The following is a 68,363-nucleotide window of genomic DNA, read 5'->3' on the forward strand; positions in this document are numbered from 1 at the left end:
AGCTATTATGGCTGCCATTTTCAAACATGATGAAGAAGAAGAATATTTTTATTTGAGCAAATACAAATATATGTGTAATTGGTACTTAGTTCACTAAGTTAATATATAAATGGTCCAAAATATTTTTAAAAAAAACCAACACAACAATCGGATCAGAACTGGATCCAGATTAACTCATCGACAATGGGGGCAGAGGCAGATCAGATATAGTGACACTGCAATGCATGCTGATCGATTAATATGTTTAAATTTTCAAGACAACCCATGCTATGCTTTTTCAAGAAAATTGGCATAGAAAGCATGACCATGTTTTTATATCTAAAGATAACAACTGAAATAAATACTGTTTCTTATACATGGATATTTTATTCAATACTATAGAACATTGATACTTTATTTATTTCTAGCTATCTACTATTCATTGTTTGGTTGGATCAACAAGCTCAAGATCAAGATAGGGTTTTTGATCTTCTAATGATTGGATACCACTCTTATACCGGTAACGACGTGCACAGTACAGAAAATAGACAATGTTAAGGCCTCCTAATCCTGCAATAAGGAAGTAGAAATAATCTAATCTTCCAGCATCGATGTCATTAGTCAACCAGTCGGGGTGGCCATGCCTTGCTGTGACTCCATGCACAATGGTGATAAGCAAACTGCTCAAGTAACTTGCAAATCCAAAGGAGCAAAAGAGGAGAGAATTAGCAATACTTCTCATGTGGTCAGGAAACTGCTTGTTAAAAAATTCGATCTGTCCAATTATGTTGAATGCCTCACAAAACCCCATCAGGATAAGTTGAGGAGCTAGCCAGAAGACTGATACTTGTGACATAGGGTGCAAATGGGCAGAAGCCCTTCTCCCTCTTTCAACTAAACCAGCAACTATCATGGACAGTATTGAAAAAATCATCCCAATTCCAATTCTCTGAAGAAGTGTGATCCCTCCTTCATGTTTAGTGATTTTGCGAAGAGCTGGGACAAGAACTGTGTCATAAAATGGGAGCCAGAGTCCTATTGTGATCATTGATATGACCCCCACTGTACCTGGAGGGATTTGGAACTTAGGCCCAAGGTGTCTGTTCATTTTCATGGCCTGTGAAACTGTGAATGTTCCTTGTTGTGATATGGAAGTCAAGCTAATGATTCCAGCTGCCCATATTGGGATGATTTTGATCAGGCACTTAACCTCTTCCACTTGTTGGATGCTACAGAGCCTCCACTGGTTGACGGGAGTTCCATCAGGCTTAAGCTCATTATTGTCCACTATCATTGCAGCTTTGTTTAGGAATCTGAAGGGGGAAAAAAATCAACAACGACTGAGGTTTTGCATCAATCATTGCAAACAAAATACAACTGACATCATCTCAACAACTACTTGGAAAATTTAAATCGTGTTCCTCCCAATTTTGAAAATATGTCTCCTCATTATTTGAGATTGCCATGTGTACATGTGGGCACTAATTAATATCATAAGAAACGAAAATAATGTGGTAATGACCAAAAACATTAAAATATTAAATCAATCAACATCATGGTTTCTCCAGTTTGCATGCACTGGGAGACTTATCTGCAGAAATGTAAACCTCTTAGATTGTTTATAATTTTATTGTATTATAGTCAGGAAAAAGTTGAGAAATTAACCAAAAAAACACACGCGTTCTAATAAAATTTTTTATTTATCATATAGTATATTAAAATTTGTATTAATTTACTGTCTTTGAAGCTATTTCTAACTTTAATATAATTAAAAATCTAACTGACGAGGGAAGGCCAGTATTGATGAATCATAAGTTTTAATTATTTTATTTATAAATAAATAATTAATAAAGAAAAAGTTGGGTGAAGGAGATATGGTCACCTGAACTGGTGGGTGAGAGGTAGCTTTGATAAAACAAAGAGCTTTGGGGGAGGATCGTAGAAAATCCCATGGTGATCCATTTGTCCTTGTGGAAGCGTAAGCCGGCGTTTCTTGTAAGCTGCAACGAGCACTTGGCCAATCCCAGAAAAGATACTGCCTTCCGGTTCAACAAGCACATAAAGTTTTTTTCCAACAAGAAATAGAATAATTGCACCTATCATCAACACCGTTGGAATTCCAAATCCGATCACCCAGCTCACTGAGTCTTGTATATAAACCAACACCGTTTGAGTGATCAATATGACCACCGTAAATGTGGTGTAATACCAGTTAAAGAAGCTGTTGATTCCTTTGACTCCTTCATCAGTAGTTGCATCAAATTGATCGACCCCAAACGGAATGCTGCATGGCCTGATTCCACCGGTGCCGATCGATAACAATCCCAGACCCATCACCAGAACACCCAGTTGCATACTGTTTGCACTTTTGCACTGACCAAAAGGTGGCTTTGCCACGTCGCATTTCGGAGGATGCAGCTGCGGTAACCACGCCGTTAAAGTCACGGTTAACATGCCCTGTCATTCATTCGGAGGATGTACATTTCGTCAAATAAATAAATATATACAAATTAATTAAATGTAATTGAATGTTGGAGATGATTACGTAGTAACCTTTAAATAAAAATCTAACGGTTGTGAAAAACCTTAAATGTTAGTTAAGTAAATGTTTGGTAATCAAATGGGGCCCACGCGGACTTTAACAACTAACAAGAGGGAGGCTAACTTACAGATTCTGCACCTTACAGCTGCCCTTGCACGGTAAAATTAAAAGTGGGCCCCACGGCCATTTTGTGAGGGTCCCTTTAACAAAACCAATTGATAATAAAAGGCCAAAAGATATAAATGAGGAGCAGGGAGAGTTACGTCCAAAACGAATAATGCAGAATCAAAATTAGGAAAATGATTAGGGTTGAGAAGAACGAGAGAAACACGAGAGAAATAATGAAGAAAATGATAGAGAGTAAATGAGTAGAGAGAGAGAGTAAAATTCTCTCGTCTTTATCTCGTACTTCTCTCTCTCTAGCACTACTCTCAAAATTATAATAAACTTTTTTGAGCTTTTTATGCTATAGAGGAAAGTGAAAAGATGTCAAAGCAAAAATTAAACAAAAAAGTAAAAATAAATGGGTGGTAGTGAGTAGTATTTAAACGAAATTAACTTTATATACCACATGAACTACCGTTCCTTGATATTTTGTTACAAAGTGCTCCGCCAGCTAAGTATTTTTTTACCCAAAAAAAGAAAAGAAAAGAAAAGAAAAAGTTCGGATTATACAGGACAAACTACAATATTATATATGTATGGTTGAAATCAGGGAGAAAAAATAAATAAATAATGAGAAGGAAGAACATAAAAAAAAAAAAAAAACGTACCAGGATAGCCGCAATGGAAGCAAAAGTAATGGTCTTAAACCTGCCGGTATAGGTATCGGAGATGAAGGCACCAAGCAAAGGTGCAAAATTTGTAACGCCACCCCAGATATTGAGAATGTTCGCAGCAGACGTCTGATTCATGTGATATTCTTTCAACAAATACACCATAAAGTTGGCCAACAAACCGATCGTTGCTAGTCTCTCGAATGTCTCATTTCCTACGCATATATAACGTACATGCATAAATTTAATCAACAATTCACACCCACAAAATTAAACTAACAAGTTTGAAGCCATAGCAGCTAGCTAGATATCTAGTTTGCGAGCTTAAAAGAAAAAAAAAAATATATATATATATATATAGAGAGAGAGAGAGAGAGAGAGAAACCTAAGATGTAAGGCATAGCTTTCCATCCTCCAGGTTTCTTCTGGTCTGGCGGATGCCGCTTTGAATCTGATAAAATCACGTCTTCCCTTTCTGGGGATGATGGTTTTTGAAAGCATCTTGCACCACAGTACCACTGAACTGAGCTGCTTGGCTCTTTTTGCTTTTGATCCCCCACCATCTCTCTCTCTCTCTCTCTCTCTGGATTTTGAATTTTATTTTTAACAAAAAAACCCTAGTTAGTACTTCTGCTGAGACAATTATTAGCTTCTCTATGCTGTATTCGTTTTCTCAAGGCATGTGTGGTTCTGTGAAGTGGAGTTACGAGTGTCTGCACAAGACTCTTGCATATATTTATACAAGTGAAGATCGTGTGTATTTTTAATTTTTTACCCACTACCCACCACCCACCACAAGTAAAAACAAACAAGAGCGTGTGGACTGTGGTCACAGAGCGATGATCAAATAGCTGACGCAATGGAAGGGGACGATTCTATACTCCCACTCAGACCCATCACTTCTACAATCGCCTCATTTTATAAAATCATTTTAATGATAACATCTCATATGTGTAAAAATTCTGACTATGTGCCATGTAAAATTATTTCTACCAACATTTTTTTTTTTCAAAAAAAGAAGTTAGATGGTAAGAAATCCTTAATATTTTAAGGGTTGAGTTTGAAGATAAAAAAAATATACAAATTTTAGTAAATACAAATACCTTCAAACGGTCGAATAAGATATGTCTATTTATTTATTTGTTAATTTAAAATAGGAGTAGATTTAACACACACAAAAAAAATCATGCTATTTTGGTCCATCTCATGTGTGGTTTTTTTTTAAAATATAGTTAATTACAATAATATATAATTAAGATTTAATTTAAGTAGGCAACAATCACAATATCTATTTTGCTTGGTAAATTGGGCTTCATATATCAGAAGATTCCAAGGCATAACACGTGCATGCACAAATTAAACAAAATTGCCGAACCAAATATGCGTGTTCTCACATTAATCGGTCAAAGCCTCAAGGACAATTCTTCTGGCATTTTGGTAGCGGGAAAGCGGGAACTACCAACTTTTTAGGTTTCTCTAATTTGATTGAATTGGATATCATTATATTAAAGTTTTTTCTGTATATAATTAATGTCCATCGTTAATTAGGTTTTCCTTTTCCCTGTTTTGGTCTTGCTCCTACTCTTAGCTGTAATTGTGAATATGCCCACGTATGCATTTAACGATGCTATTTTAATTAAGGATTGTAATTGATTCCAATTTATCTGTTTTATCTTGAACGAACATTTGAAATTGCATTTGCTATCAATCATATTTAAAATTTCAGAGTGCAGACCGTCGTTTTCATGGTGGCTTTTCTTCTCTAAGACAAATTTCCAAAATCCTTATTATCATTCCAAACTCAAATTTTCTGGTTAATTTTATTATTCTATATTCTTTTAATTAATTCTTATTCTTATTCTTGATAAATTATTATTATTTTGATGGTTTTTTTTTAATTTGTTTATACACAAGCGTGTTTTTGTTATTTGTTTGTTTTTATTTAAAAAGGGCTAACCTAGAATTTCTTTTTTTTTTTCTTTTTTTCAAATCTCTTTAATTGTCTCTCGTAATATTGACTATTGAGAACCTGAGCTTTCCACTTTATGAATAAGAGAAAAATATTATAATCAACATGGCTATGAAACTACTGGCCATGTTAGTCTGTTACATTTTCATTCACGGATTTACATGTTGGAATTAAAAGATATTTTTACCGACTATTGGAATATTTTTTCTAGGACAAAACTATGGTGTAACAATGGTACCATACCACAGTTGCACAATAATTGAATCTTTTTTTTTTTAATAAAGACTGTAAATTTTTATAATAAATATTCTTTGATAGTGCGTGTATGGTGTGAATGGCGTTCTTAATTTTGTGGCCAAACTTTCAGGTACGAAATCTTTTGAATCTTTACCACATAATATTTTCTAACATATTTTTTTATTATTAAAATTCTTTGACAATTACTTTTTTCAGTTAATATTTTATTTTATCTTGTCACCAAACTATTGAAGTTAATAGAATTTTAACAAAAATAAAAGTAAAAATCTATTTTACTCATAAACTTTTAAGTCTCATTTAATACTCTAAATTAAAAAAATTTCAAAATAAATTATATATAAAGAAATAATACTTTTATTAATTGGTTATGTTATATACCTAAAATAATTAATTAATAAAATTATAAATATTATACTTTGTGAAATTCCTAAAATACCGAATATATTTAATTTCCTAAAATACTCTTGTGACATCAAAATTTATTAATGGAGTTAAAGATTTAGTGTTAAAATAATAAAAACTGAAAAGTTAAGTTGAAAGAAACAATCGTCATAAAACTTTAACTGTAAAGCGATATGCCAAAGAACATTAGATGGCAAAACGGTATATAGATTTCAACTCATAAAACTTGTTAATTATAGTTAAGCTACTGCTTGTTTAAACTTTTATATCTTAGCTTAAAGTACTTTTTAAATTTTCACAATAAATTATTTGAGAAAGTTAATTATTTAATCTAAATTAACCATATATTTTTATTCAAATTTGGCTGAGGTTTAAGTATAAATTAAAAAAAAAAATCGCAAGTCAAGCATTGATACCACAATCCTACCATTTTCATAATCAATTAAAATTATACAGGACACAAACTAGCTATAATGTGCAATCTGAATCAGACACCACAACGCGAAAGGATTGGTCGAATTGCAGCATCGTGGCTAAAACTGCTGAAGGCGCAGCAACGGGTAGAGTTCTTTACAAACCGAAATAAGATAATAATAAGGATTTCTCTAAGATACTGTTTGTATTTTCTCAGCATTGATAGTGGGATTAGTGTGTACCCTTGGATAGAAGAGTTTTAATCTGATTCATTCATTTAATATAATAGATAATTGAATAATTAATTAAAATATAGCAGGTAACTTACAGGTTGTTGGTAAATATTAATTTTTTAATTTTAAATTAATATTAATTTGAAAAAAAAAAAACCAATCATACCCTTAAGGTTTACTTAAATGGTTATATAAAACCCTTTTAGTTTCCTAAAGAGCTATACAAACCCTCTTCATTTCATAAATGACTATTATACGTTTTAATTAAAACAACCTAAATAAATAAAAATATAGTAATAGTATAGAAATAATGAATAAATATCATATGATACAAATAAAATATTACAATAAGTCAAATTAATAAAATAACATGTACGATGAAAATTTTATTCATATTAAGTTATTATTCCATCCCGATGGATTTACTAAAATCAATTAATCCAAAAATTGATTTTAAGATCGACATTAATATAGACATAATTAAATAAGATATTGTAAAAATATATAAATTTTATATATTACTTTGAATGTTAGGTATAATTATTTAATATTATTAGTATGTGAAATAGATTTTAATATTATTAAAAGAACATGACAAATTAATAATGTTAAAATAAATTGTTAATATTCATAAATTTTTTATAAATTTTATCTTATTTTATATTTTTTTTATTTTAAGGGATTATTTTTTACCATTTAAGCAAAATTTAGAGGTGTGGGTGGTCTTTTCCCCATTAATTTTGTAGCATATTTATAGTGTCATATCATATATCATACATCGCACTTAATATGTTGATTTCATTAAAGTGTTATGTTATTGAAAATTAAACTTTGCATTTATAATATACTACATCTTTAATGTAAATGTAATAGAAAAATATGAAGATATTTTTGAGTAGTCAATTGTAGCTTTCTTTTACAAATAGTAGTATAGAAATACAATTGGTAAAATATAATAAAAATGGTATGGGAAAAAGTTAGTAGAGGCAATTATTCTTGTAGTTATTAAAACATATGAAGCGACACACACAAACACACATATCGAGTACCTATATGTATCCCTATTTATTAATAGGAGGGAAATTAAATTCGTAATTATCCCGATGAATTATGAATTGATAAATGAAATATAAATATTAGTAAAAATTAATTTGTAGGCTAACAAAGCAAACTATATTTTATGGGCGTTTGATACATTAATCTAAGGTCAAATGATCACATGATATTTCATACAGTAGTCCAATTTTCAACATTTGCATATAGTTTCATGAGCTAATAAGCCAATAAAATATACCACATGAGAAATTGAAGACTATTGTTTATATTTCACTATTAGACAAACACCATACATTAGAATTAAAAAAAAAAAACAAATCTCACAACTGAGATTACATCTGTTTGCATAATAGATTTTGAAGTTAGTTTAATTACATGATAATCAATTTATCTTATAACATTTAGAATATGATTTAAGTACTATTTTAGCAATTTTGAGTCTCACATTGAGTCTTCAAATTAATTAAATGTTGAAACTCTTTTCTGTTTGGCTTGAAATTACTACTTAACAAAATTACGAAAAGCCAATAATAAATGATGTAGGACACATAGGTAAAATAAATTTTAAAGTGTAATTAAACATTCCTATGAATATCAGTTTCATATACATGTCATATATTTTACTAAAATCATATATTTATTGAATTTTGTGTAATTAAATAAACTATATTATTCAAGTGAAATTGTAAGAATCGTTGAAATTGTAGGGGTGGTGGCTGAAATTTTTCAGCCCACTACACGATCCAAACGATTTATGTTCACCCGTTTGACTATTGGCAGAATAAACTCCTACTAGTAATGAAACACAATTCAAACTCATATTCGTATATAACAATCAGTATCTCATCAAAGATCAATTTTGAGTGGAGTTTTTGATCAATCAATATGATTTAATTTGAGCAGAGTTTTTTTGTCAATTAATCAACTTTTTTAGTTTTGAAAAAATTTATGTTCAAGATAAATCTAGGAACTATCACTATAAGGAAGTCATGGATATTGATAAAGAAGGTTAGTACTGCATTTCTTCTTTATAATTTGATATTTAGGATTTTTATCTTTATTTCGCTGTTAAGTAGAGAGATGGCCATGAGGAGATTTCGTTTGTGTAACCATATAGTGGCCAATACTTTAAAATCAAACATTGTTCTACTGCTTTTCCAAACAAAAAAAATATGTAGAAACATAAGAAAATTGAGCATATAATGTCGGTGGTTGTGGTCCTTAAGGGAAGAGGCTGAAAGAAAGAACTAATATATCTTCCAAGTTGGTTGCTTCAATGCTTCTGAGTACTCTATACTTTTTAAGTCATGTGTTAATGTAGAAAAATTCAAATTTAACACTGTAAAATTATTTGAACTTCTAATAGATAGAGCTTTCTAGGGTATAAAGCTTGTAATTTTGTTCCTGAGAAATTAATATCATTTAATTAAAGAAATTCTGGCCGTGTGTAGTTTGAAGACAGTTGTGACCTTTGTTCACTAAATTGTGAATATCTTTAAGAAGAGACGTCCGAATTCGATTATGTAAAGTTCTGCCGTAACTAGACATATTTATCTATTCAAACATATATAGCATGCGATCTCATACATTCTAGATCAATACAGTTAAATCATGAAAATCGGCTGAAAATCATGGACTTGGTTGCTTCAGTGATTCTGAGCAGTTAGTATTCTTTAAGCCATATCTTCATGTAGAAAACTTCAAATAGAAAACCGTAAAATTATTTGAACTCTTGACAAATACTTCTTTCTATGGATATATAGTTTGTAATTTTATTCCTTGTCAATTGATATCAGTTAATTCAGAAACTTCAGGCCTTGTATAGGTTCAAGACTGTTGTGACCTTTGTGCACTAAATCGTGAATATCTTTAAGAAGAGAAGTCGGAATTTGATTATGTAAAATTGTTCTATAGCTGGACGGATTTATCTATCGTACTATATATAGTATGTAATCTCATATGTTCTCGATCAATACAGTTAAATCATGAAATTTGGCTGATAATCATAGACTTGGTTGCTTCAATAATTCTGAGCGGTCAGCATTCTTTAAGCCATATCTGCATGTAGAAAACTTCAAAGAGAAAACCGTAAAATTAATTGAACTCCTGACAAATACAGCTTTCTAGAGATATATAGCTTGTATATTATTCTTCATTATTTGATACCAATTAAGTGAAAACATCTAGGCTTTCGTAGTTTGAGGACAGTTGTGACCTTTGTTTACTAAATGCTGAATAATAATATCATTGAGAAAATAATTTGAAATTAAAGTCCGTAAAATTTCTATATAACTAGACATGTTTGTTTATCCAATCATATATACTATGTAATATTACATATCAGTACAATTTAATTATGCAAGTTTCCTAATAACAAAACCTTTAATATTGTTTTTGCATTTATCGACCAAAATTCAAAAGAAGCAGAGTTTGACATTCCTGCATCATATGACTTTCCTTCAACGGCTAGGGCAACCATTTTGCCGAGTGCGGATAATTCTTCATGTTCCATTTATTTTATTTTACACTGTAAAATATAAATAATAAACAAAAAAAATGTGATAACACTACTCATTAAAGTGCTTTTTTTTTTCAACAAGAAATTACTACTGAAATAAAAATTTGGCCTGCATTAAGGTTTGCCTTTAATAACTCAACTCCCCACTTGGGTTTTGTCCTTTTCTTAAAGTCTCAGCTCAATCAATTTAATGATCCATTTTTTCCTTTCCAAAGATCTAAAAGCAAAGTCTTTTATTGGTACCCAACAGAAATACAAGGTCTATGAGAAGACAGTTTATCCAGTTGAGCAATTATCTGATGATGGGGTTGTTTATCACAAGTCTTGCTTTAAGTGCTCTCACTGCAAAGGCACACTCAAGCTGAGCAATTACTCATCCATGGAAGGTGTTCTTTACTGTAAGCCTCACTTTGAACAGCTTTTCAAGGAGTCGGGTAACATTAACAAGAATTTCCAATCACCTGCAAGGTTAGTTGAGAAGTCAACTCCTGAGCTGACAAGGTCGCCTAGCAAAGCTGCCAGCATGTTATCTGGGACCCAAAAAAATGTGCTTCTTGTAGTAAAACAGTGTGTCCATTGGAGAAGGTAGCAGTGGAAAGCCAGGCCTATCACAAGACATGTTTCAAGTGCTCACATGGTGGTTGTTCCATTAGCCCATCAAATTATGTAGCCCTGGAAGGTATTTTGTATTGCAAACATCATTTCTCCCAATTGTTCAAGGAAAAAAGGCAATTACAACCACCTTATCAAATTCGCTTCCATGAAGCGTGCAGCAGCCTCTGTTCCAGAAGCTTGAACATGTTATCCTATCTTCCATAAATCTTATTTGGTGAGGGTTTTCTTTGGCTTGCGGGTGTGCTTTCTATTTTGATCCCTCTTGTTGTTTTTGCGAGGAACTACCAAACCTTTGGTTCCCTCTGCTTCTTTGGATCATCTTTGTTAGGATAAATTTCATATGATTAGAGATACTGATTTATGCCACGGGAGGCATAATCCCAGGCATAATCCCATGGTCGTAAATTGACCATTTTCTGACAATGATCTTTTTAAAAAGAGATGTGCAGTTGGCTTTGAAACCACTGTTAGGAAATTAATATTCCTCTCAAGGTCACTTCAAGCAATTTGTCAAGCAACAAATCAATAGAAAAATTAAATTGAAAACAATATCAATCCTACAACACAAGATTTATATGGAAAACTCCAAATTCAGAGAAAAACCATGGTCATTGTAAAAAAGACAATTAAAGAAAAATATTCACTATATAGAAAATTATTACAACTCCACTCTCAAAAGTAATTTTCTCTCACTTAAGCCCCAAATAGATCCAAAACTCTCAATTTAAGAGTAATTATATTCAACTCTCAAATTCTCTCTAAATACAAGAGAAAATAAATTCTTTGAGATGATGAAAACTTATGAAAGACTCTCTTATTTATAACCAAACGGATAACACTGTTCAAACTGTGTTATTATTCATACCGCATTACTGTTCATATCGCGTTATTATTCAAGCTGTATTACTGTTCAAGCCGCGTGGTCAAATCATATTATTGTTCAGCGCGTGGTCAAACCCTATTTTTAACATAATAGACGGTGGGCTACTTAGCATCGCGCAGAAACCATCCACGAGTACACAATATCACTGGAATGCACTTTTTGCCCCATACAATTACTTCAAAATTTGATGGGTCTTGTATATAAATCATGCTCGACTCGACATCACAGTATGGTTCTGCTTCAACTTATCAACAAGCCTTGTATCGATGCCGACGAGCAACGAACAGAAAAAAGATAAAATTCAATAGCCCCAGTGCGGCCACAGAGAAATAAAAGTAATCTAGTTTGCCAACGTTAATATCATCGGCCAGCCAGCTGTGCTTGTCGTGTTTTATGGTCCAACTATGGACGAGGGCTACCACTAGGCTGTTCAAATAAGTTGCCACAGAGACGGTCAGAAAGACAAGAGAATTACCAATTAAGTTGCGGTGCCAGCCACAAGACTGAAATAGGTGCATAAGGTTACCATGCAAAATAGCAAACGCCCGTCTCTTTCTTTCAATAAATCCAGCCACTATCGGAGCTAGAATCGAGCAGATATTTCCTTTCCTAATCCAATTCTTTGGAGGAGAATAATCCCGCCTTCTTGTTTCGTGAAGTTTTCAAGCGTTGGCACGAGGCAACGATCATAGATTGGGAGAAATGTTGCCATTATAATCAAAGATATGACAAAAATTGACGGAATGGGGATCTCAAATTTGGGTCCGAGGTGTCGGTCCATTCTCATGGCTTGTCCCACTACATATGTTCCTATTTGCATGGGAAGGAAGCTGATGATAGCAGATGCCCATATTGGAACGATAATCATCAGCCAGTTTACCTCTTCAACTTGTTGTATGCTGCATAGTCTCCGCGGATTCATACACATTCCATCTTGCTTTATTTCATCATTGTTATCTATTATGGCAGCTTTATTCAAAAACCTAATTATTGATTAAAGAAACCAAACATGCATGCGTTAAATTCATCAAATATTTAATGTCACCATGCATGCATATTTGAAAATACGAAATCGAAACTGAGACTAGCTAAACAAACTACAAAATGACATATTAATTAAACAAACCTGAACTGAGATGATGTTAGAGGGAGTTTGGAGCCTAGAGTTTTCTTCAGTGGAGGATCATAGAAAATTCCATCTCCAACGGACTGAAGCTGGTGGCGGCGCTTCTTGTACGCCACAACGAACACTTGAACAATGCTAGAAAACAAACTGCCCTCCGCTATCACAAGTACATAAATTCTCATTCCAGCAAAGAGAAGAACAAGTCCGCAGAACAAGCAAACCGTCGGAATTGTAAAGCCCCAAGCCCAGCTAACAGTTTGAACATAAGCGACAATGGTTGAAGTAATCAAAAGAACTAATGTAAAAGTGGTGTAATACCAGTTAAAGAAGCTGTTGATTTCTTTCCTTCCTTTGTCGGTTCTTGAATCAAATTGATCAACTGCAAAAGGAATACTACACGGTCTGATTCCACCGGCGCCGCCTACGGCTAACCAGAACATTGCCACATGAAGGAAGGCCAGTTGGTTTCTGTTAGGGCCTATACATTGGCCATGGATACGCTCTTCGTTGGTGCAATGGGGAGGCCGCAGCTGCGGCACAATCGCCGTCAATGTCACCATTAACATTCCCTGTCCAAGTATATTTGTTTTTGGGATATTATTAATTCATTAAAGATGCTCAATGTATGCTTTCAATTAGTGATCGATACAATCATATGTCTCCGAAATTTAATATTAGAATCATAATCTAGTTAATTCATTAATAGCTAATAAAATGTGGCAAGTATATTAAATTGGTTGTCACTTCAACACGATCTTAATTGGGCGGATGAGTGATACCTTCGTAAAAAAAGTTTCGGCATACCTTCCGTTAGTGATTATCTGTGCAATTTAATTAGTTAAAATATGTGACTATGACGGATAAGATTCAACGAAGGGACACCGCAAGTACATCATACTCGACAGCATATTTATAAGTAACTAATAAACGTTAAATTACATTCATTTACCCCTTTTACAAACAATGATAATGGAAGATATATATTAGAACACCAGTAATATAATAAAAATTAATACGGTTTACCAGCAAAAATCCTAAAACAATGGTGACAAATTTTCCGATATAAGCATCAGCTAGAAAAGCAAAAATCACAGTGAGGAAATCGGCCACACCATTCCAGGCACCAAACTTGGCAGCAACATACGCCTGCGACACGTTATATTCATTCAACAGATACACCGTAAAGATTGCCATTATCCCAAATGACCCCAATCTCTCAAACGTCTCATTTCCTGAAATATTATATCATCTTATCTTAAGTAATAAAGCACGTTGCTTTTACTCTACGTATAATTTGTGTAAAGAGATCTTAAGGACAGAGAAATAAAAGACATAAGAAGAAGGGCATGGCTTTCCATCCCAAGGGCTTCATTTGCTTTGTATCTGAACCTGATGAAACGGTAGTGTTTTCTTCTTCTACGACCGGTGATGATTTGGATTTTGAGAGTGAAGATATTTTTTCTGTGATTATCAACCTCCATTTTCCCCTCTTCTCAGATTCAAGTTCAACTAGCGAGGCTAAGTTTGATTAATGTGGAACCAAGTGAAATGACGATCATCTGGCAATGATCTACTTAAAGAGCAAGAGAAACGAACAAAAAGTTAAGTGAACGCTACTGACGACAAAGTGCTTATAATGCATGCTTACGTGTCAGTCAAGCGGCTTCACGATTCATGTGCCAATAGATTTGAACCGAGCGGAGTTTTCTCGTGCCTATGAACCAGTGGAAACGAAGATGCCACGTTAACTATTCCCGTCTCTCGTTAAGGTGGATTTTGTAGAGTCCCCAACTCAACATGGATTTGTATCGGGCCTTCGCTACGCACCTAATGGGCTTTCAGGCCCATTTCTTCGACCCCAGAGCTAAGTTGGTCTTGCTCCTCTCAAATAATTAAATACGCAAGCATGTAATAATTGCCGAACTGACATGAAATATATTTTAACATTGTATCATCATATCTTGAGCGAGCTTGTGTTGATCCGAATGAAATACAAATAAAATTATATATTTTTTTTCTTTTTAGTTAGTAATTTAAATATTTAATAAAATTAAAATAACTTAACGTGAATAATTCAATTCAATTCAATTCATAACACAATATTTTCATGAAGGTGCTAAGATTACAAACGATGTCATACGAGTTATAAAGTTTTTTGATATACCATTTGTATTGAAGAATTTATAAATGATAGTTTTACACGAGTATTACTTCGAAATATCAAGGGCGCTCTTATCTTTTTTTTTTGAATTTTGATACCCAGTTGGGAACCTACCCAGTTGGAACCTCAACCACGTTCATAGTCACTTTCTTAATTAGTTAGTACAGTCAATATCAATATCAAGGTATCAACATCAAATTCATCACCTGCAACAGGAAAAAGAAGGAGCTAATTCAAAAGGGGAGTTCAGTGGTGTACCATCATGAACATGATAATATTAATTGATAAGGACAGCCATTGCATTGTTTATGGGGATTTTTCTTTTTTTTTTGTGTTGGCGCGCCCATAAATAATGTTTTAAGGATAAAATTAATATTATTATTCTATAAATTAATGCTATCTTCAATTAAGAAAAGACCTTTTACTATTTTAAACAACATTGAAGAATTTAAAAAAAAAAATTAGTGTTACATGGGCAAGGAATCGTACAATTACCCAAAAAAAAAATCTAAATTAATAAATAAACTTGAAGGTCAATGGTGTAAGAGATGTTCATCTTTCAGGTGTCTCAAAATCCTAGGACAAGTAAACGACTTAGTTTAACCCTTTTTTAAAGCGTAATCGTCGTGGATCACGTGTGCATTAGCTTGAAACAATAAATTTAAGGATATAATCATCTCCGTACAATTTAATTAATTACATCTGAATCCAACGGTGTTGAGGCATTGTCTGTTCCAGACAAGGCGATAAAAGCCCAGTTTGATTTTATAATCCCGACGTTATCCATCACATTCCCAAGGACCCTTTACATAACAAAGGACAAAGAAAATATATTAAAAAAATCCAATAAAAATAATAAATAATAAACAAACAAATACGGTTTTCGAAGGAAGTCGATACGGTTAATTAAAAGCGGGTTACGCTTTTCAGCGGTAGTGGTATTGTTCGTTGCTTGCCCCGCTCATCTGATTCCATAACAGCATATTGAGCGCCAAGTGTTCGAAGAAATGCCTGAACCATCATGGTCTCACTCACTGCCGCTTCATATTGCTTCTTTGCCTCGCCCTATTCGCACCTAGATTTGAATACGTTTCCTTCTCCTTCGTGGGATTTTGTTTTTAACTCAAACCCAAGAAGAGGAACAAGAAAGCAAGAACCAGTTGTTTCATTGAGTCTTGTTGCAGCTGCGAAAGAGAGAGAAAACCCTGGGTCATTTTCAGGGTTTCTTGAGGTGGAAAAGAGGAATTATAGGGGCTATTGTAATATGTGTGTTGGGTTTGTGAGGAGGTGTAAGAAGGATTTGGATAGTGAAGGAGATTTGGCTTTGGAAGCTGAGATTTTGGAGTTCATGAGGAACTCAGAAAATCCAAACGCGTTTCCAACTAAGAAGCAGTTCATGGATGCTGGAAGATTGGATCTTGTTGAGGCTATTGCGAGGCAAGGTGGGTGGCTTGCATTTGGTTGGGATTTGGATGATGATGATAAAGAAGAACAACAACAGCAACAACAAAAACTAGAAGGGTTTCAAGAAAATGGTGTTAATGATTGGGATTTGACGGTGGTGAAGGGATACAAAAATGGGGCTCTTCAAGAGAGTTTTGAAAGTGGTGAAAAAAGCAGTGCTTTGGAGTGCAACGAAGTTAGAAAATACGGTGTTTCTTCTTTTCCTGTTAATTCTTCTTGTTCGGCTTCGTCATCTGGTAGATCATTGTGAGGTTTCTAATTTTTAGTTTTCTATTTTTACTGCCAAAAGTTTATTGTTTTGTTGATTAAACAGTTCCGACCCTTGAAACCATACGATTAAAATCAAAAGTATTGCTGAGAAATCAACCTTGATTGTTAACATGTGATTTGAAAGCATCTTGATGTTGAAAGGACATGCTTTTGTCAATATGTTTGCTGTCACTAGTGCCGCGGATAGATTAACTAGAAACTAGTTTTAAATCCTTTGGCTCAAACATTTTTTATTCATTCATTTTCCTTAATTTGATATAAAAAATGTTAAGCACCTAATGAATTCAGCAGAAAAGAAAAAGCTTATTTCCATTTGAAGCGCTTGTAATTTTCAAGTTTATAATTCTTCAATTTTTCTTAAGCTACCAAATAGATTGGTAAATTTCTTGGACGGTCCTTTCACATATATATTCTGCATATTCTGTTTGGTCAGGGAACAGGCCATTGAGGATGATTCTGGGATTGAGGGTATACTGAATCGGTTGGAGAAAGAAAGGAATACAAATTTTGGGTTTGGTTTGAGAGAGAAAGGGAACACTGCTTGTGTCCAAAGTGATGGTCGTAAAGATGACCAGCATGTTGAAACCTCAAAAGAGGAGGTAAATTGGTTTTTTTACTTTCAAATTAGTTTTATTTATCTTTCACCTTATCTATTTGTAAAAATGAGCATGCTTGTGAATAATTTGGTAGGTTTTTCAACTTTGTATTTGAATATATTGAGGATTACTATATTTCTTGTCATCTTAGAATTGTTGGATGAATCTATAACTGTATTTTACTTATTCTTGGGTAAACAATAACCAGTTATATCATATAAATAATGTATTGTTGCAAGGTCTTTCTAAGACATAACTTCGTGTTCTTGTTTACTGTAAAAGACAGTTGCTGGCCTTGGAAGAAGCAACAAGCTTGCATCATTAGACCCTGGTGGAGGCATAATCAATAATTCAGGGGGCAAGCTCACTCAAAATACATCTCCTTCAAACCAAAAGTCACCTAAGCCTGAAATGTGGAGAATGTGGAGCATTCAAAGGGCAGGGTTTTCAGACAAGGAATTTGAAGGTAGTCCATTAGCTAGTTTCTGGTTCCATAGTGGCTTGACACTTCAGATCAACTGACCTCTGTTTGCTGATACACTGTTCAGCTGCTGAAATTGCTTCCAATGAAAGAGCAATGGATGTGTCAGGGGATGAAATACTTGAAGTAAGAGACATTGGTTGTGAACATTTGAATAGGCCAGAAAAATTGAACTCTTATCCCACAGAGAATAATCATAATGACATACGAAGTCGCCTTCAGCACTTGGAGCTGGAGCTTTCATCTGTACTTCACACATTAAGGTCTAACTCGGGTGAACTTCTGTCACAGAAGGTGAGTGATCTGATCCTTTTGTACACAAATTTGGGAAAGTACTCCTAGGAATGTTCAAATATATTTTTTTGTTACAGAAACACATTAAACAGGTTGTTTCTTCATTTTGATTGCTAGAATGTTCTTACTGAATGCAATGTTGTTTAGTTCATAAAAATGTGAATCACTCAAGAATTTCATGAATGTATTATCAATTGTGATCATGAATTTGGCACGTGTTATCCTGCTATTTAACCTATTTGTTGCATGTTAACTTAACCTAATCAATTATTGCCTGCAACTGATGTTATTTTTCTCACCAAAACACAATAACGTTTCTTGTTTTGTTTCCACAGATATTTAGTATCAAAATTCAGAAGATTCATTACTGTATGCAGCTTTTGTAGCAATATTTCTATCCTGTGATAACTTTTTGCATTCTCTTCTTATAAGATTCAAATAAATTATTAATTTTACTCTGCATTCTTCAACAGGGTTTTGAAGGCTTGTCTGATGATTTGCATAAGCTTTCTGATACTTGGGAGTTCCAAGAAAATGAGATCATGAATGCTAAAGATAGATTACGGTCAATACGTGCAAAGTTAGCAGTGTTAGAAGGAAAGATGGCATTGACAATAATGTATGCACAATTTCTGTTCATTCAACGTCATACTTATTTTACGCTACCATTGATGATGCAAAGTTCTTACATTCTGCAGCGATGCACAAAAAATGGTTGAAGAAAAACAGAAAAGGATTGATGATGCTCGTAGAACCCTAATGCTTATTCGCACCGTCTGTGTAGTTTGGCCTAATTTGGCTTCAGAGGTGCTTTTAGCAGGATCATTTGATGGTTGGGCTTCCCAGGTTCGACCTCATTCTGAAATTTTGATTTTGATGTAATTTCTTCCTGCTTCTAAGATTCCTTGATGTTCAATTTCAAGCCTGCTAGTTAGTGACCACAAACGACCTTTTTTCTTTTTCTTTTCTTTTTTGGGGGCTTTTGGCATTGAATTGTCATTCTCCTTTAAACCTACTGACTTATATCACTAGAAGTAGTTGAGACAGCTTCTTCTGTGATTCTTATGAAAGAGTGGATTAATTGTCTGCTTGTTTGAATTGAGATAACTGAATTCCTGTTTAGAAAACACTGATCAAAATGGAAGTCAATTATGAAAGCAAGAAGATTACAGAGAGCATGCTTCAAGATTACTGAACTTGGTTTTTGCATAATCAATACAAGTATGGATTCTTTTGTCAGTATTAATGACATGCCGTGATATATAGACTGATTATCGACCCTTTTTGGATAACAATATTTGTGTAAGGATTGTGGATAACAATATTCTTTTGTCATTTGAAGCCTTTCTTTCAACAGGGTTTAGCATAGATCTTTATAAGTTGGCTCTATTTTTATTTTCTGCTTTGCAGAGAAAGATGGAGAAGTCAAGTGCTGGTATTTTTTCTCTGTCCCTGAAGTTGTATCCGGGTAGATATGAGGTAGATCTTTATCTCAACTTATAATGATTTCATATGCAACAGTTAGTGCTCCTTCAGTCAAGAGTTCTAATTTAGCTTTTGCTACAGATCAAGTTTATTGTCGATGGTGAATGGAAGATTGATCCCTTACGCCCTATCGTTTACAATAACGGATATGAGAATAATCTACTAGTTGTCACGTAAGAAACACTTAAGCTTGTAATAGTGAGCAAGACAAATTTTTTTCTTTCATATGAGGACGAAGAGAGTGCATACTGCAAGTGTCTTCTCATCTTTCTCTTATTATTTTTGTAAACATTGTTTAGCTGACAAGGGGTGATTTGTATATTGGACATTTAGATGCTTGCTCTTCATTTTTTTTTTTTTAGGAAAGCTCTGTAATACAAGCTTATTTCATGTACTTATTTTTAGGAGATTCTAGCCTTATATATTACATGATTTTTCAATTTCATTTCGGTTTTAATCAAGTGAAATTATTAAATTTATTTGATGTATGTTATTCCCCAAGGGTTCTATAACGTGAAGCTCATAGCCTCTTAATCAGTCGAATAAAAACAGTGGGTGGCAAATGACAACTATCAAGTATTAACATAAAAACAAAGATTAGATTTATTCTCATTCGCTTTCCTAGCTGCCGGGTTTATTATTAACACTAACTCTTACACTACAATAATGTTTTCCAAACAAACAATAAAACTGGTAAATGAAAGATAATATTAAATACTGCAGTCACATACATAAACATGAGACTGCAAGTTCACTATTTCATTAAGAAATCAATATTAACAGAGACTAATTGCAGCGGCTACCAATGATTTGCTAGAGCTTGTTTCTGGTGCATGCAATGGCCAAAGAGAACTACACTTCTCTGAGGTATAAAATTTGGGTTGGCTTGGTCCTTGTAAAACTGCCAACAAGATGGCAAGATTACATCTCAAAGTCCCACGAACTCTCAGCGGTTAGTGTCGGCATGTATAATCCTTCTCCCAGTCTAAAAGAAGCTGAAACCTGCAAGAAATGACAAATGTGAAAAGGTATAGCACATAAATTAAAGTACAAGCAAACCATAACAATCTCCCTAGTGAAACAAAGAGTTTTTTTAAATAGCTTTTTGTTCTAGCTGAGGGTCTTCAATAGAAATCTAAGGAATTCAGCAGGGTTAATATCAGTAACAGCAACTGCTTTCTTATAAGCTATTCAAGGTAGAAGATCCACAAAAAATGAGCGAGTTCACATTAATCGCACGGCACTAGTGCAGCTTCATTGAACAACACTAGCTAGGTCAATTTAGCTTCAATGTGAAAGTGGAAGAAATGTTAACTTCACCGATAAAAGTAAAGGGATCTACTTGTATTGAACTTGGCACTAATCTAGATTAGCCAGAATATAGACATTATAATGTACACTGCATTTTTGTATGGTACACATCCAGGTTAATTACCCCACACTGCAATGCAGTGCGTATAACTACACTAAGGCTGGCATGCAGGTAATTGAATTAACTATGAGGAGGCGGAATAGATCAAAATCAAACATACAAATATCCTGTTTCTCTAGATACCTTAAAGCCTTTCCTAAGTCATTCCAAATGATATGAGCTATATATAAAGCTGAGGCCCAGGCTATGAAGTAGCTTCTCCTAGATGAATGCTGATAAATTGAGAAAACAACTCCTGTTGATCCCAAATTACAGAAAGTCTCAAGATTTTTTCTGCAATGCCATCAAAGAGAAAAGTACCTGCTATGAACTGTAAATCATATGAGGTTGTTGCATACCTTGCATTTTCCATCTCTGTTGAATGACGGTTTCCACAACCACCCAAGGTCCAAAACCTTCCTTGACATATCATAAGAAGCTCTTATAACATCACCATCAAAAACAGTCTTTGAAACAGCCAATTCCCACGAGTTCTTTCCAAAATCATAGCTGGGCTCAAATGTGGCCATCCATCTGTGCACATAGCTATACCTCAACTTCAAGTTTCTGGAATCAAGCGCATAATTTGCAGATATTTTGTTAGTTGGATCAAGTAAAAGTGTCCCATCCAAGATTGTCCTGTTTTCACCCGTCATGTGAGTGTAAGTCATGTACAGCTGCTTCTCTAGTATCCTTGCTGTGTTCATGAACTGGAATCGAACATTCTGCAAGCATACCACATAAACTTTGCAATTATAGTGAACCCTATTGACCCCATTACTCATATTTGATAAAATTACTTCAATAAGCTACAAATAATGTTTCAAAATGAAATTTTTGATAGACAATAGCTTCAAGTTCTGATATTTCCTACAGCAACTAAACTACACAAACTGAAGTGAATTGCATAATAACTTCATCCCACTATCTTCAGTAGCACTAAAAATTTGATATGTATAAAGATTTCAATTCTTTTTTCCAAAAAATGGACTGTACTACCTTTTGAGGAACGTCAAAATCAACTAAAAAAGAGCCAGGCTTCTCGACGGAGAAAGAAAGGTCACTGGCGTTTAAAGCGGGCCCGGCGATAACATAAGCTCGGAGCTTTAGTTCTCCGGCGTCAGCGGCGACCGTTCCGGTCAAACCTTTTCTACTTCTCATAGATATTGCCGCGTTCATCTTTTCTCAGAGTCGGAAAGAGACGAGTTTGTTTTCAGAAGCAACAAAGAGAAGACAGAGGGGGTTTACTTTTCGACGGATATTTGTGGCAACTGACTGCTGCCACGTCATCTAATGAAAGGGCACCATCAGCTAGTAGCTAGTAAGCTACTGAGTACCGAGCCCTTTTCATGGCGCCGAACATGCTCTTGTCTTAAAGACTTAAAACATGTAGAGAAACAATTTGTAAAATTCTTAAATCATTTTTCTTCGTTCTTTTATTGTACGAAAACTGTATATAATGCAACACAGCCCACACTACAGAATTAACATCAAAACAATTCCTTTACAAATTACAACTTTAATTGAAGAAGCTTTGGCACTAACGTGCCGCTCAACTTGTTCTTTTTGGATTGCGAGTGATCTTCTGTGCTTCCCATGCTTTCTAATTTGTAACTTCTTCATCTCTTTTTGATGTCAAGTTGTTGAAAAATTTCTTTCCATTATGAGCCACGGTAGATGTTTGGGATATTGGAATAACAAAGTACATAAAGAATTATGAAGGGATGAACATCCACACTATCATTAAGTCTGGGAAGGAAGGCAGTGTCTGCTTATGGCATATGTGAACCCACTCCCACAGAAAACTTCCAACTGCGTGTCTCTGTTTTGAAATTCATCACCAAGATTCACTACTTTTGGGTGAATTTGATCACAAGTATTTCCCAAGCCAAGCTGACCATGTTCGCCCCAACCCCATGTCATTATTGCTCTATTTTCTGCAATCACATTAATAAAAAAAGGAGGGAAGAAAGGTGTCTAGGAAATTATGAATAACCCAACCCAATGAAATTTACCTGTTACTACAGCAGAGTGCTCAGCTCCAGCAGCAATCTGAATAACTTTTACACCATCCAGATTTGACACTTTCTCCAAAGCAACTTCATTTGAATTTGTTGGATTACAAAGAAATAGACATATTATTAGATTTACCATGATCAAGATGCAGTTCCAATATAAAATTCCATGGATCATTTTTGGCAGTTTGGTCATTTAAATTTAGTAATTCTAACTTAAAACTGAAGTTGCTCACCCACAATATAAACTAGAAAAGAGAATGCATATGAAAGTTTATCATCAGTTTTCCTTTTAAAGAATTTCAAATGATTGAGTTTCACGACAGCTTTTTACATCTAGATGCATCACCAGATAAAGGCCTTGTTGAGCTCACTCTCTCAGGATCACTTAGCATGCCATGGTGGGAGCCACCAAGCATTAAAACTTCCCCATCTCCTGTGATAGATAACAAAGACTGCTATGAAATAGTGTGATAGTCATGAACCACTTCCAAACTGGAAGAGGACTAGATATGAAATATGATAAGAAGGAAGCACACAAATATACCAGTTAATACTAATGCATGATTCCATCCAAGAGCAGCTTGGGAGAATGATAACGATGAAGGTAAAGACTGGGGACAGTTTACATCAGAAGTGCTATTGAACCCTCTTCCCCAAGTGTATAGATGTCCTTCAGCTGATGAAACAGAAACAATACAACAAAAGAGGGAAATATATTGCTCCGTTTCAGTCATACAATTCATGTTAATTGATGTTAAATTGTGTTGGAACAAATCTTTTTATGACCTTCACCATATGTCCCTTCATCTATAAACTTGGACCAATTCCCCTGTAAAATTTATGTGCCAATGTGATGATCTGCTTCGCTCAAACTCATGATCCAAAAAGCGATTCCCACTTTTGTACCAGGGGGAAAAGAAAGAGAATATTTGAGTGGACTCACCAGATAATGCTGTACTACGATCTCCATTGGCACTAATGCCAACAATTTCAATGCCGTCAAGTCCAATCGTAACTTGAGGAAGACTAACTGATCTAATCCGATCCTTTGAGACACCCAATTGACCTCGCTTTCCAGATCCAAATCCATAAACTTGATTTCCCAAACAATCTGCATCAGGCTTATCATACTTATTAGAGCTTGAGATGGAGGAAATCATAAGGTCCAAGTTTTGACAATAACATTCTGTTCTTTTGCACACCAGTAAGCATCCAGTAGCGAAAAATAAAATCCTAAGCCATTTACGATCACCACTTACGTTTAAGCAATTTTAGTTCAAAATGAAAAACAAAGGTAGAATGTCCCTTATGCCTTCAAATTATCAACTTTCAAATATGAGCAAGAAATTTCTCTTTTTTATTCTTTATTCTCTATTTTTTGGTAATGTATGAACCGTGTTTTTCTAGTTTGAGAAAGAATGATATCACATAAGGCATATAAAGGATACAAAAGCACCCCGTTCAAACATCTTCTTCAAGTATAGTGGGGATAATATTGACAACCAGTAACAAAGCAGATTATACAAATGCATTTACCTTTCAGCAAAACAAGTGAATGGCGCATGCCACATGCTATCTGATGAACATTCTTATTAACAAAGGATGAGACTTTAACAGGAGAGCTATGTGACCTGTAATCACCATGCCCAAGCTGACCAAATGTGCCATCCCCACAAGTAAAAAGACATCCTGAATCTGGAAAGAAGGCCAACCCCACAAGAAGGAAAAATAAATAAACCAATACAGAATACACACAAGAAAGATTAATCATTAACGAGGAAAATAAAGAGCATATAATACCCCAATAAAAGGAAGCAGATTGTGCAACAAGAGCGAAAAGAAAAGAAAACAGTAACCTGAAACAAAACCAGAGTGATTCCATCCAGCAGAAATGTGAGTGATGGTATAGCCGTGCACGTCAAAGAAAGTTACAGGCTTTGGATACAAGGCATCGACCATCTCTCCGTGGCCTAACTGACCAGAATTGCCTCTCCCCCATGAAAACACTTTCCCGCCTGTTAAACTGATCAGTTAATATGCTGTCGGGCAGCAATTTACCGAAATCAAATCATGATCATAGAACATAAAACCAGTAGAGTAATTTAGATACCACTAACAGAGGAAGGGGAGGTCAGGGCTAAAACGTGAGCCCCCCCGCAGGCGAGCATAGAGACTGAGGAGAGGGAACTGAGATTAAGGAGTTGAGGAGAGAGCTCGTCATGTAGCCTGCCCGTGCCCAGCTGCCCGTCCGTGCCTGCTCCCCAGCTCCACACTTTCACTAATTGTTGCTCTTCTTCTTCTTCTATTTTTGGCTTCGCATTATTTATTAGTGCTGATTTGCCTTTTTCAGTTTCTTCCATAAGTGGCGCTGGCGCCACTCTCTATGGTATTTTCTAGTTTCTACGCTCCTCTCTCCAGACTCCAGAGTACATGAATCACTCTGCTCAAGTAGCTTTCGACTTCTGCTACGATTTTAGGCCCAAGGACTGTGGAGTCGAACTATTTGTTACTAACAGTTTTAGCTGAATAATTACGGGCCCGAGACCGAACCCAGACCCAGAAAAACGGTTCCGTCCTTTATTATTATTAATATTACTCCTAATAATAGAAATAGTTTTAAAATTAACAGACTCATCCTTTCGCCTCCCATTATTAATTTAGATGGTTCATTGTATCATATGTTTTCAACTGTAATCGATTATAACAAATGAACAGGCTCAAAATTCTTACTCAAATATAATAGTAATGAAACGTCTATGATGCTTACTCATTGTAAATTTCCGTATCAAATTCCTTCCCCCCCCCCCCCCCGGGGGTATTCATTTATATGAAGTTGTCAGTCGGGCAATATATGTAATTCTCACATAGAATATTAATTTCTTTGCATGAATCATGTAATTCGTTGCTAGCTAGTTTATCCACAAGCAATTCTTGAGGCGACGGCAAAGATAGCATTGTCCGACTCAATGGCTTTTCTATTGGTAACGAAATCCATTGTTGGTCTCTTTACAATCAACAGGAGGGAGCTCAAGTAGAAAGCTTGAGCTTACTTATTCAAAAGTTGCGCTAACACCATTACTTTTACTAATTACTCATCATCAATTAGCTTAGGACAGATGTTACAAACATATAATTATGCTTCCATAGTTCCATTGTCTATGTAATGATACTCGGCTTGGCTCTGCTTTGCTTTATACGCACAGGTTGTTCAAGAAAACTAAACTAGTGCAGCAAGGCGTGCTGATTGATAATTGAGAACTTATAGTCTATTTTAATTTAGTTATATATAGATTTCGATCAGGTGCATGTATTCATACACCTTCTAGCGCGCGATTGTGTGTGTGTGACGATTTATCATTGGTGTATGGGACTCACAGCTCTACTAATAAATACCCACCATATGTGCAGTCGCAACACTAGACTGAGACCTTAATTATATATCTAAAACAGGTAGAACGTCTTGTGAAGTTCTTTTAGAATAATTGCCAAAGTATTACTGTAATAAATGTTCTCTCCAAAAGTTTGTATCTTGATAGGGATGTGGCTAAGTTACATTATGTGTAACTTATATTTAACCTGAGAGCTGCACCCAATGACTCGATATAAATTTAATCGAACAACACTTAAGCTATTGGGTCTAATTCTGCAACTCATGAATTGATGCAACTTTACATATAGCATGACTCGATACTATACATATTCTAGCAGCTGTTTGAGACTTTTTCAAGATTTCCTTTAATATAAAATGGACTAGGAATAACTATGATAGCATTATTCAGCATCATTTAGGACCCAAAAAATATTTAGCCTTCAGAAACTCAAAAAAATAGGGGAGTTACCCGACAAAAAAAGGTCAGAACGCAATAAGAATGTGCAATATCAGACATGGATATAGAATGGCATTTCAATCATTTTTGTAAGTAGTTATCCCTCTAGAGGTTCTGTCTTCTGTGACCCAAAAAAAATAAATAAAAATGCCAAACAAACAAACAACGAACCCTAAAATAATAATGTTCCGCCCTCAGATTCTCAGGAAGCAATGATTAGCTTATTCAGTTAATATTGAAACCAAGACGTCAAGACTTTTGAATTAATTAATACACTTGGAACTGCAAAATCTAATCACTTACTTTTAACCGCTTAAGAAATGCCAATAGAGCAAAGTGTAAACTGCATCCACGGCATCTAAAGAAATTTTACATTCAGAACAGTACCAGACTTCCAACTTCATACTTAGCCTCTCAACACTAATTCAAACTATTACAATAAGCAATGAGGATTCAGGAGAGAGATTCATTCCGAGTCCCAACTATACAATTCTGACTTAAGCTACACAAGTATACATTCATATCAAGGAAACACTTGAATTCTCATTAAATAGAACAATTACACGACAAAGAACCAGAAATCAAATCTAAGCTAGACAGCTTTGGCCACCAGTTTAAATGAAAAAACCAGAAACCAAAGCCGCAACAAACAATTTTCACCAACTCTACCGCCCTTCCAACATTTAGCTACACATACTTCATACCCACCTACTCTAACTAAAACTAAACTCAAATCTAATATTACAAAGGAGGATAAGTCCTCACAAATATCAGTTCTGAAGTTACAGGATGTCATCATAAGCGACGATCTCTCTGCCTCTGAAAGGCACCTCTAAAGCTGAAGAACCATCACCGCTAGTTTTGGGGTTAACAATAGCTGACGCAAGCTTAATGCCTCTTCCATGTCTGCTGAGAGGCACCTCAGCACGCAAAAGCTTAGAAGATGAACCAATGTCCTTATTGGCACCACTCTTCACTGCTTCCTTCCATTGGGCTAGAGGATCTGTTGCCCATAAAACCTGGACCTGCAACAAGAACACCAATGTCGGTATCTGATTGTAATTTTAAAACCAAACGGTACCAAAGAGAAGAAGAACTCGAATGGTCTAAGCGCTCGCAAGAGCTTTAGAATACTGAATTAAGAAGACATCAGCACTTGGAAGAGCCGAGGTCAAATTCGTAAGCAAAGGTCAAGCTTCAAGCCATGTATGAAAAGGCAAAGGGTTGAATTGAAAAGCTTTCTTTATTTATTTTGCTAATTTGAAACTAAGATAACTCATGGAAAAAAAAATTAGAAATTCCTGCAATCAATTGAACCAGAAAATCAACTTGAATTGAGTCCAATTCAGTCACTATAACCAAACGTAAAAATGAAAAGCATCAAAATTTGACTCCAACCAAAAAAAAAATAATAATAATAATCAATTTTACCAAACAACATGAATTTATTTATACCTTTTGTGAATCAACTGTGATGCCGAAGGAGGCATCAAGGGCAGCAGCAATGGCAGCTTCAGCAGAATCTTTTGTCCGGTAGGTAATGTATCCGAGACGATTGCGATCGATGCGGATGCGGGAGATGGCGCCGTAGATCTCAAACCTCGACTTTAAATCAAGCACCGAGCAGTTCGGCCGCAGACCCATCACCACCACGGCTGGAGGCGGCAACGGCTTGACGTATGGCTTATCATCGTCGGCGGCGGGACGAGGGAGAGGACGACGTCGTTTTGGGGCTGAATTAGCGTCGTGGCGGGAGGGGTAGGGCTTGTCTCGCTTGCGACTCATGTTAGAAAAACTTGAATAACGATGATAGTTTACTACCACTGGTTCTTTACTCGATGAGTGCGTGGTGTACACCGTGTAGATATTCGAGTGGATCTTTTCTACTGCTCCATTTTTGTCAGTAGAGTTTTTACTAAAAAAAAAATTAATTATTTAATTATTAATAAAAAATTTTATTATAAAATTATTTTTATAGATAAATTTTTTAGTTATATTATAAAAATAATAAAATAATATTATAAAATAAATAGATGATATTTTAGATTTTTAATATTAAAAAATTTTTATTTTTATTTTTATTTTTAAAAATTTAAAATTTAAATTTTTTATTAATAGAGATAAAATAATTTATTTAAATTTTAAAAAATTTACTAAAAAATAATTAAATAAAAAAATTATAATAAAAATTTATAAAATTAAATAAATACAACTATTAAATAAGTCTTATTAAACATGTACCACATCGTAACGCGCAAGAGTTTAAGTGGGCTTAACTCAGTTGCGTTCCGCTCGTGCTGTACATTTTCTTATAAATTCTTTACCCTCTAATATTTCATCTACTCTTTTAAAAAAACTTAATTAATTAATTAATTTCATCCTGATAGTGCTAGAAACATTATTTATTATTTTATTATATACCTCTTTTTAACCTTTTTAGAAAATATCAGCAAACCGTTGTGCTAAATTCCGTTAATAATATATAAAACCAGGTAAAAATGAATCGATCCATAAACACATTCCCTAATTGTCGCTTCCCAATCACCAAACTCACCCCTTAAATCCGACGACATTGATAAATCCTCCGGCTTTGTTTTGTATGCATGTGCCGGATTAGGCTCTATCCTTCCTTCCACTTGTCCTTCCAAATTTATCCTCTTCGTATTAATTAATCTCTCACACACTAATTTAATATTAAAATCCATGTGCGCAGAGGATAACAAAAGTATAGAACAATCTCTCACACTCTTCTCTCTCAAAAACCCAAACCAATATTTTCAGATAAATCGCATTTTGTGTTTTCAATTTTGATGGAGAGCTGAAAATAAAGTTCAATGGCTGCCTCTGTTTCATCGCTAACCTTTCCGTTCTTTAACTCGAAACCGCACTTCAAAATCTCACAAAATAATGTCGATAATCCTCTCATCGCCACTAACAATCAGATACAATCTCTCTTCGTTTTCTCGAAGTCAAAACCTTTCTCCACGTTCCAAAGCCGACGCCATTTGGGTCCTCTTGTTTCATCGTGCTTTCCCACAAGAGCTTCTTTTTCTTCGGATATGTTTCCTGATAACATAACTGAAGAGGAAAGAATCCTCCCTGTCACTGAGGAAACTCCGCTGAAATTTCTCTTGTGGGTTGTATTTTGGGCTTCTTTGTCCCTTGTTTGGTTCTCCACTTCTGGCGATGCTAATGCTGCTGTTGACTCCATTAGAGCTTCCGCTATCGGCCTCAAAATTGCCACTGCTTTGAGGAGATCTGGCTGGCCCGATGAGGCCGTGGTGTTTGCACTCGCTACGCTCCCTGTACTTGAGCTTCGTGGGGCAATTCCTGTTGGTTATTGGATGCAACTCAAGCCTGTGTTGCTGACTGTCTTATCTGTTCTTGGGTTAGTCTTCATTCATTCTCTTTATCCCGATTTCTTACATATTTTATTTCCTTGTGTTTGAAGAACTCGTAGAGCCAGAGCTAGAGGATTCTGTTGTGTGTATGATTATTAATGTACAATTGTTGAGGCTAGTGATCAAAATTTTGGGGTTTTAACTGTAGGAACATGGTTCCCGTGCCATTCATTATACTTTATCTCAAGAAGTTTGCTTCATTCCTTGCTGGGAAAAACCGGTCCGCATCTCAGTTCCTTGATATGCTATTTCAGAAGGCCAAAGAGAAAGCTGGCCCAGTAGAGGAGTTTCAATGGCTTGGCCTTATGCTTTTTGTGGCTGTGCCATTTCCTGGAACAGGAGCTTGGACAGGAGCCTTCATTGCTGCCATTCTTGACATGCCATTTTGGTCTGCTTTATCAGCAAATTTCTTTGGTGTTGTGATTGCTGGGCTTCTGGTGAACTTGCTTGTCAACCTTGGTCTCAAATATGCCATTGTTACAGGTGCTATTCTTTTCATTATATCCACTTTTATGTGGAGTACTCTTCGAAGTATCAGGAAGTCTTTGGGCTCATCAAGTTGATGTTAAATCAATGACTGAAGTTATCTTTTCATCCATAATCACACTTTTTGATTTTGTTTGAATTTTATCCTTAGTCACCGTTAGCGTCTCTGCCTTACTTGCTTACTGTGATTCTATCTACATTGGTTCTCTTTAATAATTGAGAACATAATCTATAAATCCTTCAGGTTGAGTTATTATTAAAAAATATGAGACAGTGATTCGAGAAGATAAACCTTTTTTTTTTCCTCTTGTGGTAGTTCGATGAGATCATGAATAGAAGTCGATGCTTACACTTTTCTTTTTTCCACACCACAAATAGACATGTGCATAAATAATGATTGTGAATGATTAAACCTATTCTTGTGGTTAGAAGAGTACTGGGCAAGGCGCATATTTAGAAACATTGTGTACCATGGTTTATATGACTGTCTGTCACATTACCAGATTGTTATTTAGAAACCTTGTGTACCATGGGTTATATGACCATTTATCACATTAGCAGATTGTTTTTTAAGTATGATAAATTTGATTCTGACCTAGAGTAATGTCTCTAAGGTGGTCCTACTACGCTCTTGAACTAATACATAATCTAGTAGAAATGGCCAGTATGTCCTAGTTAAAGACACGTATCTTTTCTTAACAAAAAACAATTGCATCGTATAATTTCTTGGAAGAGGGGAAAAATTGGTCGAGTTGATATTCATAAATCATATTATGTGGAATTTGGAATGTAGCTGCACAAACTTTCCAGGAAACCACAAGTTTTTACTTAGAAGCTAAAGATCCTAGATGGCACTTGTACTTTGCCAGAGATACAAGCCTTCTTCCTGCACGACACCAACTATTATTTTGAAGTGTATCTTTGTTTCTCTTGTAGTCGAGCATTGAGCCCCTCTTCCCATCATTTACAGGAATGTGGTGGCGTATTATCTACAAATGGGGCCTATTCCCGCTTGTTTTTGCCAAGGTTTTTGTGGTGGGGATGAGAATTGGAAATGTAGTTGCCACATGCAGTCCTTACCTTTAGTCCTTTGGGATAATCTCACCTCCGAATATGGAGTAAGTGTGCAAGCTTGGTTTAAAACTTGTGCTGTGTAATATATATTAGGTATCAAATGACAAAGAGTGGTCAATTTCTTTGCTTTCCAAGATCCCATCTGTAGTTTTAATTTGGGATTTAACATTTTATGCCAAGGCGTGAATTCTGCAACCTTAGTCCGCCTGGTGTACTTTTGGAGAAATCTTCATTCTTTAAGGAGAACCTGCTGGCTTGTCATTATCCGGTCATACCTCTGAAGTACGCTCTCCCTTCACTGCTAGATAAGACTCTCTGTTCGACCTGATTTGGGAGACTTTCATTTGGGCAATGTTGCAAGGGAGCTCACAGACTAAGTTCAAGGAATATTGCATTACGAACTTTTTACCATGAAGGTTCAAGTGAGTTTCAATCAAAATTATCATCCGATGAAAGTAGTAACTAGTAACTAGACTTGGGCCGTTAAGTCTTGTGGTGGGCTAGTTTTATCTTTGGTGGGTAATCAATTATTGTTCTATGGGCCCAGGCCACAGTTGTTGAACATTGGTCGCCTTAGATCTTGGGGCCAGTCAATCTACCTCTCTCCCGTGATTCGAGTAAACCATGCGAAGCGTCTCTTACTCATTAGTTTCGAGTGGAAACGGAGTTAAATTTCCTCCAAATGAAAAACTCACATCCTTGTACCAAAAGAACAGCCTACACTAATTATAGATTCTATCGTTCATCAGTCAACATCTTACCGATAGTGACATACATAAAACACCCCTTGTATAGATCATGCACGCTAATGATAGCAACACTGAACCGTTCACGATCATTTCATGCTTGCCATCTGTTTCTTAACTCGCTTGTTGAAATTAATTTTGATTTGAATATGCTTTTTAGTTGAAGGGCAGACGGATATTGACTAAAATGGAGCTTCTTCGCAAGGCCTCAGAGCTGTCCACCTCTTTCATGAAGCTGCATTTCCATTTTTCTTATCTCACGTTTCATATGCCCATACTTTGCTCTTGGGATCTTTAAAAATCCATTGCAATCTGATGATTTTGAGAGTTCAGTAAAATTCCTACGGAATCGCGAAAAGAATATGTTATAAGTAAAGATAAGTGCGTTTCATCCGTCGAGTTACGTGTTGCCGTTTCTATCATCTTTCTTTCTTTTTTTTTTCATTTTGGCTGTTTTGCATTTTTCTTTAAAGTCAGGTCAACTCGCACCCTTGGCCTTGGTTCTCATTTTTGTCTGTCCAATTGTTACATCACATGTAACTTTACCGTGGTCCATGATAACGGTCCATTAAGAGTTATGATTGCGTGACTTTTTTAACTTATTACGGGTCACTTTCAATTCGTAATTACTTTAAAATGTGACCAACACTGGCTAGTATAACAACACACGCATAAAGTTTTGAATGCTTTATTAAGATCTGGTTGGTTGGTATTCAGATACAGATATAGTCATTTTTAAATAATAATTTTAATAAAAGTTTTATGATATAAATATAAAATTAAATTAACTTAATTTTTAAACTAAAATAATTAATATTAATCAAACACTTTTAAGGTACAATTAACCATGGTCAATCCCTAAACATATTTATAGTTTGTGTGCTTAACAAAGTAAAATAAAAGTACAATATCTAAAAAAAAAAATCGAAATCGAATTAGATTTTTTTCATTCTCTAAAAAAAAAAAATCGGATGCTTATTAATAAAATCAAATCAAAGAGTAGAGTGGAGGAAAAAAAATTTCATGAGGAGGGTAATACCATGTCCAATAGGATTTCAAATCCAGTTGATTGGTTTTAGTGGAACAATTGACTGCGTAACTCTGTCCTCATCAAATTTGAATGCCAAAAACAAAAATTAAAAAAAAAAATTTAAAATAAAAAAGAAGAAGGGGAACTGAAAAGAAGACACCGCATCTCGTACTCGTAATCTGATGAATTTGCGCTGACAAGGAGACGTGATGTGCACGTGGGGGGCGAGACCCACGAAAGTAACCGTACACGTGTAACAGCAGGAATGGACAGGTGTGCACTGTAACAGAGCCAACAAAAGCCCCAATCCCCCTTCGGCCTTTCTCTTTCTCTTGGTCTTGGTCTTCGGGCCCCGTTTCCCGTTTCATTCTTATCTGCACCTCCCCCTGAGACGATGACTGAAAGCGAAGCATGTTACAGTCTTGGACCCTCACAGCGAAGCTTTCTATTTCCGACGCTACCATGCGTTTGCTGCCACCGTGCCACGCTGCATCTCATACCTCCACTTGTGTGGGTCCATTGCCCATTATCCATCGACGCCGCTGGGTTTGCGTTATAGCCTTGATATGGACAAGTGGATGGTGGATTTTGACCCCTTTTCATCACAACCGAACACGTGGCCTCAACCGCTGTCCGTTTTATGATAACGATTGTGAATTTGTGATCGTGGCCGTTGTAAATGTACTAGGAGCAAGCGAAATTTTAAAATATTAATATAACTACTACTTGCATTATTATTTTTTTAAATAAATACACACATGTTACATTATTATTTGTTTATTATATAACTGATATGATATTTTTGATATATTCTATAATTTTTGGAGGAGCATATCCACAACAAACTTGAGTTTCTCACTTTCGTTTTAATTTTTATTTGGTTCGTTCTTTTTTTTTAAAAAAAAATATTTCCTTTTTTTCATCCATCCAATTAGTTAGGCTAATTTATTTTATTGTAGATGCTCGTTCTATCAGATTTTGGGCGAGAGTACAGTTGTATTGATTGAAGTAGTTTTCTCCCTCTTAGAGTGGACTTTTGAGCAAGGGGAGCCAAAATTAGAAATGTGGTTATATAGATAAACTTATTATGGGCCAAAAAGGAAAAATTGTAAAAATCGTTATATTAAAAGGCTAAAAATATAGATTTATTCATTTATTGTATACAATCAAATACATTTTATTAGCTTTGCCCCCTGCTTTCGGTCTATGCTGATCGCTGCGATGCTGATTTATGATATCATAAATTTCATAACATCAATGGATTGCAATGTTATTTTATGAGTTGAATAGATAAATAATTTGTTGCGTACACTACTACTTGATCTCTTTTTTTTTTTTCTTTTTTAAAAATCCTTTAGTTGGGTGTACAGCCACTTCACGAACTCACTCTCTCTATTAAGTGTACATACAGCCTCTGAATTTGATTTGAGGTAGGCGTGTTGGAACAGCAAGCTCGTGTTGTGATACTGCGTACGTAAATCATCAAATGCCAAAAAGCAGCAGCATTTTCGTTTGTGCATGAATAGTAAAACAACCCAACACTTGACCCATTCAAGAAAGAAAGCAATCAAAACAGTGAATTCATAACAAACTACACGCAGCAGATTTTATTGACCTTGAAATCAAAAGTTTCAAAATTTGGAGATTGGCCGTATGCTTGTCCCGTGGTACTCTTGTACTATTGCTGCCAACTTCTTCGCTATAACCCCGTTTAGCTAAACAAGCATTAAGCAAACCCTCTTACATAATTAAGCAATACAAGACATTTCTTTGCAAAAGGGTTTTGAAATACTAAAACAATGATCTTCTGTTTAATATTCAAATATCAAGAAAATGTCAACATCAACAATAGGTCGTTCTCGTGTAACTGCTAAAACGCTTTAGGGCAACTGAAGAAATTATATAGAAGATCAAAAAACCATACCATAAATATAATCTTGACTTTCAGCAACATTAATTCTTTTTTCCAAATATTTCATTGTTAGGATTTCAAACCGATTGGTTACGCTGTTATATATATATAAAAAAAAAAAATCAAAAAATAATAATAATAAATATATCCTCATGGATTGACAATAGATTATTCAAGTGCTTTTACAATATTTCCCTTGAATTTAGCCAATATTTTGCTTCTTAACGTTGTCCCAAGCACACGGATTATGACCATCTGCTAATTTTGGTTGGCTGTTTCTTGTTTTCCACATTCTCAATATGATTTTAACTTCAGCTCATTCGGAAACTTATATTTAAAGTTTATAATGTTTCCAATTTCATTTTCACGAAGGATTTTTTTCTTTTTCTTTTTTTTGGGGGGGGGGGGGGGAGAGGATTCTTTGACTGCATGAATCCGAGAATGGTGTCATCAGGTAGATTGCTATTTGCTAAACCCTCAACTTTATATATATATATATATATATGCACGCATGAAGCCATGGCATTAACAATGAAGCATAAATATCCCATTACCACAAGAAATGCATTATTGATACCGCACCATTGATAGTAACCATAATAACAAGTGAGAATCAGCAAATTTTGCACTGCTGAGAAAAGATATAGAAGCACATGTGCCACGTGACATAGCTTCAGGTGAGGCCGGCCAATGGCCATGCACTAAAACTGCAGATACACAATTTACTTAGTAAGGCCAGGACCAGAAGAGCTGATCTTCCAAAGAGAATCCAAAATTCCTAGAATTGGTTGGTGGGTCGTCATAGCAGCAGGAATCTTCAAGTTTTAATAAGTAGTGCGAAGAATCAGGAGGATCGATCAGAGATGAATGGTTTCCATCTGTGTAGTGTGGGCTGTCCGCGTCGAAAACGTCACTTTTGGCTGAATTTGCATCTTCCTGCTTACAGGTCACCACTGGGACAGAGGAGAACAAAGTTTTAGTCTCAGCGCTTGTGACTGGTTTTTGAGGTTCCGCCACTAATAACGTGACGGCATCAAATGTTTCCAAATTTCCCTTCCCTTTTTCTTTAAGAAGCAACTTATCCTTCAGCGAAAGAACCTGTTTAATTAATTTAATAGCACAATTGAACCGTTATTTTATATAATTGATATCATGGCTTTAGCAGCAGTGATTGAAAGAGGAGAGCTGAGAGATGTTGCGTAAAGATTAATTACTACCTCATTTTGCAAAACTTGCTTCTCCTTGAGGAGGTTGTCATAGTCATCCTTGAGCTTATCATAAACAGCTTTCAAAGAATCGTAGTCCTTTTCAAGTCGTTGGTTCCTGGACCGAGCACGCCGGTTTTGAAACCAAATTGCAACTTGGCGAGGCTGCAACCCAAGCTCCTTTGCAAGTTGGACCTTTCTCTCCGGTTCCAGCTTGTTCTCAACCTCAAAATTCCTCTCAAGAAACTGAACTTGAGTCGCCGTCAGCCGCCTTTTCTTTCCCGATTGACCTAACCACCCATCGAAATCCACATAAGCATTGTCTTCATTGTCAAGTGATTGAAATGGCGGTGCCCTTGCTGCGCTTCCTTCACCAACATTCTCAAAATTAGCCTTAGATTGTGGACCTAAATGAAAGAAAGACACATAAAACATTATATTATCATTTTCTTCTTGTTCTAATTTGACATGACTGACCAAATAAATATGCTAACTCAAGCTTTCTTCCAAAAACAAAATGAAAGCAGAAGAATATCATATGCAAGGAGCAAGCACACTTTAAAAGTAAGAATTTTTATGCATAAATGTTTCAACCCTTTTTTCCGTTTAATGAAGACAATAAAAACAGAGGTACTCTGTTCTCAAAACATCGAATCAATCAAAAGCTAACAACTTTTTTTTTTTTTCATTTGTTTTTCTAGTGAACCAAATGACTAATTGATTATCTCCTCCAAAAACATTTTGTTCATTCATTCGGAAGAGAATATAAGCAAGATCATAAAAGAATCACAAACCCGCCAAACGGAAATTTTGCATGCATTAACATGAACAATGGCAAATCTACCAAAAATAATAAGGAGAGTGCAGACAGAGGAAGAAGAAAAGCAGGGAATTACCCTGAAGCGAAGTAGGAGATTTGGATAACCAGAACGAGTCAAGAAGCTCAGAATAAAAGGGTAGCTTTTCGTTTCTAAGTAAAGTGCCGACGTTTTGGCTGCCACAGACACTATTCCCACATGCTGCCATAGCTTTTCGCTTCATTTATGTTTTCTTAGTGAGGCAGAGAGGTTTAAAAGGTTATATTTTGAACAAACCAGAAGCAGCAATATTGGTCATGTGCTTGTACTTTGGTGTTGGCGTTGGATTTTGATCTCTCTAATCTAATATCAATGACTTGTTGTCATATTGTAAAAGCTGGTGATGCGAGTTACAAAAGCTCACACCCATCACTCACAACTCAAGTCTTAAGAGCAAGCAAAGAAAACGCCACCCTTCGTAAGTTTAGATACATTGAGGGAGACAGAGAGAGAGAGAACCAAGTACTAATTTTTGTTTAATCTACCCAAACAAAAAAAAAAAAGTACTAATAATGAGAGAGGGGAGAGCTTCAGAATTGAAAACTTGGGGCTGGGGAAGCCAAACAGAGAATCTTCTATAGAAACTAGAAGAAACGAAGAGCACAGAATGTTTCACGGAGGTTAGAACAAGCTTCGGTGAAGGGACCTAAATTCTATAAGCAGCGGATGTTGCTTTCATTCTTGGGATGGTGATACGCTTATACAGGCAGAATCTGAAATTACCATCATGTCCTTCCAGTTAATTTATTATTATTGTTTCCATATTGTATTTGTATGATATAACCCAAAAAAGGAAAAAAATCATAAATTAAATCAATAAATATGTAAGAGTAGTAATGGTGGAAAAATTAGGTATGAATTCTGAAAAAAACATAAATCACCAACTTCGAATGAACTGTTAATATATAAAGAAACGTTTTGGTCTGAACATGTTTTTTGTATTATAAAAAAGTTTATGATTGGGTTTTCCTGCTTATTTTATTTACAACACAAATTAGAATATATTTAGGTGCAGTCATTAAATGATATTAGAAAACAAATTCATGTTTTATTTATTTTAACCATTAATCTTATGTGGAAATATTTAAAATTAATGTATGCGTATCAAATTTTTTTTGAATTGTTCGCCACAGTATAGTATCTGTATCATTTACGTGTACTTAACTTTCTCCACAAACTGGTATCCATCATTTTCTCAATTTCCAATAATGACCCACCTAGTAAAGTCTAAGCACTTGCTAAAAATAAAAAAGTTGAAATAAAAGCAAAAGCGATGTGATTTTTCTATAGCAAGAGTGGCAAGAGGGCCACGGACTTTTTTCTGATTACTTGTTTTAAATGAGTTTGCTACGAGAGGAACAAGTACATTTATGGTCATTCACCCTTTATCTCTCTGTAAATGCAAAGACAAATGGATTAAGGAAAAGCTATTGGTGTGAGAGGTCCATTGAACTAGAGAAAAGTTCCAAGAAGAATACCTCCAATTTAATGAGATCATTTGTGTGGTGGGTTACGGTGTAGCTCATCGAGGAGACATTTTATGCCCGGATTGGATCATTGAGATTTTCGGAAAACTAAATCAAGAAAATATCCTTTTAATTTGCTTGAATTAGCTCTGGGATTATGTGATGTGTTCACCTTTTTATACCAATCACAATGATCGGAAAAAAGGACATCTCAAAGGGAAGAAATATCTTCACGACTGAACATATCAATACCTTGTCCAAATTTCACGGTCATCTAACAACAAATTAAGTGTGAATAAACATTGCTGCTTTGCAGTGCGACTCTGTTGTTAAATGAGTAATCATAATCATATTGTTATTATATCGTGCCTCAATTAGTAAAATCTGTTGAGATGATGCTGAAACTCTAATGTTCAAACTCTACCTACATATGAGACATGACAATTTTGTTTGAATTTATAGATATAATTGTCAAGGAATATATGTCTACTATTAATTAAACTACTTATATAACAAAATTTTAGGGTGATGATATTTTCACCCCATATTTTTTTGTGAACCCATCTTATTTTTAAAAAAATAATTTTAAAAAAGTGTACGTTATTTAAAAAAAATCAAATAAAAAAGAACTTTGAAGAGTTAATTAATTATATCTATCTTAATTTATTTTTTGTGACTTAGATTTTTTTATTTATTATATTTGATTATAAAGATTACTTTGGCATAAGTTTAAATTGACTATTTTACCCTAATAAGGTAAAACTACTAAGAATTTACTTTAACTTCAATATTTTTATAATTTTATAATAAAATTATTTGTTTCTAAAACTACTTTATTAGTATGATTATTAAACTTTAATTAAACTAACATAGTGTCTTTATGGCATAATACTCATATAAATTATTAGGTTATCATTTTATGACATTTACACGTAAGGATAGTAAAAATAATAATTAGATTTCACTTAAAAATATTAGTTTATAGGTCATGTAATCAAATACTTAAACTATTAGATAAAACAACTTTTATATCATAATAACAAATTAGTAAAATGAAACTTATATTAAAGTTTATGATCAAAGATGGCCGAAAAAAATCTAAGAAAAAAATAGTATAAGGATTTAATTGATTAATTGCACAAAACTTTTATATATTTGTATTTTTTAAAAAAACATTGTGAACTCATGTAATTAATTTCTAAAAGTATGTTGAATTTATAAAAATAGTGGGTAGAAATTGTCTCTAAAATGACAATTTTTGAAATATCCCTCAAATTTTGACCTTTATATTTTGAGTTAAATGCATGTTTAGTTAATTTATTTTTAAAAAAAATTCTCAAGACATCATACTGTTAAATATGTTACACTCTAGTCACTTGGGCTTGTAGCCCAGTGGTGAGTCATTACCCTTAAAGTTAAGCATGACTATAAGGGCAATGGTTTAAGTTCCCATGGACTCAACCTCCCTCAATTAAACATAATTGTGTGGAGATTACTTATAACATTTTTCTCCCTTGCGAAATGCGAGTGGAGTAGAGACATCCCTCTTTTGTGAGGAGTATTTGGCTAGACATGTACTTCATAAAATAAAAATATAATAATGTGTCTAGACATGTACTTCATAAAATAAAAATATAATAATGTAAGTCTTAGGTAGACATCCCTCTTTTGTGAGGAGTATTTGGTTAGACATGTATTTCATAAAATAAAAATATAATAATGTGGCTAGACATGTACTTCATAAAATAAAAATATAATAATGTAAGTCTTAGGTATATATCTGGGACTAAATATCTAGCAATGATTTGTTGTCATAACAATTATAAATATCTATGTAATACAATAACCTAATGCTTAATCAGTTCAAAAAAAATGTTACACTCTTACCCTTACTTTTTTATTTTCTTTTATAGTAATGCCCTTACAACACTATTCAAGGAATATTAATTAAAAATAAAATTTTACCAAATTAACATTAAAAGTAACATAAAAATTTACATAATTTTTATTTTATTATTTTACTTTAGGATTAATTTGATAAATTAATCTTTTACAAAATAAAATTCTTATACAAATATTAAAAAAATACTAGCCTTTTACACTAATACTTATCAGTTAATTTTACGAGTGGATAATTCAAAATTACCCAAAATTTATTATCATTTATGATTCACCTCAGCTAAAAAGAAGAAAGAAAGAAAGAAAAGTGAAGGGAAATGGCATAGAGGGGTAAAATGGAGAAATGAGGAAATGGTGTGGAGGAGGACAATACAAAGCTGTCCAATCAATCAATGTCCCGAAGTAATCAGACAAAAGAGGAAAGCCCAAGCCTTTTCTATTTTTAGGGACACCCGATGACAAACTTCACTCGTACACTTATGCCTCCATCTTCTATCCTATTCCATAATTCCACCCGGTGCCACCGCTCCTAACCTGATCTTTCTCTCTCGCTCGCTCGCGCGCACTATCACTATCTATTTTTTTTGAATTTTGGAATTATTATTTTCGTATTTATTTTTTTAAAAATCAACTCAAAAGCCCCCTTTCTCTTTTCCATGGAGCGGCCCCTAAACGCCCTCCACCGGCCCCCCTTGTTCCCCGACCCGCCACGTGTCTAAATTTGTATCCTTGTTGCACCCGCTCCCTTCTTGTGGCTTATCCGCTCAACTAAATCCTGCTATGCCAACGCATAAAATAACTACGTATATTTTCTTAAAATAAATAAATACATAAATACATACGTACACACGCACCCCGCCTATATGTATATATTTATTTATTTTTAAATATAACGGGTGGACAAAATTTAAATCAATTTATATAAAATTTACAGCCTGAATGATCAAATTTATTATACTTTCATATGTGAAATTTTACAAATTGGCGAAGTAAAAAAATATTTATTTTTATTGAAATTAATTTTGTGTATTTGGTGAATTTTAATGACATTATTTTTGTAAAGACCAAGCTTTCTAGTTCAATGCCCTCAATTCTGCTTTAAAATTGAAGGGGGAAAAAAATCTGTAAATTACATTATCAGACCACTAAAATTTTGGTAATCAAACTTAATTTTGTGAATGGCATTTGCAAGTCACTTCGGGAAGCTCTTTCCGTATGTATAGAACTTGGAAAGAGCCAAGGGAGAGTTGATCTTCTTCTGGCTGTACCACTAAGAAACCAGTTGCATAAGGACTATGAATATTTTCTTCATTTATATCTATATTTCTAAATCCCCAACAATGAGGAGATCAATCCGTACTGTGTGATTTGAGTTTAGCTACATGATATTGAGACGCGACCAAAAAAAAAAAAAAAGAACCAACAACCCCTGATAGTATAATTTATTATTATTTTGTTGGCATTTTTAGTAGGAAAAGAAGAAAAAAATGCATGCGTGCTAAGATCTCGTGATTCTCGATCTCAACATCATATCCCACAGGGAGATTGCTAATTTCTTCTTTGTGGAAAATAACATATACCATCTACCTCCTACTGTCCGGTTCGACTCGCAGGGAAGTCACATTTGTTGGGAGAACCTGTGCCTCTCGGTTTGAGCGGAGATTTCTAGTATAGGTTGTGGTACGGGTTTAAAGGTACCTCCCACAGTTAGGGTTCTCCCCATAATACCTCGTGGTCAAAACCAAAAAAAAAAAATCTACCTCCTATTGTTTTTATAATAGCAAAGAACTTCCTCATAACATAATTTTACAATCTTACCCTTATTTTGAAATACACTTTTATTCATATTTATTGTAAATTAAATAAATCAAATAATAAAAATTTAATTATTAAAAAAAGAAATATATATTTTGATGTGAACAAAATTATTTTTTAATTTTTTAATATGTATAGTAACAAAAATATAAGAAAAATATTTTATTAATAATTTTTATTCACATCAAAACATATATTTATTATCTTTAATACTTAAAATTTTTTATTTTAATTTTCATTCATATAATTTATTTAATTTATTATAAATATAAATAAATTATATTTAAAAGTAAAAAGATAAAATTATACTATTAAAGAGGTTATTAATTATTATAAAAATAATAAAGAGCAAATAGTATATGTTCATGTCAGTAGAAGAAAAATTAACAACAACTCTATCCTAAAAATACGATCCATGAGCAAGTGCAAATCGCCAGGAGTTGTGGCATTACATCTAAATATATTTTATGGTTAATTAATTTAATAATATACCCTTACAACAAGACGTGAAACTTAAAAAACAATTATTAAAAACAGAGTTTTTTGGAAAGTCAAGAAAAAACAAATTGAGAAGTGATTTTCAGTTTTCATGTTTAAAAATGTTTTTTTTTTTTTTTTGTTTTACCCTTTAATTTTGGTAAAGTCAATGCAGGTAGATGCAACGTGTTTTGAGTTTTTGACATTTACAGCCGCGTGGTTACACATTTGCTTGAATTGCGTGTGCTTTACAATTTACTAACTGCTAATGCACGATTTTCTATTACTGGGAAAAGCCTCGGTTTAGAGTTGGAGATATATTAAGAGAAGATCAACGGGAATAATGTGAACAATATTGAAAGAAATATTCATGCCCTAAAGCTTTTTTCATGTAAGATTGATCTATTCTTGGTAAGGGATTTTGTGCAAGGATTTAAATTCAGTGCTAAGTTAATTTTTTATAATCTTTTATTATATGTACATGTACAATATTATACGATTAGTTTTTTTTACTTAATTTTTTTTACTATTATCTAATAACTACTTATTTTATATTTCTAAAAAATTAACAAAAATAGCAGCTCAGTACTGAATTTAGATCTTTTGTACAAACCTACAAATTTATAATCAAATTACATGGTTCAAGATATATATAAATGTATATATGTGTGTGTGTAGTGCATACGTGATCTTAAACTGTATAGTTTAAGAGAGTTAAAAAATAATCTCATAATTTTTAATTTCAAGATATATAAAAATTATGTTTTCTATTTGGTCATAGCAATTAAGCTGTCAAGATGTAGTCACCCTCAATGCAATAGATTATATTAAAAAGAAGAAAAAGAAAATGAATTATCTATTGGAACATTTTTTCTGATTGTTTGTAGCATTGGTAGAGTAACTAGAAATATTAACACGAAGCATACATATATAATTATAGGGTGTCACTACGCTGCATCAAGTTACGTACACCAAATATCGACATCTTCTTTTTTTTTTTTTTTTGTTATTGATAATGATTTTTTGGTTATTAGTAATAATTTTTTTTTCCGTAGTATACTGCTTATCAATTGTTCGACTAACGACAATTGATGACTATGAGGCGGAAGATCGGAGGCCTACTTCTTGCACCAAAATCGAAATGTGTACTGTTGCGCGGTCGCGTATGTGGATGAAGAATATGTGGCACGGCGGTGCATATGCCTTTCAATTCTCTTGTTATCTGTCTCTGCCACATCTCACATGGCACGTGCATTGCATCTTTTGGGGTCCCCGGCTTTAATATACTGCCACTGTAATCATGGGTGAGACAGAGCCACTTTTATATTTTTCTTTTAACGGAGTATATAACCGGCCACCAAATCAATGGTTTGAACAGGCAAATATTATAAGTCATTATCATACAGCTACCTTCATTTTAGGCTAACAGCAAACTAATTAATCAATTTAATCTAAAAAAGTTTGGGGACCATAGCATGAAACTCAAAACTAATGAACAAAATTTAGAATATAAAACCAAAAATTAGTAGTTGAATTTGTTGGAACTTTAGAACCCAATATGAGAAAGTTTAATCAAGACTATAGACTTATTTTTAATGTTAGAATTTGACCCAAAAAAAAAAAAATAAAGGCACATAAAATCTAAAACCAGCAGTAACTAGTTGGAATTTTGGAGCCCTCGTATGAAAAAAATTAACCAAAACTGAATACTTATCTATAATGTTATAATTTGATGCAAAAATAAGAATATGAAAGTTGGAAATTTAGATAAAAATAATGTGAAAGTTTAACCAAAATTAAGACGGATGAAATTAACTTGTAATAACCACCTATCATATTGGTGTTTAACCAAAAGTATAGGAATATGATTTTTATATAACTTTTTCACAATTCATTTTACTATAATTAAAATAAAAATTATTAAAATATTGTGCATCATCCAACATTTTTTATTATTTATAATTTTCCTCATTTTAATATCTTTTTTATTTTTTTGGGCAGACACAAAAAAAAAAAAAAATTAATGGACAACTGGTAAATAAATTTTAGTTCAACTTTTGTCCCTGAACAAATCAGAAGGCAATTATTTTGGAGCAACCACGTGTCATATTCACTCTAAATGAGGCCCAGGCCCCTCCATCGTCCTGATCAAACGCATCTAGTAATTCTAGTTCTTTTTAAGGCCTCTCCGCATTTTGTTGTTATTTTCGTATTGAGATGCATACGTGTGCCTGTATGCATACGTGTGCAAAACTAGCTTCAGGGGAGAATATTCATCTTCTTTTGAAATCCTCAAGTAGAGCCCACCATCTAGTTATGGGCCGAATTGAATTGAATCCATCCAAACAAAAAACAGATCACATCGACGGCCATCTAAAACGCGGGAAAAAATCAATCAAACACTGTCCGTGCATGGTTGCTTCCGTTACCACCGAAGCTAGATTTAGGAATGAATGAATAATCATGAGCGGCTGCTCCTTGAGAAGCGCAGCAAAGCACCCATTGCCCTTCACATCTCTATTAGATTCAGCAACAACTCTGAAAGAAGTAAAACAAATCCACACCAAACTTGTCGTTAACGGGAGTCTCAACGACCCTCACCTTTTAGGCCAATTTGTTGCGGCAATTGCCTTGTACAACCCCAGCAATCTCACTTATTCCGCTCAAGTGCTTCACCAGTGCCGCAACCCAACTCTCTTTGCCTTAAACACCTTGATCAGAGCCTACTCCAGAAGCCCAACCCCACATCAATGCTTTCTTTTCTATAAGCAAATTCAACATTCTACTCCCCATCTGTCACCTGATAATTACACTTTTAATTTCCTTGTCCGCGCTTGTGCGCAGATTTTGTCACCCGGCACTGCCCTGCTTGTTCATGCTTCTGTTCTAAGACGCGGGTTTCACAATGACCCTCATGTGCAGAGCGGCCTGATTTTTATGTACGCTGAATTGGGTTGCCTGGGTTACTGTCACAAGGTGTTCGATGGAATTCACGAACCAGATGTGGTTTGTCAAACGGCGATGATAAGTGCTTGTGCAAAGTGCGGTGATGTTGATCTTGCCAGGAAGATGTTTGATGAGATGCCCGAGAGGGACCCCATTGCCTGGAACGCCATGCTTGCGGGGTATGCGCAGTGTGGGAAGTCGAGAGAGGCGTTGCACCTGTTTCATTTGATGCAAATTCATGATGTTAAGCTTAATGAAGTGTCTATGGTATCAGTCTTATCTGCATGTACTCATTTAGGTGCACTTGATCAAGGGAGATGGGCTCATGTCTATATCGAAAGAAATAGGCTTAAGATGACGGTGACATTAGGGACCGCGCTCGTCGACATGTATTCAAAATGTGGCAATATGAATAAGGCCATGGACTTTTTTTGGGGTATGAAGGAAAGGAATGTGTATACATGGACTAGTGTAATAGGCGGGTTAGCCATGAATGGAGCTGGAGAGAAGTCTCTTGAGCTTTTTTCACTGATGAAACAAGCAGGGGTTCGTCCCAATGAGGTTACTTTTGTTTCGGTGTTAAGAGGTTGTTGTGTTGTTGGATTAGTTGAGGAAGGTCGGGAGCATTTTGATTCCATGAGACGAGAGTATGGGATTGAGCCTTGGCTTGAGCATTATGGTTGCTTGGTTGATCTATATGGTCGGGCTGGACGCTTAGACGAGGCCTTGGATGTGATTAATAAAATGCCAATGAAGCCCCATGCTGGTGCATGGGGAGCATTGCTCAACGCTTGTAGAATGTATAAGAATACGGAAATGGGTGAGCTTGCATCGAGGAAGTTAGTGGAGCTCGAGACCAAAAATCACGGTGCGTATGTGCTCTTATCAAATATCTATGCTGAATCCAAAAATTGGGATAGAGTTATTAATGTGCGGCAAATAATGAAGGCTAAAGGTGTGAAAAAGCTTCCCGGTTGTAGTGTAATTGAGGTTGACGGAGAAGTTCATGAGTTTTTTGCTGGGGACGAAACACACCCTAGATACAATGAAATCGAAGTTATGTTAGGAGAGATCTCCAGGAGGTTAAAATTGGCCGGATATGTGGCCAACACTAACCCCGTGATGTATGATATTGAAGAAGAGGAGAAAGAGGACACTTTGTGTAAACATAGTGAGAAGATTGCAATTGCTTTTGGCTTGATCAGCTTGAAGGAAGGCGTTCCCATTAGAATTGTGAAGAACCTAAGAGTTTGCTGGGACTGTCATGATGTAACAAAGATGATATCTAAAGTGTTTAACAGAGAGATCATTGTAAGGGACAAGAATAGGTTTCACCATTTCAAGGATGGTGAGTGCTCATGTAAAGGCTATTGGTGAAATAATAATCAATCAATCTGCTGCGATGATTCAATTCAAGTGCTTTTCTGTAATTATTTTGAGCTACCATCAGGTTTTTAATTAATATGCTAAGTCACCGGCATCCATTTTGAGTCATTGCAAGTACGATTCTACCAAATTAAACCATTCGACTTTCACAACATGTTATGGAAACAAGATTAAACGCTTTCACTCGTAGTTTATGCTCAAGAATAGGAACAGGAGTAATATTATAATATATTAGAGGTATTATGTTAGTCATACAATAATAAATGGTACTATGAAGTGTGTGTATTTATTTTGAAAAATCACATTGCAAGTGGTGGTTACGTTAAATTTAATTACGCATGTCATGCATTTATCAACTAGTTGTATTCCATTTGATATATTATAAAATTTCTCCAAGAATAGATCGACAATCCAAAATCAATAGTTATCATGACATGTTGTTAACAAATGTCTTGTATCCTCACAGTGGCCTAGACACTTAAATTAAGGGGGTTTAGTTCAAAATTTTTAATTTAATTTAATTTAATTTGGGTACTTTATTTATTTATACAATTCCCTTGAATATATTTAAAGTCTCAACAACACAAATTCTATTATTCTTTTAAATTTTAGAAAATAATAGTAATAGATTATTTATTTTAAATGTTGGAGCTCATTGTGTCACACTTGTGAAAATATCATTTTTCTAAATAATGTCCACCAAATATCTAAAAATACAAAATTATATAATTATTGGGATTTGAATTTTGAACAAAGTCTTCAGAATCACTAAATAACACTCTTACTACTAAATTATAAGTATTTTGTTATATTTAAATGTACCCAAATTCTTTTTAGAAAATGAAGCACCTCCTAATCCTTACCTAGGTCCACTCATGTTGGAAAGAAGAAATGACTAGTTATCTATATTGAAGAATTATGAACCGCAAGCGAAGCGAATTGCAGGTTAGTGCTGCAAATTGTCCTGCATATTCCAAGATGGGTAAAATTTCCTGTTAAAACTTTAACAAAATACTGATGTGTGCACATGGGAATTCTTAGCATTCAAGCTTACAAATTGCTGTCAATGTGTGGCTTCTGAAGCAAGACGACAACACCGCCGCCTCAAAAATCAATATATATATATGTGTGTGTGTGTGTGTGTGTGTGTGTGTGTGTGTGTGTGTGTGTGTGTATGTATGTATGAATTAAAAGATTACACAAAATTCTTGATAAAGATAGTGCAGCTGCACCGAAAATATTGTTGTGTAGTGGCCGGTGATGAGCCCATAAATTAATGCTGGCTCTTCCCAATTTCCATTTCACAAGATTAGGTAGCTCAGTGAGGCAGCATATTCAATGTTGAAATTTGTTGTTTAATGGAGCCGCATTGAGTTTACCAAATAAATGGGCATTCTCTTTGTGAAGAAAGCGACAGAAATGTACATATCAAACAAGGATTTTCCAAATCAAACCATTCGCTTTGAGCGGTAAGATTTTCTAAAATCTGCAGATTCTTAATCAGATATTTAAGGACCATAAGTGGAGTTTTCATTTCACCAAAATCTTCGTTTAAATGTCAATTAAGTATGTCACACATTTGGTTAAATTCCAAGGTCAGTAGTCGGCATCTGCTTCTTCTCTTAGTGAAAGAAAAGAAAAACACGCCCAATCTGAAAGTAACTTGCAAAAGTGAAGTGAACTTAGACAGGTTAACAGCGTGAAAATGACTCCATGCAAATTTGCAGATGCCTAACAAGACGAGGATTTAGATAGTTTATCGATCGGTTTCAGCTTGTCAAACACTTTCTTTCGGAATACGTTTGTGTTCAATGCATTAAGATAACACGTACAACGTGTTACAGCAGGATTAATTTCCAAATTATCAACTATTACGTAAGAGTGGTCACCCAATTAATACCAGATTGACAGATTCCGAAACTGCACCACACCAGATATGATTGATTTTTTTACGCAATCCAATGGGAATCCATTTCTTTTGATCTGCAACCAAAGACTAATAATATTGATGCTTGTTAGCTATCTTGAAAGTGATCATCAAGCACAAGCAGACTTTTGAAACTTATGAAGTCTTACCTTATGCTTCAATGTGATCTTCCCCTCTCTTTTTTTTTTTTTTTTTCCAGTTTTAAGAGCGTCATCTTACCTAAATGTTAAAGGTAAAGTAATACATTGATCTAAATTAAAATTATCCACACGCAACCTTTACTTGGTCACTACTTAAATATCAAAAATTTAGTAAGGATTTTCACGTGGCATGGACTTAAGAATCTACTTATATATTTGTATAATTAGAGTATGGACAACTAACATATGCATTCACTCACATGGATGTTCAATTTTGGCTAGAAATAACCCTAATTTTGTTGGTAGACCCAAGATAATCAGTGAGACTCAATTAATTGTCTAATCTTAATTAATTAAAATAAATCACATTGCTTCCATTAATCCTAATTAAGTTGACAGTTGACTCCAATTAAATTCGAATAAAAGATTAATCCTTGCACGTCAGTTAAGCCAAAGAAGAAAGAACTAAAGAAATTTGAGTATCCTTTGCCGATAGTTTAGTTACTTAAGAACCAATTGTTTATATAAAGCGTGCAGGATTGGGCGTTTACTTTTGCAAATTAGGACAAATTAACTACTGTTAAGTAGCCTTACTATTAGTTTAATGAGCTGAATCTATAACGTGGAGCCCTTTGTTGACTTCAAATTGCTAGGTTACCCATCGTTTCATTCCCTTTGCTTCGTCATGAATGCAATCTGAATCAAACTCAAATATAAGAAGTTATACATGCCTCATACTCTGCTGGTTCATGAATAGAAGTTAGAATCAAAGTCAAATTTGTTTACGAGTGGGCCTAAGTTACTTTATCATGCGATAAGGATAAGACGCAAAAATCACAGGATTTTAAAGATGTCGTCCCATATCAGTAGAGAATGAATCTTAAGTAAGTACATAATATTAAGCAATCCTCAAATTTTTAAGTTAGTTTTTTATGTGAATTATGCTCATAAACTTCTATATGATATCAGAGTTAAAGTATACATGATGAAATTCACACCACCTTTATTATGTGATAATATATATAAGTAAAACTAATTAAATATTATAAATGAGAGATTCTAACTTCCAAATTTACATGTATTTACTGGTTTTGACTCTTGAACATTATAAATAAGAGATGTATATGATTCTGAAAGGTTACAAAAATATTTAAGTACGAATTACACTATTACTGTTAGACTAACTCTACAAAAGAATTTTTGATAAAATTTGTCGTGGGCTCTATAATATTCTTTTAATCCTAAACTATCGGATGATTCCATTTTCCTTTTGATATCTAAATCTAAATGGTATCTGCATTTTCAATGTATCACTTTTACAGTTTCTAAAGCAAGTCGCATGGTACATATAACTAGCTTCATCGTCAAACACGAAAATCGATTCTTTATTGATTTCGGTTCTAAAATGAAAAATATACCCTAAATACAGATAATATTAGAACAATCCAACTTATTTTTTAATTAAAAGTAAAAATTATCCGTTCTTAAATCCGATATTTAGCATCTACGAATTATTGTAAGACAACTACACAAATCATTATAACAACTACTAAATTAGCAGCCGTTTTCAGTTGTATGTTCAATTCATTTTGATTTTTGAATTCTGACACATTTTACTAGTTCAGAAATCTTATGTTATCGTGGATCACATTCCACTTTTCAAAAAAAAAAAAAAAACAAACGTGGATCACGTCCCCGCCAAAGAAAAACCCTAGTGCGAAAGGAAGTAAAATAAACCAAGTCCTTAACTCAAAACTTATCCACTCGCAGTCTGTAAAGTCTAATATCAGTCCCTTCATGGCTTCATCAGCCTGAAACAATTAATTAATAACACAGATGTGAAAGTGAAGCCTCGAATGTGATGAGCAGCCAGCTTTGCGGCTTGGGAATTTTGCTTGTTGTAACAATTCAATTGGGTCTTTAATTTTAGTTTCCTATCCGCTTAAGTTTGTGGATGGTACGTAAAACAATTTTTTTAATTAATATAGTATCCGACTTAACTAAATATATATATGAATTGAAGATTGAAGTAACGGTCATACACACATCCAATAAGAAGGACCGAAAATGAATCGGATAACTATAAGTAATACAAGGCTGCTAAAATGAAAGATTCTGAAATTCCCATAAGTAAAGAAGATGCCGTTTCTTTTACTTTTCCTGAGAATGAGAACCTTTTTTTCTCCAGAGATCATGAATTGTGATGATTTTTGGTGTGCATGCTTTCACTTGTAACTTCATAGAATTTAGATGTGCGATCATATTTGGTATTAGCCGTGTACAAAGAATCTATATACGAGCGGTTCCATTTCCTTTGTCTAGTATTTATGAGAGCTTTAATTTGCATTAATTCTTCGCATTCTGTTTGTTCGCTTATTATCTGGCTAAGGATATCTTTCAATAATTCTATTCCATTAACTTCCTAGCCTCACCTTTTGGCATCTCACGTCTTTTGCAATAAAAGATACTGAGTATCTTTTTCTACCTTTAATACTTGTTTGTTTATATGACTATATAGCTCGTCTCATACTAAAATTGGATAGCTGTAACTTGAAAATTATATCATTAAAGTATTTGATAAACACTGATGGTTGTGATTTAGAAGTTAAGCTGATTTAATTAATTACTTTTATGATGAAAAAAATTTATAATATCTTTAATTTAAAAGTTATATTAACTGCATACTATTAACTTTTATTTTATAGTTGTAACTTTTTTCCTGCAATAGTTGCAAATTAAAAGTTATAATATCTCAATATCAAACATAACCTTAATTTCAAAGATAAAAAAAAATTATGTATATATCTTGATTTAATTAATATTTATTAGCACTGATCCACCTTAGATATACTCCTACTTCCTTAGATGGTAAAACAACATTCTCATTAAATTGATGTACATTTGGTCTTCACCCTACCCTGCATTCTTCTTACAAGTCATTTTTATCACCAAACACACTATTAAATTGAATGGGTAGAAAATTAAGTCGTAATATTAAATCAAGGGAACAAACCCTTTATATAAATAAGGGAAAAAATCATTTTCACCCTTAAGGTTTAATACAATAGTCCATTCCATACTTATTTTTTAAAATAATAGTTAATTTGACCCCTGCTTTTCAAACAATAGCCAAAAATACAATTCCGCAAATTTATCATTAGTTTACTATGTAATTCATTGAGGGAAAAAAGAATTTTCAATTAAGGATATATAAACTATTTAAAAGTAAAACTCTTAAACACAATTAAATAACATCTTACTTTCTACGTAAATTTAAAATTTAAGGATAACTTAATGAATAAACAATAATAGCACTAAATAATATTTAAAATATATATTTTGGACAAAATTAAAAAAAAAAAAGATTTCTGGGCAGTAGAGTGAATTTTTTCTTCTTTTTTTGGTCATTTAATTTGTTCTAACTTTAATATAGTCAAGAAAAATAAAATAAATAATCAATTAGTATTATTATTTTACCAAAAGTAAATGCAAACTCCTTCATTTGCTTTAAAAAACACACAATAAAGAATCATTTAATGAACACACACACTCAAATATATATACATTGCATGCTCTTTAGTGTTATTTTTGTTTAATTAAGTTATCCTTAAATTTTAAATTTATATAGAAAGTCAGATGTTATTTAATTTTGTTTAGGAGTCTTATTTTAATTTTTGTTTTTGTATATCCTTTATTGAAAATCTTACTTTTCCCTCAATAAATTATACAACCAACTAACTTTAAATTTATTTTGCGCTCAATGAATTATACAGTAAACTAACTATATATTAACGGAATGGTATTTTGGGCGATTGTTTAAGAAGTATGGATGAAATAGGCTATTATCTAAATAATAAAGATGAAATGAACTATTATTTAAATAAAAGGGATTGCGACCTAATTAAACTACATGAGTACGGACACAATTATGAAATCGGTTAGGTTTGAATTGACATATTTTTTTTCTTCATGTTAGATTAGTATTTTAATTCTTGATTCAGTTACCTGATTGATGACATGATTTTATTTTATATTTTAAATCAATTCGTAAATTCTCATTACAAAACTTAAATATTGAATATAATTCTCTTTTTTCCTTTTTTTCTTTTTTTTTTGGAGGGGAAAGAGGAAGGATAAACAGATACATAATGTTTCAAAAATATATATAGATTTAAAATTTTAATAGTGTAAATCTATAATATTTTGAAAGATATGTGAAGTTATTATTATTATTATTATTATTATTATTATTGCTAGCTCTACGAGCACCCATTTAATCTTGAACCCAAAATCTAAATTTGTGAATAACACAATCTTGAAGCTAAAACTAGGCTTCAAGTTACAACTTTCAGCACAACCGACTTCTATTTGTTTATTTATTTTGTCTATGAAGACGCAACAGCAATTAGTTAAAGGGACGACTTCAGCTTTCAGCCTTCAGCCGTGAGCCGTGAGCCAGGAGCCATGACTTGGGGACCAACAAAAAACAAAAACACAAAAGACAAAACGATTCCCTTATAAATAAATGCATGAGGCCACTGGGATTGGTTGCACTGTGCGTCAATCGATCAAGACGAGAAATTTTCATTAATAAATATTGGAACCCCTCACAGTCACTGTCACTGTCAAGTGTCACCCGCACAGAAAGAGTAGCGGGGATCGCTTACTTTGCTAATCGAAGCTGTCGCGTTGCCCTCCATCTCAAATCTCAATGCACTAAAATATCACCATCGTCGTCGTCATATTCTAACAGAAGTAATTTCTCATGACTCTTAAATTGTTTAATAAATAATAAATAAATCGTATAAAAAATTTATTTTAATTTAGATATAGATAATATCACTTAACAAGACACGCTATTAAAACCCTATTTAATTTAATTCATTTCAGTTGAATCCTCTTTTTTACTTGACTTATATTTTTATGTTGTGCTTTGTAACTATATGGGCCTTGTTTCAATAATTAATCACAAAAAATATTGGAAAAATTATCATTCGTACATCATAAATATTTTTTTTTATAAAAAATATTATAATACTTTAAGAGTGTATCAATCGTCCACCTTAAATTGACAAAAATTATCTGACGACCACTAAATTGTTAGCTGCCGTTTGAAAGTTAATGACACTGTAGTAAATTGATGATTTTACCATAAAAAATTATTACTTGTATACCCTTAAACTATCACTTGTATCATATAAAAATACTAAATTACCCATATGACGTCATCATATTTAAACGGCAACTAATGATTTGGTGGACATTAGATATATTTTATCAGTTTAAGGTGAATAATTGATATACCCTGAAAATATTGTAGTAAATTTGATAACGAAATAAACTAAGGGTATACGATAATTTCTCAAACTCCAATAATTATAGTAGCAATTATAATTTAGCATTAGGTCTTTAAAAAGGCGAAGAGGATTGAATTTAAAGAAGACCCTAACTTCGTCTTATTGAATAACTTTTATTTGCTTCCATTCATCTTAAAAATTCACGACATGGTCAATTGACCTAACCTAAAACGACATATATATATATTAGTCATTCTTAGAAATTAGAGATGAATATGAAACATGCCCAACTTAGCTTTATTCTCGGTAGTCATTTTAAACCACCAACCTTTGTACCATGCGCAAACTTCTTCCATATGTATGTATGTATATGTGTGTGTGTGTATAAAGGCACTCAAAGCCACCAAAAGCTACGAAACACATCCTTTATTGCCGACTTTACCTTAATTACACGCTTCAACTCATATATAGTTATATAATTACTATTTATATGTCGTTTTTTTTTTTAAATTTTTGAGTTGACTTCGTGATCGAAAATATATGCTTGAACAGAGTCACGTTGCACCTGCACCCAACTAGTATCTTTACTGAATTTCTATGAATTAAATTTCCAATAAAGTAGCATAATCAAATGAAATACAGTCTCTATTTTATATAACATCTTACTTAGAAAAGCTTTTAATTCAATAGATTTGCTCTTGGATCGGAACAGTGATATTTAATTTCCTGAGGTCTGTTACGTGGCATGTTTTGATAGGCTACAACTTTATATCGAAAGTCTTCTGTAGACGAGGGAAACCCCGTGTTGCTCATGCTAATCACCGGTTTGTCTCTTTTTAGAGAGGAGAGGTTAGTGAGTCTAATGCTGTATTATGTGGCAAGTTTTTATTGGTCAAGTTGGCATATCAAAAACTTAGGTAAACATAAGACGACTTGGCCATGGCGGGAAATCTATAAGTCCTGAGTAGGGATGGCAAAAATCCCCACGGGGATGGGTACCCTCGGGGATTTTCCCCATTCGGGGAGGGTACGGGGATAATTTTATACCCAATTTTTTTTTCGGGGAGGGGACGGGGAAAATTTTTTACCCAACTTTTTATTCGGGGAGGGGACGGGGATGAGGTGGAATCCCCATCCCCTACCCATTTCCCCATTTTAATTTTTAATTTTATTTTTATTTTTAAAATTACTAATAAATAAATAACAAAATTATAAATATTGTTAAAAATAATAAATATCAAAATAGTTGTATGTTGGGAAAGTGGTCACCCTTTGCCGGGAATTAGTTGAAGAGTATTAATTGAAGTTTTCACCAACTGTTTATTGCTTTGATTATACTGGTAGTAGTTCTTCTACTAGATCTACAGGGGATTCTTATAAGAAAGCAACCAAATGGATGACAGGTTTTAATGATTATGTAAACAATGGAGATTGTGCAGTTGTTGCAGATGAATTAGATTCATATTTGGATGAGAAAGTTATATCTCGGATGGAAGATTTTAATATTTTGAGTTGGTGGAAGACAAATGCTAATAGGTATCCTACATTAGCTCGAATTGCTAGAGATATTTTGGCAATTCCAATTACAACAGTTGCTTCTGAATCAGCTTTTAACACTAGTGGTAGAGTTGTGAGCTCATACCATAACAAACTTCATCCAAGCACATTGGAGGCCTTAATGTGCTGTCAAAGTTGGTTACGAGCTTACAATAGCGGTATGAGTTTATTTTAATATGATTAATTTAAAATCGAAAATAAAAAATGTATTAGACTATTAATTATTCGGGGACCGGGGACCCTCGGGGATCCCCTGTTATTATTCGGGGAGGGGATGGGGATTCTCTCAAGCAATTTTGACGGGGACGGGGAGGGGACGGGGACATATGCAAAACATCGGGGATGGGTATGGGGAGATTGGTCCCCTCCCCTCCCCTCCCCATTGCCATCCCTAGTCCTGAGAGCATGTTACATGTTGTATACTGTTAGACGGCCGCGTACGCATGGTGAAGACCTCTCAACAAAGTCTTTCAATAAATAATTATCAATACACAAATACAATATACTACTTGTAATGTTCCTCATTAATCGGTCTTAATGGGTAATTAATACATGTCGATTGGAACCACAAATTGCATATTAAAAGTTTAGAACTTGAGTTCAGAACTTTTCGCCATCTCATTTTACCTCACCAATCTTCATTTTTCAGTTAACACCATTAAAAAATTTAAAATAATACTACTTGTTAAATATACCCCATTTAATCCCCACTTCATCCTCATAATAATTTTTATCCTTTTTTTTTCCCCATATATCTATCCCATTGTATAAAACTTAAAAAATCAGATTTAAAAGAAAAAAAAAATGATATGATAATCTCTCTCTTTCTTATCAACATTGAACATAGCATAATAATCACATTATTATCACCACTCATACCAAAAACACGATAATTTATCGTTTATGATCCAAATCATTATCAATATTGATATATTATTATCAAAGCTCTTCCACTCATATCTATTTTTTACTACTGGAGGATTATGATATCAATAATACCGATCATTCAAGGGACAATTAGGGTGTTAAAGATAATTAAACATATTACAAAAATTAAAGGGAAGAAAACTTTGAACTTACATAAGGATAATCTAAGTACATATTAACATAAAAATGACAAATGAAAGTTGATGAGATAAAATATCACCAATATCACCGCACTTTGAATTTTTCATTTTTTCTTCATGTGAAAGTTCTTAGTTGAAGGAATTGCAGTAGTGGGCATTAAAGAGTTCTGTAAATGGTGCAATCGTCCACGCCATTAAATGATTTGTTGCATACCCATTTGCTCAATGTGTTTTAAATACATCAACTTGACGATTGAATTTGAAGTTGCTAATTATTCCTAACCGTACGTGTGCAAACCATATCACGCCCAATCGAGATATGGACACACAACTGTTAAAACCAGAACGAATTAATTAATTAAATTAACATGTCACGGACTGACCGTAAAGGACTCAACAATAAAATATTTTCTTAATTAATTCAATCATCTCAAGGAAGTTATGTTATAAAATTAAAAAATATCAAAAGATCAAATAGTAGTGTAAAGCTTTGATTTGATTTGAATTTCGTGTTCTATTTTAAGGCCTTTAACTTTAGGGCAGGCCAGTCCGCGGTCGTACCACTAGCACAAGTGAGTGGAGGAAGGTGGGTATGGCCTTAAAAAAGTTAAAATTTGACTCCCTTTCATCTCTTCGTGACTATTCTTTATGAACCTTTAATCTTTTAACACCCAATACCAAATCGATCAAATATACGAGTCACTCTTTCATGCAACTTAGGAATCCGCCGTGTGATCACTCATCAACCATTTGTATTTTGTGCGTGGAATATGATGATTGATGAAATCCAATCTATTAAGTAGACGGTGATCACAATTGTATGTATTTTGCAGACACTGGTATTAGATCATCTTATATATGTGTGTGTGTTAGAAATCTTGAAGTGTAGAAAAAATTTACGAAAATTTTAAAATCATAGGATTTAAGAAATTTAAAATTTAAAGCATTTAAACTATACGATTTATGCGTTTTTTTAAAATACAAAATTTTAAGTTATAACATACTTATATATATATATACATATATATTATCTTAAAGAATTCCCTAGTTAATAAGTCAAGCTGGTTTCTAAAGGACCAAGTTGCTACGCGTGTACAGAGGATTAAAGAATTTATTCCCTTATCTTAATCAAATATTTAATTGACAATGTAACAGAAAGGAAAGAAGAAGACTAGCCTAATAAAGGAAAGAAAAATAAAAAGATCTTCTTCTTTAAACATAGCCACACTGTGAAAGACAACATAACATACCATTTTAGGAGGGTGACTGGGTGAGGTATCATCACTTTCACTTTACATTTAATATTAGTTTTGTGGTCAAACAAAGACAAACGGTACCCCATTTTTTGTTTTTTTTTGTTTTTTTTTTAATTTTATTTTATTTTTAAAAAATTATCATTCGTATACTCTATAAATATTCTGTTATCAAAAATATTATAACACTTTAAGGATGTATCAATCGTCTATCATAAATTGACAAAATATATTTGTTGTCCACCAAACCGTTATTTACCGTTTAAATAGGATAACGCCATATGAATAATTTAGTCTTTTCATATAATACAAGTGATAATTTAAGAATATATAAATGATAATAAAAGAATTTAAGAATATATAAGTGATACTTTTCAAGGGTAAAATTATCAATTCACTATAATTCCATTAACTTTCAAACGACAGTTAACGATTTAGTGGTCGGCTGATAATTTTTGTCAATTTAGAATAGACAATTAATACATCCTCAAAATATTATAATATTTTTAATAATAAAACATTTATAGGGTATATAAATGATAATATCCTTTTGTTTTATTATTATTATTATTGTTTTGGGTGGAACCGTGGAAGGATTTGATGCTTCAGCAAGGCCTCTCTCTCTCGCTCTCGCTCTTCCCTGCTTTTTGGGAAATTTATTCATCTTTTTCAAACCAACAAGCTGTTACAAGCAATCTTAGATGAATTGAAAACCTACCAATATATTTTGTTTCACCCTGTTCTTTATATTAGGGAGTAGGGACATTGAGTGGCTAAACAAAGATTGTCATGATTAGAAATTAAAAAATTTATTCTCTGAAACACAGGGAGGAGAGGGTGAAAAAGGAGATTCAAAGTCATTTTCTGAATGGTCTCTAGACAATTCTCTCCCCAAGTTTTGACCCTTATAGATTTCAGCTTTCTTCTCCCCACCCTTCCGAACTCTTTAAATCTCCTCACCACTCATCACTCTTCTTTTCTAATCCAATAAACTTTCTCATCAGTAGAGATCCAATAATTCCCAACTTATCCAAGTTGAAATAAAAGAAACAAGACTGTTCTCGAGATGGTGGGTTCCTCTTAATTCTCCTTTTTAATTAGTTCCTTTCTGAGAAACCCCAAAAACATAATTTCAATTTGCATGTGCTTACACTTAATTAGTACCATTCACGACTCCTAGCTCATGAATCAGATCATTTTTTGTTTGCTGCTTATAGGAAGAAGCGCAGCAGCTCACCAGATGGGAAGGCTATGTGGACTGGAGGAACAGGCCTGCCCTCAAGGGCCGCCATGGTGGCATGCTTGCTGCCTCCTTTGTTTTGGGTCAGTATATGTACAAGTACATTCATACAAAATTTTAATCTTTTTTTTTTTATGTATATTTTTTAAATTAACATGAAGTGTGGTGGTGAAAATACTACTGATGGAATAACTTGTTCATTTCATTTGTTAAAGTTAGTAAGTAAATTAATTAATTTTGTATGTGCAGTTGTAGAAATATTGGAAAACCTGGCGTATCTGGCTAATGCAAGCAACTTGGTGCTTTATTTATCCGAAAATATGCACTTATCTCCCTCCAAATCTGCTAACAATGTCACAATTTTCATGGGAACTGCCTTCCTTTTGGCTCTCCTCGGTGGCTTCTTGTCAGATGCCTTTCTCACCACTTATCACATCTACCTGATAAGTGCAGTTGTCGAATTTCTGGTACATTTCTCTTTTGATTTTACCTTTCTTTTTTTTTTTAAAAAAAAAAATAATCGAATGCTCATCAAGTCTGATTGTCTTATAATGTTTCTTGTTTGTTTGTTTTTCTAATTTTTACTTACAATTAATTCTTCTTCCTTCTATATTTTCATTTTGAAACCCCAAAAAACTCAAAACACAATGCTATCTTTTGGGTTGCGTCCGAATCCGCTTTCAGAAATGTGAAAGCAGACATTTTTTTTTCGCACGAAATTAATATGAGCGTAAAAACCAAGTCAAAGCATCAAAAGCATGAGGCCTAGTTGTAGCTGTAATAAAGTTACCCTGTGATTAGTCTGCAACTTTATGCGTTGAACTGGGTAACACTGTCTAGGTACGACTAACGACGCCGCTTGAGCAGCAACTTGGTGAATGAATGCATGAATGATCTATGCATGATTTACAATGAGCCCAAAAAATTTTCCTCTTTCTTTGCCACACTTAACTGTATGTTCTTTCTTTTTCCAAGAGAAATTTACACGAGGAAAGTTTTACACTTTTTTAATTGGGCAATTTTGGTTTTGGGCTTTTAGAATCATCGATATAGCGATTTTGGTTATACAATTGTCGTGTGCACTTTTACTTTTTAGATAGTATTAATTAACTAGTAATTGTCATTGTTACATATTGATGACTATTTTCCGGTATTTTTTTGTTTTTTTTGGCGAGAGACGACCGATGACAATTTAATCGCGATGAACACATAAAATTAAATTGTGGGGGGTCCATGGGGTCCCACACACACCACTCATGCTACCGTGTCCGACCCGAATTGAGGGGTATCCCGTGTTAAATATTTTGTGTAGTGTTAGGACAAGAGATATGATGTCGTTGTCGTTTAGTTTCAAACTTGAAAGCAATATCTAACGTTGTCTTTCTTGCTTAACGATTTTGTCTCTGGTCGTGAAAGACAACGCCTCTCGGAAATCACCCAGTAAAACGCGACCACCGTGGCAGATGTCCTTCCCTTTTGCAAATGCCAGATGTTACTTCAGCGTCTGATCGTCACACAAAAGTGTTATAGAAGACACGTGCGCGCGCGTGCATATTCTATGGTCTGGGGTGTATGGTAATTTCGATCTGCCAATGACAAAAACTTTGTTGTAGGGGAATTTTTAATGGATATTTCTTGTTATAGTATTATTATTATTATTATTTTCGAAAGCGAGACAACCATAAATGGCAAGGGTTCATGTTTTGGGAGCCCCTATGTTATAATTAATGTAACATACACATTCAACAACAACCACACAAATGATAGACCCACACAAATAATGGACCCATACAATTTATATAGTTGTTGTTGAGTGTGTATGTTACATTAATTGTAACATAGCATTTGTCGTTTGTTTTATGCAGGTTATGAACCACGTGTATGGTTTATAGTCCGTAATGTGAGTCTGTACAAAATAAAAGCAAAATTTACTAGCTTCCCACTTTGATACAAGGAGCAGACATCTTCTGTTTTTGAAAAGAAGGGGCCAACATCTTTAAGACGACTGACTCGTCACTTCTCACTTCCCTCTTTTTATTTTTTGTCTCCTACTTTGAAAGGACGACGTTTCATAGTTACTGCGACATAAGAAGTCTATTTCTGGGCCTCTACAGTCCAAAACTTGAAATGGGGATTAGCACATGGGCTGGGACCCACAAGTATGGTGCTCTGATTCTGTGAATTAGACACCAAAATTGGATTACTTTCTTGCTCGTTACTTACTTGCATTGGAGCTTCTTATCATCATTAATTTTTTTTAGTAATTATGGGTTGTATTGTTGGGCCTTCGCCCAGGGCCTCAAGTGGTCAGCCACAATGTCCATAATTCGACTTGGTCCATATGTTAAAATAATATGCTTTTTGAAACTTTTTACTCATCCAAGTTTGGTCAATTGAAACAGGGCTTGATTATCCTCACCGTGCAAGCTCGCTCGGCTTCTCTAAGGCCACCGGAATGTAATCCTCCAAACATTCCCTGCCAAGAAGTTGATGGTGGGAAGGCAGCTATGTTGTTCTTAGGGCTGTATCTGGTGGCACTTGGTGTTGGAGGGATTAAAGGGTCACTACCGCCTCATGGCGCCGAGCAATTCAACGAGGCAAGCCCTCAGGGAAGGAAGCAAAGATCAACTTTTTTCAACTACTTTGTGTTTTGTCTATCGTGTGGTGCCCTTATTGCAGTGACATTAGTAGTGTGGATTGAAGACAATAAAGGATGGGAATGGGGTTTTGGAATCTCTACTATTACAATATTGTTGTCAATACCAATCTTTCTTGCTGGCTCATCTTTTTACAGGAACAAGATACCTTCTGGTAGTCCACTTACTACCATTTGCAAGGTAATTAAGCTTATAAAGTCCTGACCATACATAATTGCAGTAGTGGCGCCTCAACAGGAATCAAGAATATCATTCTTTCACTATATTATATATCGTGGACTGACAACTTTATGTGTACTTCCTGCAGGTTTTGGTTGCTGCACTGATCAATGCTTGCACATGTAAAAGTCCTAGTAATGCCATTGTGAACATGTCCACGAGTCCTTCTTATCCAGCAGAAACTGGCAAGGAAGTGGAAGAGGGAACGGACAAAGCAACCGAGTTTAATCCTCAACCCCCAACAGAAAGCCTCAAATTCCTTAACAGAGCGCTTGTAAACAAGCCAGTTCACCCGGTACTAGAATGCACGGTTCAGCAAGTAGAAGAAGTCAAGATTGTGATAAAAATCCTTCCTATATTTGGTTGCACCATCATGCTCAACTGCTGCCTGGCTCAGCTCTCCACATTTTCTGTCCAACAAGCTGCTACTATGAACACCAAGGTTCGGTCAATGAAAGTTCCGCCAGCTTCCCTCCCCGTTTTTCCTGTGCTCTTCATCATGATCCTTGCACCAGTTTATGATCATGTCATCATTCCATTTGCGCGGAAAGTTACCAAATCCGAAATGGGCATTACACACTTGCAAAGAATCGGAATTGGTCTAGTACTTTCCATTATAGCAATGGCGGTGGCAGCTCTTGTTGAGATCAAGCGAAAGAGAGTGGCAACAGACTCGGGCCTTCTAGACTCGGCTAGTCCATTGCCCATAACATTCTTTTGGATTGCATTGCAGTACCTGTTCCTCGGGTCAGCTGACCTTTTTACCTTAGCCGGATTGTTGGAATTCTTCTTCACAGAGGCACCGACAAGCATGAGATCTTTGGCTACATCTCTTTCCTTTGCCTCTTTGGCCATGGGATACTACCTCAGCACAGTGATTGTATCAATAGTTAACGACGTCACAGACCATTCGGGGAACAAACCATGGCTTTCTGGGAGCACCATAAATCACTATCACCTAGAGAAATTCTACTGGCTATTGTGTGTGCTTAGTGCATTGAATTTCTTGCACTACCTTTTCTGGGCCATTCCTTACAAATATAGATCAACAAGAGCTAATGAGTAACACAAGTAATGGATGCATCGGCCTTCAGGCTCAGGCATGTAGAAAAAGTCATCAGATTATGTCACACCATGATCATTTGAATATGCCAGAAAACTGCTTCAGTTGTATACATCAGGTGAGGCAACTGCTGAGGAGATAGCACAGATTAAGCGATTTAGCACCGAAAGGGTCTTTCTACCAGTAATTTCCGGGTCTCTTGAGAATAGAAACTGTTCCTGTAGTTCAAACCGAGTCGACCAATGTACCGTTGTGTCCAGTTTATTGTTTTAAGATGTCTTGAAATTTTACTAGAAGCAACATACACGTTTTGGTTTGCCAAAGCAATTACGGTGGACATTACTTAACCAGAAAAGAAACAAGAGGAAGGGGGGAAAAAAGAAATGCATTTTGAAATTTGAATTGAATGTAAACACTACACAATGACGGCGGGGAAGGTTCTCAGCTCAAAATTGTTCAATGTTCAGTTCTATTTGAGCAGGCATGTTGAGAAGTTTATAATGTATGAAGAAATTAAACATAATAAAGTCCTAACAATCAATATGCAGACTGTCGATTCTGTTGAGTTCATCAAACCAATACCAGCAAAAAGCAACTAAAGAACCAATCGCACTTATATATCACGAAATCACAATTGCCGTTGAAGCAACTACCAATAGGAGGCATTAGCTGTAGTATTACGTGTCAGAGCACCATGTTTCAAAATTAGGCCACAACTTGAGTGAATGTGCTGTTGGGAAAATATGCTCTTTAAAAGTATATATGTTTATTTAATTGTAATAAACAGTTTTTCTGATTAATAAAATAAATGAGGTATTTTATTCAAATATCTTAATTGCATTAATATTTGTATTAAAGTCCATTTAATCATATTATATGTATTTATGTGATCACCATGTGGATTCACAGAAGACATAAATACAAGTTATCTTATGATTAAATAAATTTAGTTCGCAGTTGATAAATAAAGTGGGGCACTTTATTTAGGTATAGACTGTAATAAATTCATTGAATGATTTGTCTTAATCATGTATGAATTTATTGATGTAGTGCGACTACATTGAACAGGATCACATATGAGATTTAATTAACTTTGTAATAACTGTCAGACTTATTAAATCTCATAGGCGTTGATTTTACTGTAATCTTAATCTTGAGTTAATTATGATTTCATGATTGTAATTGTTATTCCATTTGAGTTACCAATGGGCACGACACATACATGTGGTCAAGATTACCCCGTATCTTGGTGGGAGCAATTATGAGTATTGGAGTTATGGATTAACAATATAGAATTTGTACAACACATCTCTTTATGGGTTTTCGGCACTTGATCATAGAATTCTCTGGCCAGAGTGTGTCAACATATTTAGTATGTTGAAAATGATCATTAGAGAAAACCAGTAAGGATCAAGGAATAAGATGTTATTAAATTGATTGGACAGTTGAGATATCAATTTAATTAACGATGTGGTACAAAGGATTGTGCAGTAAAGAAATCAATGTGGCTTGGGACGAATTATTATTCGAGCATACAATTATGGAAGTCAGTTCCAATCTTTTAGTGGAGTAGATTTGGAATTAAATAATTGGGATAGTTTAATTACAGGCCTAATTATTGTAGCCACTATTGTATGTTCCCAAATGATCCCCAGGTTAGCTCATTTAATTGATTGCACCACTACTGGACTAATAAGCAAGATAACTAGCTATTTGGGTAAAAAGCCTAAATATATCATTTAGTGGGAGGCTCCATTTAATAAGCTTATGTGTAAGGGGCCTTATGTTATTTTACAAGGTGGGTCCCCTATTGAAAAAGAAAACAACGTGAGTTTTATTTAGGGCATTATTTGGAGCCTAGGGTTTTGACTAAATTGAGATATATAAGGCTTATTTTCTCTAAAGAAAATAGAAAAGCCACTTGATACAGATCAGAGAATAAGATTTTTCTCTCCATTGTTGAGAGAAAAATTTTCTCGTGCTAGTTGCTTTGGTAGTGATAAAGGCGCCCACACGTCAAGTGCAGATCGAACCTGAGTCATAACCTGGAAGATCATTGGTGACAGTTCGTGATCCAACAAGCGTGGTGGTGACGGATCGTGATTTAACAGGAGTGGTGGTGGCGGATCGTGATCTAGGAGCCTAAATCACTTCAGCGGAAAAAGCCAACTCAGATTTTCAAGGTACGATTTCTAGAATACCAATTCTTATATATTATATGAGAGCGATCTTCAAAAGGTTTATAAAAAATTTTAAAAACCTGATTTTTCCCCAACATGTGAAACAGCGCGCAGTTACAAAAATTGATAGAAGACGGTACTGCGGAGTTAACGTTGTTATAAAGTGAACTTAAAGTCTTCGGTTCTGTAAATTCATGGTTGAAAAACGAGTTGTGAGAGTGAGAACCCTCATTAGGTTAAAGCTACCCATAGGCATTAGCTATACTGGCTTACACAGTAGCAAAGTTTCCCCACTTTGTAATCCCTCAATCCTCGGGGCTACATAGGTAACATAGCTGGAATCTGTACCTGGTGCTCAGAAAAGTGAGCATGAATAAAATTGTTAAACAATTAAAAAGACAATCAAATGGGGATGTAGCTCAGATGGTAGAGCGCTCGCTTAGCATGCGAGAGGTACGGGGATCGATACCCCGCATCTCCAATTTTACTTTTTCTTTTTTTCCCCCTTTTCAGCATTGTATAAAACATGATAAATCTTTCTGAAATTAGTACTAAACAAATGATCAACACATCAAAATATAACTCGACTTGCTTCGATAGGAATACCACAGAATTACGTATATAATTGTGAAGCAAAACAGAATTGCACTGACTATCACATTGCACCGGCAGCAACCGTCGATCCTAAACATGACACTTAACCTCTGATCTCATACATGCACAGCACTAACAATACAATAATGTTTCAACCAAATCACCACCCTAATTCCACGTCACTTTGACCCAAACAGCATGACTTGGAATGCCAGCGTGGACAACAAACATCATGTAATATCCAGGTGGCGCCACCGTGGCAGTGGGGGGCCCATTCACCACAACCTTATAAGCATACACAGACAACTGGGACACGCTGACAACGTTCAAAACGACCAAGCGTTGATTCATAGCAAAGGAGTGCGTTGTAAACGACGGCGTCATCAGCGACACCGAGATTTCTCCACTTGGACTGTACGAGGACAACTCAAACGTAACGGAGAAAACTTCATTGTACGACACCGTTCTGCCTATAGATTCCAAGGATAAGATGGACGGCCGCATATATGCATTCTCTGGGTCTAAGTAGTGGGGATGAAAAGCCTCCAAACTCAAGTCAGTCGGGTACGGGTAGGCCGTGAAGTTGTACCTTCGGTGCGGGTTACTCCCACCCACTAATATCCTGCCATCTGGCAACACCACTGCCGACGAATGATACATCCTTGGAATCTTGGACGGGTTCAAAACCACAAATCTCCGGTCTGGTTCCTCCTCATCAGGCGAATACAGGACCGGGTTCAAATTCGGACCCACAGCGTCCTCCCACCCTGCAGTACCATTACTCGCGCCATTAATGATAATTACATCACCAGAAGGTAACAGAAGCATATCAGACATGACACGTGGCATTGGCATGAACTCCATTGACCAAACGGGATACTTGTCGGTCACTTTCAATCTGCCACAAGTCCTCGACGCTTCAACGTAAACACTCTCCTTATCGGACTTGATAAATGCACCCGCCGGTGCTCCTCCGCAAACCATCACCTCCGCATCAGGCAAGACAGCTGTCCCATTGCCGTCACTTCCTGCCGATAACTTTACCGGGAGCAAAATGGAAGAGCCGGTACTGGGATAATTCCGTTTGTCATTGCCAGGAATAACGGGAAACTCTTTAACAAGCTTATTGTTAATGTAGTCGAACAAGATTGATCTTCTATTGGCAAAAATGAAAAGGTTGCCGTCGGGTAAAAGATGCAAGAAAGGATAAAGATTGTTCTCTTCACCAGGGTCTCTTGTTTCAATCAAGAAACGAAGGTACAAGCTCGAGGATAAAGAATCAATCTTGGGGTAAAACTCGTAGGTGAAAACTCTTCTACCGCCGACGACAATGATCCGATTGTCAGGTAAAATCTGATTGGAAGCGTACCATCTTCTGTCCCAGAGATTTTTGGATAACTCAACCCAGTCACAGCCTTCATTGTTGCATGGCGTGAACAAGCGGATAACACGGTCGCCAACGTTGTAGCCGCCGGTCTGGACGAGGGTGCCGTCGCTGAGAACTGCTCCGGAGGAGCACCAGGTGTCGGTTTGAAGGAGGAGGGGGCGGAATGTGTTGGAAGCGATGTCGTACAAGACGGAGTGAGCAGTGCAGTCGAGTTGTCCGACGTCGCCCTCCTTGCGGCACTTATCAATAGGGAGGGAGAGGTTGGAAGGGCCCATATCGGTGCGGTCAAAGATTATGACCTTGT

The 68,363-nt window shown here is 34.6% G+C and overlaps 11 protein-coding genes, 1 non-coding gene and 1 pseudogene across 21 annotated transcripts in view; 6 read left to right on the forward strand and 7 right to left on the reverse strand.

The window, feature by feature from the left end:
• Positions 1 to 286: 286 nt before the first annotated feature.
• LOC18044465 (protein NRT1/ PTR FAMILY 2.13) lies at positions 287 to 4,017 on the reverse strand. Its single transcript, XM_006438498.2, has 4 exons — positions 3,683 to 4,017; positions 3,295 to 3,512; positions 1,862 to 2,436; positions 287 to 1,292 (listed from the first exon to the last, which is right to left on the reverse strand). The coding sequence occupies exons 1-4, from the start codon at positions 3,858 to 3,860 to the stop codon at positions 419 to 421; spliced, it is 1,845 nt and encodes a 614-aa protein (XP_006438561.1). The 5' UTR covers positions 3,861 to 4,017; the 3' UTR covers positions 287 to 418.
• Positions 4,018 to 10,337: 6,320 nt separating this feature from the next.
• On the forward strand, positions 10,338 to 10,943 carry LOC18044466 (annotated as a pseudogene).
• A 1,285-nt stretch (positions 10,944 to 12,228) lies between these two features.
• On the reverse strand, positions 12,229 to 13,965 carry LOC18044467 (protein NRT1/ PTR FAMILY 2.12). The gene is made up of 3 exons (XM_024186328.1): positions 13,795 to 13,965; positions 12,772 to 13,340; positions 12,229 to 12,628 (listed from the first exon to the last, which is right to left on the reverse strand). The coding sequence occupies exons 1-3, from the start codon at positions 13,963 to 13,965 to the stop codon at positions 12,229 to 12,231; spliced, it is 1,140 nt and encodes a 379-aa protein (XP_024042096.1).
• A 1,763-nt stretch (positions 13,966 to 15,728) lies between these two features.
• LOC18044468 (protein PTST homolog 2, chloroplastic) lies at positions 15,729 to 19,926 on the forward strand. Of its 4 annotated transcripts, none has more exons than XR_002906043.1 (8): positions 15,729 to 16,642; positions 17,100 to 17,265; positions 17,545 to 17,728; positions 17,811 to 18,037; positions 18,511 to 18,656; positions 18,736 to 19,339; positions 19,448 to 19,516; positions 19,604 to 19,624. XR_002906043.1 is itself a non-coding variant. In XM_006438503.2 (8 exons), exons 1-8 carry the CDS (start codon positions 15,954 to 15,956, stop codon positions 19,697 to 19,699), a joined length of 1,725 nt encoding a protein of 574 aa, XP_006438566.1. In that variant the 5' UTR covers positions 15,729 to 15,953; the 3' UTR covers positions 19,700 to 19,926. The 4 variants fall into 4 exon arrangements, 2 of the variants coding, with proteins under 2 accessions (XP_006438566.1, XP_024042223.1); XM_006438503.2 differs by having other exon boundaries at positions 18,736 to 18,883; positions 19,604 to 19,926; XR_002906044.1 differs by lacking the exon at positions 19,604 to 19,624 and having other exon boundaries at positions 18,736 to 19,258.
• A 281-nt stretch (positions 19,927 to 20,207) lies between these two features.
• On the reverse strand, positions 20,208 to 22,341 carry LOC18044469 (outer envelope pore protein 24A, chloroplastic). Its single transcript, XM_006438504.2, has 3 exons — positions 21,933 to 22,341; positions 21,293 to 21,658; positions 20,208 to 20,524 (listed from the first exon to the last, which is right to left on the reverse strand). Exons 1-3 carry the CDS (start codon positions 22,110 to 22,112, stop codon positions 20,444 to 20,446), a joined length of 627 nt encoding a protein of 208 aa, XP_006438567.1. The 5' UTR covers positions 22,113 to 22,341; the 3' UTR covers positions 20,208 to 20,443.
• A 17-nt stretch (positions 22,342 to 22,358) lies between these two features.
• Positions 22,359 to 25,394, reverse strand: LOC18045164 (ultraviolet-B receptor UVR8). 3 transcript variants are annotated; one of them, XM_006438506.2, is made up of 8 exons: positions 25,062 to 25,394; positions 24,808 to 24,966; positions 24,488 to 24,646; positions 23,895 to 24,062; positions 23,496 to 23,627; positions 23,283 to 23,384; positions 22,949 to 23,032; positions 22,360 to 22,870 (listed from the first exon to the last, which is right to left on the reverse strand). In XM_006438506.2, exons 1-8 carry the CDS (start codon positions 25,309 to 25,311, stop codon positions 22,677 to 22,679), a joined length of 1,248 nt encoding a protein of 415 aa, XP_006438569.2. In that variant the 5' UTR covers positions 25,312 to 25,394; the 3' UTR covers positions 22,360 to 22,676. The 3 variants fall into 3 exon arrangements, with proteins under 3 accessions (XP_024042130.1, XP_006438569.2, XP_006438568.1); XM_006438505.2 differs by having other exon boundaries at positions 22,362 to 22,870; positions 23,298 to 23,384; XM_024186362.1 differs by lacking the exon at positions 23,895 to 24,062 and having other exon boundaries at positions 22,359 to 22,870.
• Positions 25,395 to 27,275: 1,881 nt separating this feature from the next.
• Positions 27,276 to 28,638, reverse strand: LOC18045165 (uncharacterized protein At1g27050). Its single transcript, XM_006438507.2, has 2 exons — positions 28,234 to 28,638; positions 27,276 to 27,803 (listed from the first exon to the last, which is right to left on the reverse strand). Exons 1-2 carry the CDS (start codon positions 28,561 to 28,563, stop codon positions 27,561 to 27,563), a joined length of 573 nt encoding a protein of 190 aa, XP_006438570.1. The 5' UTR covers positions 28,564 to 28,638; the 3' UTR covers positions 27,276 to 27,560.
• Positions 28,639 to 29,302: 664 nt separating this feature from the next.
• LOC18045166 lies at positions 29,303 to 32,794 on the forward strand. 3 transcript variants are annotated; one of them, XM_024185306.1, is made up of 3 exons: positions 29,303 to 30,166; positions 30,328 to 30,662; positions 32,646 to 32,794. In XM_024185306.1, exons 1-3 carry the CDS (start codon positions 29,613 to 29,615, stop codon positions 32,669 to 32,671), a joined length of 915 nt encoding a protein of 304 aa, XP_024041074.1. In that variant the 5' UTR covers positions 29,303 to 29,612; the 3' UTR covers positions 32,672 to 32,794. The 3 variants fall into 3 exon arrangements, with proteins under 3 accessions (XP_024041074.1, XP_024041073.1, XP_006438571.2); XM_024185305.1 differs by lacking the exon at positions 32,646 to 32,794 and adding an exon at positions 31,636 to 31,782; XM_006438508.2 differs by lacking the exon at positions 32,646 to 32,794 and adding an exon at positions 31,459 to 31,615.
• A 3,152-nt stretch (positions 32,795 to 35,946) lies between these two features.
• Positions 35,947 to 38,144, reverse strand: LOC18045167 (homeobox-leucine zipper protein HAT5). Of its 3 annotated transcripts, none has more exons than XM_024186005.1 (3): positions 37,529 to 38,144; positions 36,645 to 36,991; positions 35,947 to 36,525 (listed from the first exon to the last, which is right to left on the reverse strand). In XM_024186005.1, exons 1-3 carry the CDS (start codon positions 37,671 to 37,673, stop codon positions 36,154 to 36,156), a joined length of 864 nt encoding a protein of 287 aa, XP_024041773.1. In that variant the 5' UTR covers positions 37,674 to 38,144; the 3' UTR covers positions 35,947 to 36,153. The 3 variants fall into 3 exon arrangements, with proteins under 3 accessions (XP_024041773.1, XP_024041772.1, XP_006438572.1); XM_024186004.1 differs by having other exon boundaries at positions 36,645 to 37,000; XM_006438509.2 differs by having other exon boundaries at positions 36,645 to 37,039.
• Positions 38,145 to 45,499: 7,355 nt separating this feature from the next.
• On the forward strand, positions 45,500 to 47,488 carry LOC18045168 (putative pentatricopeptide repeat-containing protein At5g40405). Its single transcript, XM_024186357.1, has one exon. It carries the CDS (start codon positions 45,610 to 45,612, stop codon positions 47,467 to 47,469), a length of 1,860 nt encoding a protein of 619 aa, XP_024042125.1. The 5' UTR covers positions 45,500 to 45,609; the 3' UTR covers positions 47,470 to 47,488.
• An 11,825-nt stretch (positions 47,489 to 59,313) lies between these two features.
• On the forward strand, positions 59,314 to 64,399 carry LOC18045169 (protein NRT1/ PTR FAMILY 4.6). Its single transcript, XM_006438511.2, has 5 exons — positions 59,314 to 59,788; positions 59,937 to 60,042; positions 60,209 to 60,426; positions 62,362 to 62,796; positions 62,924 to 64,399. Exons 1-5 carry the CDS (start codon positions 59,786 to 59,788, stop codon positions 63,899 to 63,901), a joined length of 1,740 nt encoding a protein of 579 aa, XP_006438574.1. The 5' UTR covers positions 59,314 to 59,785; the 3' UTR covers positions 63,902 to 64,399.
• Positions 64,400 to 66,486: 2,087 nt separating this feature from the next.
• Positions 66,487 to 66,559, forward strand: TRNAA-AGC. Its single transcript has one exon. It is a non-coding gene; the product is annotated as a tRNA-Ala (tRNA).
• A 133-nt stretch (positions 66,560 to 66,692) lies between these two features.
• The window catches only part of LOC18045170 (aldehyde oxidase GLOX), a 2,223-nt gene continuing 552 nt past the window's right edge, over positions 66,693 to 68,363 (reverse strand). The window contains exon 1 of the mRNA XM_006438512.2: positions 66,693 to 68,363. This exon is cut by the window's right edge and continues 552 nt beyond it. Coding sequence (XP_006438575.2) covers positions 66,841 to 68,363 — 1,523 coding nt within the window. The 3' untranslated portion in view covers positions 66,693 to 66,840.

The sequence above is a fragment of the Citrus clementina genome, unplaced genomic scaffold (genome assembly GCF_000493195.1).
Source record: "Citrus clementina cultivar Clemenules unplaced genomic scaffold, Citrus_clementina_v1.0 scaffold_4, whole genome shotgun sequence".
In the NCBI taxonomy this organism is placed as follows: Eukaryota; Viridiplantae; Streptophyta; class Magnoliopsida; order Sapindales; family Rutaceae; genus Citrus; species Citrus x clementina.

Bases quoted from the DNA above. Each gene is read 5' to 3' on its own strand.
- LOC18044465 (XM_006438498.2), bottom strand. From the start codon at position 3,860: ATGGTGGGGGATCAAAAGCAAAAAGAGCCAAGCAGCTCAGTTCAGTGG. The intron at 2,437-3,294 runs GTACGTTTTTTT...AATGAATGACAG, and splicing joins CTTCCATTGCGGCTATCCTG to GGCATGTTAACCGTGACTTT. The intron at 1,293-1,861 runs GTGACCATATCT...TTCCCCCTTCAG, and splicing joins CCTCTCACCCACCAGTTCAG to ATTCCTAAACAAAGCTGCAA.
- LOC18044467 (XM_024186328.1), bottom strand. From the start codon at position 13,965: ATGGCAATCTTTACGGTGTATCTGTTGAATGAATATAACGTGTCGCAG. The intron at 13,341-13,794 runs GTAAACCGTATT...ATACTTGGACAG, and splicing joins TTGTTTTAGGATTTTTGCTG to GGAATGTTAATGGTGACATT. The intron at 12,629-12,771 runs GTTTGTTTAATT...ATCAATAATTAG, and splicing joins CTAACATCATCTCAGTTCAG to GTTTTTGAATAAAGCTGCCA.
- LOC18044468 (XM_006438503.2), top strand. From the start codon at position 15,954: ATGGTCTCACTCACTGCCGCTTCATATTGCTTCTTTGCCTCGCCCTAT. The intron at 16,643-17,099 runs GTGAGGTTTCTA...CTGTTTGGTCAG, and splicing joins TCGTCATCTGGTAGATCATT to GGAACAGGCCATTGAGGATG. The intron at 19,517-19,603 runs GTAGATCTTTAT...CTTTTGCTACAG, and splicing joins TGTATCCGGGTAGATATGAG to ATCAAGTTTATTGTCGATGG.
- LOC18044469 (XM_006438504.2), bottom strand. From the start codon at position 22,112: ATGAACGCGGCAATATCTATGAGAAGTAGAAAAGGTTTGACCGGAACG. The intron at 21,659-21,932 runs GTAGTACAGTCC...GTATGCTTGCAG, and splicing joins ATTTTGACGTTCCTCAAAAG to AATGTTCGATTCCAGTTCAT. The intron at 20,525-21,292 runs GTATGCAACAAC...CATTTCTTGCAG, and splicing joins ACAGAGATGGAAAATGCAAG to GTTTCAGCTTCTTTTAGACT.
- LOC18045164 (XM_006438506.2), bottom strand. From the start codon at position 25,311: ATGGAAGAAACTGAAAAAGGCAAATCAGCACTAATAAATAATGCGAAG. The intron at 23,628-23,894 runs GTGAGTCCACTC...CTGTTTCATCAG, and splicing joins TCGTAGTACAGCATTATCTG to CTGAAGGACATCTATACACT. The intron at 23,385-23,495 runs GTATATTTGTGT...TATCTATCACAG, and splicing joins TCATGCATTAGTATTAACTG to GAGATGGGGAAGTTTTAATG.
- LOC18045165 (XM_006438507.2), bottom strand. From the start codon at position 28,563: ATGAGTCGCAAGCGAGACAAGCCCTACCCCTCCCGCCACGACGCTAAT. The intron at 27,804-28,233 runs GTATAAATAAAT...TTCTTGTTGCAG, and splicing joins TCACAGTTGATTCACAAAAG to GTCCAGGTTTTATGGGCAAC.
- LOC18045166 (XM_006438508.2), top strand. From the start codon at position 29,613: ATGGCTGCCTCTGTTTCATCGCTAACCTTTCCGTTCTTTAACTCGAAA. The intron at 30,167-30,327 runs GTTAGTCTTCAT...TTTTAACTGTAG, and splicing joins ACTGTCTTATCTGTTCTTGG to GAACATGGTTCCCGTGCCAT. The intron at 30,663-31,458 runs GTGCTATTCTTT...TTTGGAATGTAG, and splicing joins CAAATATGCCATTGTTACAG to CTGCACAAACTTTCCAGGAA.
- LOC18045167 (XM_006438509.2), bottom strand. From the start codon at position 37,673: ATGAAGCGAAAAGCTATGGCAGCATGTGGGAATAGTGTCTGTGGCAGC. The intron at 37,040-37,528 runs GTAATTCCCTGC...TCTTTCATTTAG, and splicing joins ATCTCCTACTTCGCTTCAGG to GTCCACAATCTAAGGCTAAT. The intron at 36,526-36,644 runs GTAGTAATTAAT...TTAATTAAACAG, and splicing joins AGCAAGTTTTGCAAAATGAG to GTTCTTTCGCTGAAGGATAA.
- LOC18045168 (XM_024186357.1), top strand. From the start codon at position 45,610: ATGAGCGGCTGCTCCTTGAGAAGCGCAGCAAAGCACCCATTGCCCTTC.
- LOC18045169 (XM_006438511.2), top strand. The intron at 60,043-60,208 runs GTCAGTATATGT...TTGTATGTGCAG, and splicing joins TGCTGCCTCCTTTGTTTTGG to TTGTAGAAATATTGGAAAAC. The intron at 60,427-62,361 runs GTACATTTCTCT...CAATTGAAACAG, and splicing joins GTGCAGTTGTCGAATTTCTG to GGCTTGATTATCCTCACCGT.